Below are 58341 nucleotides of genomic sequence, written 5' to 3' on the forward strand. Positions count from 1 at the left end.
GGCTGGGCAGGAAAGGAGACTCTCCCAGAGGCAGCTTAGAAATGTGATCCTGGGAGCCAGGCTGGGTGGCGCTGCTTGCAATCCCAGCATTCAGGAAGCTGAGATAGGAGGATCATGGTTCCAGGACAGTCTCAGCTACTTAGTGAGGCCCTTTGCAACTCAGTGAAGACCCTGTTTCAAAATAAAGACTAAAAAATAGGGCTGGGAGTGTAGCTCGGAGATAGAATGCCCCAGGGTTCCATCCCCAGTATCGTAAAAAGAGAAAAAATAAATAAATAAAATGAGATCCTGGGCCGCGGGAGGTGAGGGGGTAGCCGCAAGGGGAGAGAAGGGTGGTCCTGCGGATCAGTGCGGGGAGAGCTCCGAGGCCAGTGGCGGGAGCACCTGGCCAGTAAGGCTGGGGACTTAGGAGGGATCTGCAGCCTCAGATGACTCTGGCTGCTTAGCAAAAACAGAGAAAGGAGAGAAGGCACCTGGAGCCAGAACCCAGGAGACTGAGAAGCAGAGAGTTCACTGGACCTCAGCAGAAATAGACACCGGACAGGCCACCTGTGGTGCGCCGCCAGCAAGACCATCTGGAGGGACCTGGGCCACAGCAGACAGGCAGGCGCAGATGGCACAGCTTGGGTCATACGCCCACCTCTTGGCTGCACAGGGCTCACAACCCTTCCTCCTCCCTACTGTAAATATTTGTTGAGAACCTAGTGTTTGCCGGGCACAGTCCTAGGCTCTCAAACACAGCAAAAATCCAAAGATCCCTGTTTACATGGCACTTACATCTGATGGGAGAGGAAAATGACAAGCACTGGACACAAATATGTAAATAATATAAAAGGTTAAGGACCAGGAAAAAGTATGAGAAGTTTGGGAGGGTGCGGGGGCCGGGTGCAGTATTATTTTTTGTGGTCCTGGGGATGGAATCCAAGGGTGTTTTATCTCTGTGCTACACTCCCAGACCTATTTTAATTTTTCTTTGCAGTACTAGGGATGGAACCCAAGGGGAATTCTACCGCTGAGCTACACTCTCAACCCTGATTTTTTTATTTTATTCCTTTTGGTGGTACTGGGGGTGGAACCCAGAAGCTTTCTACCTCCGGGCTATACTCCCAGACCTATTTTATATTTTTATTTGGAAACAGGGTCTCACTAAGCTGCTGAGAGCCTCACTAAGTAGCTGAGGCTGGCTTTGAACACGTGCGATCCTCCTGTCTCAGCCTCCCAAGCGCAGGGATTACAAGTGTGCCACCATGCTCGGCTAGGCCTGGCCTATTTTAATTTTAATTTTGAATCAGAGTCTCACTAAGTTGTAGAGGGCCTCATTAAGTAGCTGAGGCTGGCTACAAATCTGTCATTCTCCTATATCTGTCTCCTAAGAACTGGAATTATAAGTGTGAGCCACCAAACTCAGCTCCTTTCTTTTTTTTTTTTTTTTTGGTGGTGGTACTGGGTGTGGAACCCAGGGGCCTTCCACCTCTGGGCTGCACTCCCAGACCTATTTTATTATATTTTATTTGGAAACAGGGTCTCGCTAAATGGCTCAGTAGCTGAGGCTGGCATTGAACTGTGCTATCCTCCTGTCTCAGCCTCCCAAGCACAGGGATTACAAGTGTGCTCCACCGCGCCCGGCATCTATTTTTATTTTACGTTTTTTGTGTGTGGTATTGGGGATTGAACCCTGGGACATTCTATCTCCGAGCTATACCCCTAGTCTTTTTTTTTTTTTTTTCTTTTTTTTGAGACAGGGTCTCACTAAGTTGCCGAGAGTCTTACTACATTGCTAAAGTTGTTCTGAAACCTGAAATCCTCCTATCTCAGTCTCTGAAATACTAGGATTACAAGTGTACACCACCACACCTGGCTTATTTTTTACTTTGAGACAGAGTCTCACTAAGTTGGTTTTTTCTTTCTTTCTTTCTTTTTTTTTTTTTTTTTTGCGGGTCTGGAACCCAGAAGAATTCTACCTCCAAGCTATACCCCCAGCCCTATTTTTTATTCTTTCTTTCATTATTATTATTATTATTATTATTATTATTATTATTATTATACAGGTCTGGGGATGAAACCTAGGGGCATTTGACCTCCGAGTTATAACCCCAGCCCTATTTTTTATTCTTTATTTTGAAATTGGGTCCAACTAAGTTGCGAAGGGCCTCACTAAGTAGTTGAGGCTGTCCACGAACTGTGATCCTCCAATCAAATGCTGGGATTATAAGCATGGGCCACCAAGCCTGGCTTTATTCTTTATTTATTTATTTATTGTTTGTTTGTTTGTTTGTTTTTTGTTTTGGTGGTACTGGGAGTGGAACCCAGAGGCCTTCTACCTCCGGGCTATACTCCCAGACCTATTTTATATTTTTATTTGGAAACAGGGTCTCACTAAGTTGCTGAGAGCCTCACTAAGTAGCTGAGGCTGGCTTCGAATCTGTGCGATCCTCCTGTCCCAGCCTCCCAAGCACGGGGATTACAAGCGTGCGCCACCACGCCCGGCTCTTTATTCTTTATTTTGAAACAGGGTCTCACTAAATTGCAGAGGGCTTCACTAAGTAGCTGAGGCTGTCTGGCAACCTGCAATCCTCCTTTCTCGGCCTCCCAAATGCTTGGATTACAAATGTGTGCCACCATGCCTGACTCAGTTGCTGAGGTTTTGCTAAATTACTGTGTGCTGGCCTTGAACCTATGATCTTCATGTCTCAGGCTCCCAAGTATGGGTGGTCCAGGAAAGCCTAACTGAGAAGAGGAGTAAGCAGAGAAAGGGCAGGGAAGCTGCTGTGGCTTCAGCCCAGGGAGGAGGATGGAGCTGCAGGTTGTATAGGTAGGGCCTTGAAGGATGTGGTTTACCTGGGAATGTGATTGAACCCCTGGGGACGTTAAGTCTGGGGTTGGAATGGGACAAATTGATCAACTCACACTGAGAGGTAATTGTTGTGACCTTAGTTTGGGGATTGCGGGCTGGGCCTAGGAGATCTGCGAGGAGGCTCTCACAATAACCACAAGGTGGAGGGGGTGCAAGTCATCCCATTCTGCACACTCTATGAAGGTAGAGGTGACCGGTCTACTGACAGAGAGGTTGTGGGAAGGGACTCATGGACTCCAAGGCCAGATCATCTGAAAAGATTGAGCTGGGCGTGGTGGCCCATAGCTGTAATACCAGTATTTAGGAGACTGAGACTGGATCGAGAGGACTGAGGATTGCAGGTTCAAGGCCAGCCTCCGCAGCTTAGTCAGGCTCTCCACAATTTAGTGAGAACTTGCTTCAAAATAAAGAATAAAACAGGGCTGGGGGGTAACTCAGAGGCAGAATGCCCTAGGGCTCAATCCTCAGTAACACACACACACACACACACACACACACACCCTGGAAAGATCAAGTTGTCATTGTCATCAGTGGAGATGGAGAAAGCTATGGATGAAGGGGTCAGTGTGGAGAAGGAGAGGAGTGGGCAGGTCAGAAGTTCTCCGTGAGCCCCAGCATTCAGGAGGCAGACTGGAGGATCGCAGTTTGAGGCCAGCCTCGGCTACTTAGTGAGGCCCTTTACAACTCAGTGAGACCCTGTTTCAAAATAAAGAATAAAAAATAGGGCTGAAGGTGTAGCTTGGAGGTAGAATGCCCCTGGGTTCCATCCCCAGCAACACACACACACACACACACACACACACACACACACACACGAGTTCTCTGTGGTGCGCACTTGTAATCCTAGCATTTGGGAGGCTGAGACAGGAGGATCAAAAGTTTGAAGCTAGCCTCAGCAACTTAGTGAGACCCTGTTTCAAAATAAAGTATAAAAAATAGGTCTGGGGGTGTAGCCTGGAGGTAGGAGACTCCTGGTTCCACCCGCACACACACACGCACACGCACACACACACACACAAAGAGTTCTAGGGGATACAGGTTTGCAGCCAGCTTCAGCAACTTAGTGAGGCTCTCACCAATTTAATGAGACCCTGTTTCAAAATAAAGAATATAGGAGCTGGGCGTGGTGGCGCACGCTTGTAATCCCTGCGCTTGGGAGGCTGAGACAGGAGGATCACACGGGTTCGAAGCCAGCCTCAGCTACTTAGTGAGGTTCTCAGCAACTTAAGTGAGACCTTGTTTCCAAATAAAATATAAAAAAAAGGTCTGGGAGTATAGCCCAGAGGTAGAAAACCTCTGGGTTCCACCCCCAGTACGAAAGAAAGAAAGAAAGAAAGAAAGAAAGAAAGAGAAGAATGAATATAAATAGGGCTGGGGGTGTAGCTTGCAGGTAGAATGCCCCTGGGTTCCATCCCTAGTACCACACACACACACACACACACACAACGAGTTCTAGGGGAGCTGGGCATAGTGGCACAGCCCTGTAATCCCAAGGACTTAGGAGGTTGAGACTGGAGGATCGCAGGTTTGAGATCAGCCTCAGAAACTTAGTAAGACTCTCAGCAACCTAAGTAAAACCCTCCCTATTTTAAAACAAATATTTTGAAAATAGGGCTGGGGTGTACCTGAGAGGCAGAATGTCTCTAAATTCAATCCCCAATACCACACACACAAAAAGAGACCTAGGGCCTGCCCCCTATGGGACATTCTCCTGGAGTAGGAAGGGGACACTGACCAGCTACAACCCCCAGAAGGTGTCCAGTGGTCTTGGTGGAACCATCTCAGCAGGAGAGAGGTAGAGCCAGAGCCAGAGCTAGAGTGAGCTGTGTGTGTTTGTTTGTTTGTTTGTTTGTTTGCAGTACTAGGGGTGGAACTCAGGGACATTCTACCTCCTAGGTACATCCCCAGCCCTATTTTTTATTCTTTATTTGAAACCGAGTTTCACTGAGTTGTAAAGGGCCTCACTAAGTAGCTAGGCTGTCCGCAAACCGTGATCCTCCTGTCTCAGCCTTCAGAGTGCTGGGATTACAAGCGTGCGCCACCACGCCTGACTTTGGACCCCTCCTTCAAGCCCCCACTTTCTGGGATTCTTCCTCCATCTCTGTATACCGCCATGTTCATTGCTTGGGTCCCCCTCCTCTGACCCCCCTTTTTGGTGGTGCTGGGATTTATTTTTATTTATTTATTTATTTTTTTTTGCGGGTCTGGGGATGGAACCCAGGGGCATTTGACCTCCGAGCTATACCCCCTGCCCTATTTTTTATTCTTTATTTTGAAACCGGGTTTCACTGAGTTGCAGAGGGCCTCACTAAGTAGCTGAGGCTGTCCGCAAACCGTGATCCTCCAGTCTCAGCCTCCCGAATGCTGGGATTACAAGCGTGCGCCACCACACCCGGCTTGCTGCTGGGGATTAAACTCAGGTCCCTTCTACCTCTGAGTTACACCGTCAGCCTATTTTATTTTTATTTTGAAACAAGGTCTTGCTAGGTTGCTGTTGAACCTGTGATTCTCCTCTCTCAGTCTCCCAAATACTAGGCTTACAGGAATGGGCCGCCATGCCTACCCTTCTACCCATTTTAAATGCTCCCTGGGAGCCGGGCGTGGTGGCGCACGCTTGTAATCCCAGCATTTGGGAGGCTGAGACCGGAGGATCGCGGTTCACGGACAACCTCAGCTACTTAGTGAGGCCCTCTGCAACTCAGTGAGACCCTGTTTCAACCTAAGAATAAAAGCCGGGTGTGGTAGCACACGCTTGTAATCCCGTGCTTGGGAGGCAGAGACAGGAGGATCGTGCAGGTTTGAAGGCAGCCGCGCTGGCTTAAGAGACCCTGTTTCAAAAATATAAAATAAGCTGGGCGTGGTGGCGCACACTTGTAATCCCTGCACTTGGGAGGCTGAGACAGGAGGATCGTGCAGGTTCGAAGCCAGCCTCAGCTGGTTTAAGAGACCCTGTCTCCAAATAAAATATAAAATAGGGCTGGGAGTGTAGCCCAGAGGTAGAAGGCCCCTGGGTTCCATCCCCAGGACCACCAAAAAAAAATATATATATATAATATAAAATTATATAAAATATATATAAAATATATATAAAATATATAATATATATATATATATATATATATATATATATATATATATATATATATAATAGGTCTGGGAGTGTAGCCCTGAGGTAGAAGGGCTTCCAGGAACTCCAGTACCACCACCAAAAAAAAAAAAAAAGAATAAAAAATAGGACAAGGGGTATAGCCCGGAGGTTGAATGCCCCTGGGTTCCATCCCCAGACCCACACACACACAAAAAAAAATTAAATGCCCCCCCCCCCCCCCCGGGCTGGGCCGTGGCCTTGGGTTTTCTGCCCAAGTCTCCTGACCAAGTTTTCTGACCAGTCTCCTCACTCACTCATCCTGGGGCTTCAGTTACCATTGCTGACAGCGCTCTAATATATCCCTGTATCGCCTCAGTGTATCAAGGACACGTGAGAAGAGGTAGACAGAACACTGCATATGCTTCACAGTCATTTTACATTTTTTTTTTTTTTTTTTTTTGTGGTACTGTGGATGGAACCCAGAGGCTTTCTACCTCCGGGCTCTACTCCCAGACCTATTTATATTTTATTTGGAAACAGGGTCTCACTAAGTTGCTGAGAGCCTCACTAAGTAGCCGAGGCTGGCTTTGAACCCCTGCGATCCTCCTGTCTCAGCCTCCCAAGTGCGGGGATTACAAGCGTGCGCCACCACGCCCGGTTCACATTTTTTTTTTTTTTTTTTTTTTGGTACTAGGGATTGAACCCAACGGTACTCTACCACTGAGCCCAGCACTTTTTAATTTAATTTTCTTTTTTTGTGTGTGTGGGTCTGGTGATGTGGTGATGGGACCCAGGGGCTTTCTACCTCCGACCTACACTCCCTGTCCTATTTTTTATTCTTTTTTTTTTTTTTTTTTTTTTTGTGTGTGTGTGTGTGGTACTGGGGTTCCTGGAAGCCCTTCTACCTCCGGGCTACACTCCCAGACCTATTTTTTACTTTTTATTTGGAAACAGGGTCTCTTAAGCCAGCACTGCTGGCTTCGAACCTTCGTGATCCTCCTTCTCCGTCTCCCAAGCGTGGGGATTACAAGCGTGCGCCACCATGCCCGGCTATTTTATTCTTTATTTTGAAACAGGGTCTCACTGAGTTGCAGAGGGTCTCACTAAGTAGCTGAGGCTGTATATGAACTGCGATTCTCTAGTCTCATTCTCCCAAATGCTGGGATTACAAGCCTGCACCAACATACTCGGTTTGGGTTTTGGCCTTGGACTGTCTCAGCCTCCCAAGTACTGGGACTAGGGAGGGGCATGTGCTGTTATGCATGGCTCATTTTAGAATTTTTTTTTTCTTGGTGGTACTGGGGACTAAACTCTGGGGTATTCTACCTCTGAGCTGAACCTCCAGCCTTATCTTCTTTTTTATTGCAGGGTCTTGCTGAGTATGGTGCTGCATGCCGATAATCCTAGTACTTGGGAGGCTGAGATAAGAAGATTGCAGGTTTGAAGCCAGCCCCAGCAACTCAGTGAGTCTTGTCAGCAGATTCCCTGTTTCTAAATATAAAATAAAATAGGGCCAGAGGTATAGGATGGAGATGAAATACCCTGGGTTCAATCCTCAGTACCATGAAACAAAACAAACAACAAAAAAACAGGGTCTTATGAAATTGCTGAAGGTCTTGCTAAATTTTTGAGGCTAGTCATAAACCTGAGATTCTCCTGTCTCAGCCTCCCAAGTACTAGGATTACAGGGATTACAGGGGTATGCTGCCACGTGTGGCTGCACTTTTTATAATTTTAATGCCATATACATATATATATACATATGTATATATACATATGTATACATATACATATATATATATACATATGTATATATATATATATATACACTTTTTTTGCGGGTCTGAGGATGAAACCCAGGGGCATTCAACCTCTGAGCCACACCCCCCTGCCCTATTTTTTATTCTTAATTTTTTTTTTTTTTTTTTTTGGTGGTACTAGGGGTAGAACCCAGAGGCTTTCTATCTCCAGGCTTTACTCCCAGACCTTTTTTATATTTTATTTGGAAACAGGGTCTCACTAAGTTGCTGAAAGCCTCACTAAGTAGCTGAGGCTGGCTTCGAACCCTTGTGATCCTCCTGTCTCAGCCTCCCAAGTGTGGGGATTACAAGCGTGTGCCACCATGCCCGGCCTTATTCTTTTTAAGTTGAAACAGGGTCTCACTCAGTTGCCATATATATTTCTTTCTAGGAAAGTCTACTAGACCTCAAACTCAGGAAGTCTAGCTGGGTGCTGTGGCCCAGGCAGGCCTTTAATCTCAGTACTTGGGAGGATTACAAGTTCAAGGCTGGCCAGGGCAATTTAGGGAGACCTTGCTTCAAAATAAAAAATAAAATAGAGCTGGAAATGTATCTTGGAGGTAGAATGCCCCTGGGTCCAATCCCAGTATCAACCAACCAACCAACCAAACAAACAAACAAACAAACAAGCTGGGCATGGTGATGCACACCTGTAATTCCAGTACTTGGGAGACTGAGATAGGAGTATTGCAAGTTCGAGGACAGTCTCAGTAAGTAGTGATACTCTCAGCAATGTGTCAAGACCCTGTTTAAAAAAAAAAATCTAAAAGAGGTAGAATTTTGGGGGCTCAATCCCCCTTATCACAAAAACAAACCCTCAGACAAAAACAAACCCTCAGCAAGGTTTTGTTTGTTTGTTTGTTTGTTTTATTGCTGGGGATGGAACCCATTTTACCTCCAAGCTACACCCTCAGCCCTATTTTTTATTCTTATTTATTTATTTATTTATTTATTTATTTATTTATTTATTTATTTTGCGGGTCTAACGATGGAACCCAGGGGCATTTGACCTCCAAGCTATACCCCCTGCCCTATTTTTTATTCTTTATTTTGGAACCGGGTCTCACTGAGTTGCAGAGGGCCTCACTAAGTAGCTGAGTAGCTAAGGCTGTCCGTGAACTGCCATCCTCCAGTCTGAGCCTCCCGAATGCTGGGATTCCAAGCGTGTGCCACCATGCCTGGCTTATTCTTTTTTTTTTTTTTTTTTTTTTTTTTAGGTACTGGGGATGGAACCCAGAGGCATTTGACCTTCGAGCTATACCCCTTGCCCTATTTTTTATTTTTTATTTTGAAAGAGGGCCTCACTAAATAGCTGAGGCAGTTCTCCTCGAACTAAGAAATGATGGAATTACAAACATGTGCCACCACGCCCAGCTTATTCTTTATTTTTATTTTATTTTATTTTATTTTTTGGTGGTCCTGGGGGTGGAACCCAGAGGCTTTCTACCTCCGGGCTATACTCCCAGACCTATTTTTTTTTTTTCTATTTTTTTTGGAAACAGGGTCTCACTAAGTTGCTGAGAGCCTCTTTAGCTGAGGCTAGCTTTGAACCTGTGCGGTCCTCCTCTCTCAGCCTCCCAAGCACAGGGATTACAAGGGTGAGCCACCAAGCCTGGCTCTATTCAGCTCTGTTCTTTATTTTGAAACAGGGTCTCACTGAGTTGCAAAGGGCCTCACTAAGTAGCTGAGGCTATTCACAAACTGGGCTCCTCCTGTCTCAGCCTCCCAAGTGCAGGGATTACAAGCCACGCCCAGCTCAAGTTCTTGGCTTGTGGTAAAGGGGACTGAGCCCCAGCCTGAACTCAACAGCTTCCTGCCAATCACATTTCTTCTTCCTTCTTCAGGATTCCAGTTAAGACAGAAACCTGGATTCACCGTCCCATCCCAAAAGCACTTAGAATACTCCCTTCTCTTGACTTTTTTTGTTTGTGTGGTTCTGGGGATTGAACCCAGGACAGTTCTACCTCTGAGCTACAACCCCAGCCCTATTTATTTATTTATTTATTTATTCATTCATTCATTCATTCATTTTTTTTTTTTTTTTTTTGCGGGTCTGGGGATGGATCCCAGAAGCATTTGATACACCCCCTGCCCAATCTTTAATTCTTTATTTTGAAACCGGGTCTCACTGAGTTGCAGAGGGCCTCACTAAGTAGCTAAGGCTGTCCGTGAACCACGATCCTCCAGTCTCAGCCTCCCAAATTCTAGAATTACAAGCATGCGCCACCACACCCGGTTTCCTGGGGTTCAATTCTGAGTACCACTATTTAAAAAAAAAAGGAGGGTCTCACTAAATTGCCGAGGGCCTCACAAGGTTGCTCAGGGTGGCTTGACCTATGATCCTCCAGTCTTAACCTTTCACCTACTGGGATTATAGGCATGGGCTGCCATGCCCGGCTCTTCTTCTCATTTTACTTCCTATGCATTTCCTCTCCATCTCCACCAACACTCTGGGAATACAGATCCTCTTCCTTGCTCCCCAAGAATTAATGTTCAAACATTTATTTGTTATTGGAGGAGAATTTATTTGCTTATTGGCGGCCAGGCGGGTGGCCTACACCTGTCATTCCAATTAATGAAAGCCCGAGAGAGAGTGAGATAGAGGATTGCAGGCTAGAGGCCAGCCTCAGAAATTTAGTGAGGAAGCCAGGCGTGGTGGCGCACACTTGTAATCCCAGCATTTGGGAGGCTGAGATAGGATGATCCGGGTTCACAGACAGCCACAGCTGCTTAGTGAGGCCCTTTCCAGCTCAGTGAGACCCTGTTTCAAAATAAAGGATAAAAATAATAGGGCTGGGGGTGTAGCTCAGAAGTAGAATGTCCCTAGGTTCCATCCCCAGTACCACAAAAAAAAAAAAAAAAAAAAAAAAAAAAAAAAAAAAATAGGGCTGGAGTGTAGCTCGGAGGTAGAATGCCCTGAGTTCATCCCTAGTACTGAAAAAAAAAAAAGAAAAAGAAAAAAAAGAAGGAAGAAAGAGAGAAAGAGAAAGAAAGAAAGAAAGAAAGAAAGAAACAAACAAACAAACAAACAAACAAACTTAGTGAGACCCTAAACCGGGCGTGGTGGCACACGCTTGTAATCCCCACGCTTGGGAGGCTGAGACAGGAGGATCGCACAGGTTCGAAGCCAGCCTCAGCTACTGAGTGAGGCTCTCAAGCAACTTAGTGAGACCCTGTTTCCAAATAAAATATAAAATAGGTCTGGGAGCATAGCCCGGAGGTAGAAAGCCTCTGGATTCCACGCCCAGTACCACCAAAACAAACAAACAAAAGGGCTAAGCAGGGCATGGTAGCGCATGCTTGTAATCCCAGCATTCTGGAGGCTGAAACCAGAGGATCTTGTTTCGTGGACAGCCTCACTACTACTTAGTGAGGCCCTCTGCAATTTAGTAAGACCCTGTTTCAAAATAAAGAATAAAAGCCGGGCGAGGTGGCGCACACTTGTAATCCCTGCACTTGGGAGGCTGAGACAGGAGGATCACGCAGGTTCAAAGTCAGCCTCGCTGGTTTAAGAGACTCTGTTTCCAAATAAAAATATAAAAATAAGTCTGGAAGTGTAGTCCTGAGGTAGAAGAGCTTCCAGGAACCCCAGTACCACCAAAAAAAAGAATAAAAAATAGGGCAGGAGGTGTACCTTGGAGGTCGAATGCCCCTGGGTTCCATCCCCAGACCCACAAAAAAAGAAAAAAAAAGGGCTGGGGGTATAGGTCAGAGGTAGAACACACCTGGGTTATATCACCAGTACCCCCCCACACACACACAAGAATTAACTGAGTACCTACCATGCAAATGCTGATCCAGGTGCTTGAATGCAACACATAAAAATCACAGCCTTTATGGGATTTATATGCTAGCAATTGCAATAATTTATCCATTTTTGGTTTCAAAATAAGGAATAAAAAATACGGTAGGGGGTGTAGCTCAGAGTTAGAATACCCCTGAGTCCCATCCCCAGTACCGCAAAAAAAAAAAAAAAAAAAAAAATTAAATTAAGTTGGGCGTGGTGGCACACGTTTGTAATCCCAGCATTCAGGAGGCTGAGACCTGGAGGATCGCGGTTCATGGACAGCCTCAGCTACTTGGTGAGGCCCCCTGCAACTCAGTGAGACCCGGTTTCAAAATAAAGAATAGAAAAATAAGGTAGGGGATGTAGCTCGGAGGTCAAATGCTCCTGGGTTCCATCCCCAGACCCGAAAATTATAAATAAATAAATTAATTAAAAATATTTTTTTATTTTGAAACAGGGTCTCATTATAGCAGGCCGTGGTGGCACATGCTTGTAATCCCAGCACTTGCGAGGCTGAGACCGGAGGATCACGTTTGCGGACAGCCTCAGCTACTTACTGAGGCCCTCTGCAACTCAGTGAGACTCTTTTTCAAAATAAAGAATAAAAATTAGGGCAGGGGTTGTAGCTCAGAGGTTGAATGCTCCTGGGTTCTATCCTCAGACCCACAAAAAAGAAACAGGGTCTCATTATGTTACTGAGAGCCTCACTCAATTGCTGAAGTTAGTCTGAAACCTATAATCCTCCTGTCTCAGCCTCCCAAGTACTGGGATTACAGGTGTGTGTACCATCACTACTGGCTTTTTTTCTTTTCTTTCTCTCTCTCTCTCTCTTTTTTTTTTTTTGGTGGTACTGGGGATGGAACCCTTCTACCTCCAGGCTACACTTCCAGACCTATTCTATATTTTTACTTGGAAATAGGGTTCTCTCTCTCTCTCTCTCTCTCTCTCTCTCTCTCTCTCTCTTTGGTAGTACTGGGGTTCCTGGAAACCCTTCTACCTTCAGGCTACACTCCCAGACCTAGTTTCTATTTTCTCTTTGGAAACAGGGTCTCTTAAACCAGCCAGGCTGGCTTGGAACCTGTGCGATCCGCCTCCCAAGCGGGGTGGGGGTTATTACAAGCATGTGCCACCACGCCTGGCTGAACCCAGGGTTCTTCTACCTCCAAGCTACACCCTCAGCCCTTTTTAAAATTTATTTTTATTTTGAAGCCCGGGGGTGGTGGCACTTATTGTAATCCCAGCATTTGGGAAGCTGAGGCAGAAGGATCACGGCTCAAGGACAGCCTCAGCTTCTTAGTAAGGCCCTTTGCAACTCATTAAGACCCTGTTTCAAAATAAAGAATAAAAAATCGGGCTGGGGGTGTAGCTCGGAAGTAGAACGCTCCTGGGTCCCCAGTACCAAAAAAAAAAAAAAATACACACACACACACACACACACACACACACACACACACACACAAATCTCTAAGCCTGGCTATGAGCCTCTATTTCAGCCTCCCCTGTACTAGGATTACAGTTCTCCATGCCTGGCCAACATATCAGTTGTCTGAAGTATTGGGGATTGAACCCAGGGCCTCACACATGCTAAGTGCTACAGGAGCTACACCCTGGGTTCTCATTCCTGGCCTCCTGCCCTCCCACCCCCCTAGTGTTCTTCCCCACTACTTCTTCCTTTCTCACCTAATTTGTCAGCCTCCACCCCCTCTGTGCCTGGAACTTTCCAGGCTGAGATCACCAGCCCTCTTCCTTGTATAACCCTTCCCTCCCTTGACCTCCGTGGCATGTGACCCTGGCGCTACTTCCTCCTTCTCAAATTCCATGATTTCCATGATGCGAGGTCTTTGCTTCTCCGCACAGCCTGGGCACCTCCCTCACTGTGCCGAGCCAGATGCAAACTGTCACTGGCTCCTGACCTCACAGCTCAGACTTGCAGATGCCCGCAGTCAGCGCGGTCAACATGGGGGCTCCACAGCCGGCTTGTGCCATCGCCGGCCCTGGGTCTCACCATCACCTACCCCCTAGCCTGCATCCCAGGAGTCATTCCCTCAGTCTTGACCGGCCAAGCAATGCCAGTCCCATTCCTAACATCTGGTGTGTGTGTGTGTGTGTGTGTTACTGGGGATGGAACCCAGGGGCATTCTACCTCAGAACTACATCCCCAGCCCTATTTTTTATTCTTTATTTTGAAACAGGGTCTTACTAAGTTGCAGAGGCCTCACTAAGTAGCTGAGGCTGGAGGCAAACCTGTGATCCTCTGTCTCAGCCTCCTAAGTACTGGGAGCACAAGGGTGTGCCACCAAGCCCAGCTTCGGTAGGGATTGATCTCAGAGGCGCTCTACCTCCAAGCTACACACCCAACACTTTTTAATTTTTTTTGTTTTTGAAACAAGGTCTTACTAGGTTGCTAAGGCTGGCCTCAAACCTGTGACGGTCGAGTCTCAGCTGCCCAAGCACTGAGATTATAGACTTGTGCCACTCTTCCTGGCAGAACCCAAGGGCATTCGACCTCTGAGTTACACCCCCTGCCTGTGTGTGTGTGTGTGTGTGTGTGTGTGTGTATGTGTAATTGGGGATTGAACCCAGGGACATTCAATTTTGGAGCTACACCCCCAGTGCTATTTTTTTTTTGTGTGTGTGGTACTAGGGGTGGGACTCAGGGACTTTCTGCCTCCAGCGTACACTCCCAGACCTATTTTGTTTTTGTTTTTGTGTTACTGGGGTTCCTGGAAACCCTTCTACCTCCAGGCTACCCTCCCAGAGCTATTTTATACTTTTTACTTAGAAACATGGTCTCTTAAGCCGAACCTGTAATCTTCCTGTGTCAGCTTCCCAAGTACTGGGATTACAAGTGTGGTGGCACTTTTTATTTTGAAATGGGGCGTCAGGAAATTGTTAAAGCTGGCCTTGAACCTGTGATCCTCCTCTCTCAGTCAGTCAGCTTTTTTTTTTTTTTTTTTTTTTTTTTTTTTTAATGGTCCTGGGAATTGAACGCGGGCATTCTACCTCTCTGAGTTGTACTCCCAGGCCCTTTTATATTTTGTTTTGAAACAGGATCTCCCTAGATTGCTGAAAGTCTAAATTGCTGAGGTTGGCCTCAAACCTGTGATCCTCCTGTCTCAGCCTCTCAAGTATTAGGATTACAGGTGCCTGCCGCCATGCCCGGCACATCCACTAAGTAACCTCACACTCAGCCTTCTTGTTACCCTCTGCTAAAGCAGCTGCTGGAAAGCTAAATCCTGAATCTCATCTGGCACCTGGGTCCCTAAATCCAGAGTCTCCTAATCCCATGTTATACAAGGATGCTCTCTGAGCCAACTACACAGCCTCACCTGAGAGGTTGTTAAAAATGCTGGATCTTGCCAAGCACATCTATAATCCCAGTATTTTGGAGGTGGAGACAGGAGGAACATAAATTTGAGGCCAGCCTGGGCAATTTAACAAGACGCTGTTTCAAAATAAAAAGGACAGGAGGAATAGCTCAGAGGAAGAACACTCCTGGGTTCAATTGGGCACGGTGGTGTATGTTTGTAATCTCAGTATTTGGGAGGCTGGAACAGGAGGATCTGCCTGTAATCCCAGGATTTGGGAGGCTAAAACAAGAGGATCTCAGTAATTCGGCGAGACTCAGCAATCTAGTGAGACCATTTCTTTTTTAGTGGTACTGGAGATTGAACCCAGTGGCCTTCTACCTCTGAGCTACACCACCAGCCCTATTTTCCTTTTTTTTTTCTTTTCTTCAGTATTGGAGATGGAACCCAGGGGAATTCTACTTCTAAACTACACCTCCAGCCTTATTTTTTATTCTTTACTTTGAAACAGGGTTTCACTGAGTTGCAAAGGGCCTCACTAAGTAGCTGAGGTGGTTTGGAAACCGCGATCCTCCAGTCTCAGCCTCCCAAATGCTGGGATTACAGGCAGATCCTCCTCTTCCAGCCTCCATGGGTGCGCCACCACGCCCAGCTTCCTACTTTTCATTCATTCTTTCTTTTTTTTTTTTGGTGGTACTGGGGTTCTTGGAAACCCGTCTACCTCCGGGCTACACTCCCAGGCCTATTTTTTAATTTTTGGAAACAGGGTCTCTTAAGCCAGCGCGGCTGACTTCAAACCTGTGTGATCCTCCTGTCTCCGTCTCCCAAGCACCGGGGATTACAAGTGTGTGCCACCACCACGTCTGCCTCATTCTTTCTTTTGAAACATGTCCTCACTAAGTAGCTGAGGGCTACAAACCTATGAGCCTCCCAAGTACTGGGATTACAAGCGTGTGCCACCACGTCTAGTTGAGTGAAACCATTTCAAAATTAAAAAATAGCCAGGTGTGGTGGCACACGCTTGTAATCCCAGCATTCGGGAGGCTGAGACCGGAGAATTGTGGTTTGAGGACAGCCTCAGCTACTTAGTGACACCCTGTTTCAAAATAAAGAATAAAAATATAGGGCGGGGGGTAGCTCGGAGGTCGAATACCCCCCTGGATTCCTTCCCCAGACCTGCAAAAGGAAAAGAATTAAATAAAAAAATAAAATAGGGTTGGGGTGTTGCTCAAAGGTAGAAAGCCCCTGGGTTCCATCCCCAGTACAGTGTGGTTGCACACACCTGTAATCCCAGTACCTGGGAGACTAAGACAGGAGAATCAAAGATTCAAAGTCAGCTTCGGCAATTTAGTGAGACTTTGAGCAACTTAGTGAGATCCTGTTTCCAAATAAAAAAATTGGGCTAGGGTGTAGCTCAGAGATAAGAGAGCCTCTGGGTTCAATCCCCAGTACCTTAAAAAAAAAAAAAAAAAAAAAAAAAAAGCTGGATCTTGCGCTGGGGGTGTAGCTCAGTAGTAGAGCGCTTGTCTAGCATATGAAACACCCCTCCAAAAAAAGGAGCTGAATCGCAGACCCCAGTCCCCATTTCAGATCTATAGAATCAGAAAATCAGGATCTTCATTTGAACAAAAACTCTGGGGGATTGCCCTGTGCTTAAAGGTTGAAAACAGCAACTGTTGGTCCACTCCCAACCCACCCCGGCCTCCCTCCAGCAGCACCACCCAGCCCGATTCCATCCTAGTGCCAGTGTGACCTCGTGCTCCTTCCTGAAGAGCCCAAGACTTCCCCTATTCACTCTGAAGCCCAAGCTCCGTGGCAAGATATGAGGCCCCTGGATCTGTGGTTACCATGGCGCACAACTTCAGCACCCAGGCGCTGGTGCCTGTGAGCATTCCGTTCTCCCCACCTGGAACACTCTCTGCCCCTTATGTGTGCGCCAGCTCCCGCCTTCCCTGACCCCCCAATACAGCCACTTCCCCCGCCAGAGTTCCCGGTTCACGGAACTATCCTAGTTCTTAGCATCTTGAATTAAAACTATTTCTTTTTTTTTTTTTTTTTTTTTGTGGGTCTGGGGATGGAACCCAGGGACATTTGACCTCCGAGCTACACCCCCTGCCCTATTTTTTATTCTTTATTTTGAAACCGGGTCTCACTGAGTTGCAGAGGCCTCACTAAGTAGCTGAGGCTGTCCACGAACCACGATCCTCCAGTCTCAGCCTCCCGAATGCTGGGATTACAAGCTGGGCCACCACGCCCGGCAATTAAAGCTATTTCTCTAGGTTTTGCCACCCCCACCAGCCTGGTGTTATCTGTGTATCTCCCAGGGTCAGCTCATGGTTCAGTATTTGCTGAATGACTAAGTACTATAACTTTGTCAGAGTCTGTCCTGATGGTAACTTAACAGGAGGAATGAAGACTGGGCTTCAGGAAGAACTGTTAGAGAGGAACAGGAGAGGGCAAATGTGCTAGTTACAGCGTCTCCAGCCTGGAAACTTCCCCAGGAGTCATCAGCTTACAGAATGCTAACTCCCAGGGAACTTTTTTTTTGTGTGTGTGTGTGTAGTACTGGGGATTAAACAGAGACATTCTACCTCCAAGCTATACTCTCAACCCTTTTTAAAATTTTTTGTTTTGAAACAGGGTTTCCCAAGGTTGCTGAGGGGCTCTCTAGACTGCTGAGGCCCGTCTTGAACTTCCCGTTTCAGTACTCCAAGTACCACCACGCCTGGCTCCAAGGGAATTTTTTTTTTTTTTTTTTTGGTGGTACTAGGGGTGGAACCCAGAGGCTTTCTACCTCCGGGGTACACTCCCAGACCAATTTTTTGTATTTTATTTGGAAACAGGATCTCACTAAGTAGCTGAGGCTGGCTTCAAACCTGTGTGATCCTCCTGTCTCAGCCTCCCAAATGCGGAGATTACAAGCGTGCGCCACCACGCCTGGCTAAGGAAATTCTGAGATCTTGTCAACCAAACAAAATATCAACCAAAAGAAAGGGTAATTGCTTTGCCCAAGGTCACACTGAGGCCTAAGGGCAGAGCCAGGATTAAACTCTAAGTAATTTGGAAGTTTGGGTAGAAGGCTATCTCCCAGGAACACTTCCTTTCCTACCCACCCTAACTCCCTAGAGGAAGCTCCTCAAGCCCTAACCCTATTTAGGGGCTTTTTTAATTTTTAATTTTGGTGGGTTTTGAGATTGAACCCTGGGGCATTCTATCTCTGAGGTATGCCCTCAGCTCTATTTTATTTTTTATTTGGAAACAGGTCTTTTTTTTTTTTTTTTTTGCTGATCTGAGGGTGGAACCCAGGGGCATTCGACCTCCAGGCTACCCCCCCCCCCCGCCCTATTTTTTATTGTTTATTTTGAAACAGGCTCTCACTAAGTTGTGGAAGGCCTCACTAAGTAGCTGAGGCTGTCCTCGAACCCAAATGCTGGGATTACAAACACGCGCCACCACGCCCAGCTTAGGAAGCAGGGTTTTGATACGGAATGCAACCTTGCTTACCCTTGCTAAATTCTGAGGCTGGCTTCACACCTGCAATCGTCCTGTCTTAGCCTCCCAAACACTTTTTTTTACAGGCATGTGCCACTATGCCTGGCTCACTCACAGTTCTTAAAGCTCCTGGGAGCGGGGGAGTGGCAGCACATGCCTGTAATCCAGTACTTCCACAGCCAGACTCAGTCATTTTGCAAGAGCCTCCAATTTAGTGACTTATTATATTATTATTATTTTTTGTGGTACTGGGGTTTGAACCCAGAGGCATTCTACCACTGAGCTACACCACGACTCCTATTTTGATTATTTTTATTTTTATATTTTGTGGCACTGAGGGTTGAACCCAGGGGCTTTTCTACTTCCAGGCTATACTCCTAGATCTATTTTATACTTTATCTGGATACAGGGTCTCACTAAGTTGCTGAGAGCCTCACTAAGTAGCTGAGGCTGGCTTTGAACCTGTGTGATCTCCGCCTCTCAAGCGCTGGGATCACAACCGTGCGCCACCACGCCCGGCTGATTTTTTTTTTCTGGCAGGTCTGGGGATGGAACCCAGGGGCATTTGACCACTGAGTTACACTCCCTGCCCTATTTTTTATTCTCTACTTTGAAACAGGGTCTTACTAAGTTGCGGAGGGTCTCACTAAGTAGTTGAGGCTGTCCGTGAATCCGTGAACCACGATCCTTGGTCTCAGCCTCCAGAATGCTGGGATTACAAGCGTGCACCACCACCAGGCCCAGCTCCTTTTTTTTTTTTTTTTTTTTTTTAATAGGGTCTCACTAAGTTGCGGAGGACCTAAGTAGCGGAGGATGGCCAGGAACCTGAGATCCTCCTGTCTCAGCCTCCCAAGTACTAGGATTATAAGCATGAACCTAGAGACTTTGTTTAAAAAAAAAAAAAAGTCCAGGTGCAGTGATGTAAGACTGTAATCCTAGTACTTGGGAGATTGAGACAAGAGGGTCACAGGTTTGGTCCAGGCCGGCCTCAGCAATTTAATGAGACTTTTTTTTTTTTTTTTGGTGGTATGGAATCTAGGGGCATTCTACCTCCGAGCCCTATACCCTACTACCTATACCCCCAGCCCTATTTTTTATTCTTTATTTTGAGATTGGTCTCACTGAGTGGAAGAGGGCCTCACTAAGTAGCTGAGGCTGTCTGCGGACCGCGATCCTCTGATCTCAGCCTCCCGAATGCTGGGATTACAAGTGTGGGCCACTATGCCCGGCAGTGAGACTGTTTTAACACACACACACACACACACACACACACACAAGAAAAAGGGCTAGAAGCCGGGCGTGGTGGCGCACGCTTATAATCCCCGCACTTGGGAGGCTGAGACAGGAGGATCACACGGGTTCGAAGCCAACCTCAGCTACTTAGTGAGGCTTTCAGCAACTTAGTGAGACCCTGTTTCCAAATAAAAATATAAAAAAGGTCTAGGGGTATAGCCCGGGGGTAGAAAGCCTCTGGGTTCCACCCCCAGCACCACAAAAAAAAAAAAAAAAAAAAAAAAAAAGGGCTGGAAGTGTAGCTCAGAGGTAGAATGCCCCTGGGTAAAAGTCCCAGTACCAAAACAAACAAACAGGAATGGGGTGTACTCAGAGGTATGGCCCTGGGTTCAACCCCTAGCATCTCTCTCACACACATACACACCACCTGCTGGGACCATAGCTGGAGTTGCCAAAGCCCTGCACATTAGAGGGGGGAATCCAGTTGTCTCCATTTTACAGTTTGGCAAGCCAAGGCTGCTAGCTAAGGGCAGAGGCAGGATTTGGAACTAAGCACTGTGTTCTTCCTGTAGAAGAATCTGTGAAAAGCCCCAAATCCCACGTGCGGAGTCACTACGGCAATCATGACTAGGGACTCCTCGTGCCAGGGGAAGCCCCTCACGCCCACTCGTTCCTCTTTAGACCAGCCTCCATCCATGTTCACTGGGTGTTTGACTTAGGAAAAAACCTGTACACCCACCCTTGCAAACCGACCGGGCCTAGACCTCGACATCACTGGCCATAACCTTTAACGGGGAAATCACCCTCCCTGTGCCCGGCACTCGACAGGCGGCTCGTCCACATCATCGCCGAGGTGGGGAAGCTAAGGGCTCCGCTAAGCCAGGGTCAGGGCCAGCAAGTGGCAGGGCCTGACCGTAGCGCGCCCCGTCCCCGGTGCCCCAAGTCCCTACGAGGTCAGGCCGGGCGCTCCCAACCCGCCCCCCCCCCCTCCAGCCTCTCCTAAGTAGGCTGGGTTACCTCGGGAAAGGTTCTAACCTCTCCCAAAGATCCCAAGGTCAGAAGCTTTACTCTGAGGACAGAAAGGAGCCGCAAGGGAACCGCCAAGCCGCGGGCGCCGGCGCAGCCTCTTCTTCGAGCCTGGGTCTGGACTGATGGCCCAAAGGAGAGGTCTCCCCCGGCCCCCGGCCCCCGGGACCGGGAGAACCACACGCCCGGCTGCTAGCAGAAGCGAAACCACAACGCCCGCCGGCCTCCCCCGCCCGGTTCCGGGAACCGGGGCAGCAGACTTCGCGGAAACGCGCTGGGCGGGCGGCGGGCGCTCGGCCCCGGGACGCCCCGCCGCAGCCGCAGCCGCAGCCGCAGCCAGAGCCCGGCCGGGCGCGGGGCCGGCGCGGTCGGGCCCGAGCAGCAGCGCGGCGCTTCCGCCCCGCTCGGCTCCGGCGGCGGCCGCGGCGGCCCCACAATCCCCTTCTGGCTCCGGGGACGGGCGGGGCGGGGCGGGGCGGGCCGAGCGGGCGGAAATAATTTTCTGTTTGGTCGTCCCGGCCCCAGTCCCTTTGCCGCAGGACGGGCGCGGCGGGCGGGGATGCGCGAGGCGGGAAGCGGGAGCGCGCCGGCCGGGGCGGGGCCCCGCGGGCCTGAGCGCCTACTACGTGCTTGCTTTGCACCCGGGGCTCCGTTCAGTTTTCCCTCCAGCCGGTGCCCGGGGGCATGAACGCCTCTCTAGAGGGCAGAGGGGCGAGCTGAGCTTAGGAGAGGCCGGAGTCGACCGCGGAAAGTCGCGCGGCCGGGATCTGCGGGGTCCCCCCAAGCAGCGCCCCGTCCGAGGGCACCGCTGACTTGAACCACTTGTTAGCTGAGCGATGCTCTAGCTCGATTTTGGTGGGTCAGCCCATAGTAGTAGGTATTCAGGAAGATCAGTGTTGGGAACTGGAGTGAGCTTGACAGCTCAGACCCGGGTACCCGCTGCGAATCCAGCCTCGCCCTCTGGACACCCGGGTTCCCCAGGCCTCGGAGGGAACTTCTGCGGACGGGCGGGCAGAAGGGAGACGGGCATGGCGGGTCCGCACAGACCCTACGACAACGCGTTGGCGATGGAGCCCCGGCCCGAGCGGATCACCGATGGGTTCAAACCCGGCACTGCTGCCTTCAAGCTGTGTGCCTTTGAGCAAATCATTTTGCGACCTCAGTTGATTCATCCATAAAATGGGGGCTGTTGATACCCATCTAAAAGAGTCGTGGGGGGATTAAACGAAACAATGTTCCTAAAGAGTTAAGCGCACAAGTGTCCTCAGCCCTACACACTTTGGGGGCACACCGAGGACCGTGCTGACCCGAGACCAGGGCTTCCCGGTCTCTGTTCCCAGATCGCCTACCCTTGGGCGCACACACCAACGAGCCTTTAATTGACCCCCATCCAGCGAAACCCGAAACTGCGGCCACCGTGGCAGCCGTAGGTCCCGAAAGCAAATACTCAAATATTCTGACACTGGCGCAGGGTCAGGACTGCCACTGCGGGGTTTTTCTTGCAATTTTATTCTCGCTAGTAAAGGTAATTCGTTAGAGACTCCAACGTGAGGCTTCTCCTCTGCGGCTTAATTTTTCGTAGAAGCGAAGTGCACAAATTTGACTACGAAACCGGCGTGCACCGGTCTTCCCCGGAACCCAGGCCGTCGGACCCGCGCGAGACAGTCCCCTGGCTCTGGGCTCCGGAGCCGCAGAAACACTGTGGGCTCCAAGTCCCGGCAGCCCTCCAGGACTCCCCTTATCCACGCAAAAGCGCTCGGAGGTGGGGAGCTGCAGCCCAGAAACCGGCTTCCCAGACCTCTCCAAACTCCCGCCACATCGGGATTAAGGGAGCAAATCCCTGACGCCGCAGACCAGGTCAAGGACAAGTTCTCCCCCGCCCTACTCCCCCCTCCTGGGCGGGGATTCACCCCCCTTCCGGGATGAAAGGTACTAAAAGAGACGGGGTGGGAGGGCGGCGGGCCCTGGCCCCTTGATGTTCCGGTTGAACAGGTGCTGGTGAAAAGGAGGCGGGCCCGGCGGAAGAGTCTGCCAGGGGGGCAGCGCGCTGGAGGGGGGCGGCGTCCTCCTCCCTCCGTCCCCCCGCGGGTCTGCCCCTCTCCCCTCCCTCCGCCCCTCCCCCCAGGAAGCCATCCGGGCCGCGAGGTCTTTGAAGTGGCGCTGAAGCCCCCAGGGTTGCCTTCTTCCCTCGGCCACCCCACACCCGCGGGGTGGGAGGGCGACCTTTGGTCCCCGCGGGCTCCGACCCCCTTAGGGAGCGTGCGTGGGTCTGATCTCGTCCCGGTTGCCCACACCAGTGGGAGGGGAGAGGGAAGGCTTCGGGCTGATGCCCCTCACTTCTGACCCGAGACCCACTTGCGGGGCCTTTAATCCTCTGGAGTGCAGTGTGAGTCCAGTGTGTGTGTGTGTGTGTGTGTGTGTGTGTGTGTGTGTGTGTGTGTGTGTGTGTGTGTCAAGGGTAGCCGGTTCCTGAGCATCTCTAGTTCGGCCCCTAGCTCCCGTGGGTCTGAGCGCGCCCGTGGGGCTGGAGCTGGCTGGGGTCCCTGGGAGGGTCAGTGGTGTGAGCTGCGCGCCCCTCCGTGCGCCCCTCGAGGCGCGGAGTCCCGGAGCGCGCGTGTGTCCGCAACCTCGACGGTCAGCTCCTGGAAGGCAGGAAGATGTTCTGCTCGCCACTCTCCCGACGGCTGGCACATGCTAAGAGCTAAATAAATACTTGTTGAATGAATAAACGTCTGCACATGAGAGAGTGTCTGCCCTCTAGATTGGTCTGGGAGGAAAATGCCCGAGCCCAGGGGCGTCCATCCAAAAAGACCCCAGAACGCGGCGGGGGCGCGAGCCCCTGCTCTTACCCCCAAATTCCTAGAGGTTGAGGAACAGACTCGGAGACTTAAGCCCGGGCGGAGGGGGCTGGGGAGTCGGGGGTCCAGCCCAGGGCTTGCGACCCCAGGCAGGCAGACGGAGGGCTCGGAAGAGGCAACCGAGGGCCAAAAGGAAAAAAGAAGAAAAAAATAAGAAAGAAAAAGAAAGACGGAAAAGGACCGCGGAGCGAAATGCTCCCTACCAAGCCGGGCTTTGTTTCCTGAACCTAAGACTTTACCCGGCGGCGGCGGCGGGCGGGCCGGGAGCGGCGGCGGCGGCGGCCATGGCTGCCGCGGCGGGGCAGGGGGGCCGGGGGGGCGGCGCGTGAGCCGGGCGGGGGGCGGGCGCGCGATGGGCCTCTCGGCGCCTCCCCCGCCGGGCCCGGGCGGCGCGGCGGCCGGGCGGCCGTGGTAGCCGGGCGCGCGGCGCGGAGCGGAGCCGGGCGCGGAGTCTCATTGTTGGGGGGGGGCGCCGGGGCATGAGGGCGAGAGCTCGGCGGGGGGGGCGGCCAGACAGAGCGAGCGAGGAGGAGGAGGAGGACGCCGAGGAGGAGGAAGGAGGCGGCGAGGAGGAGAAGCGGCGGCGGCGGAGGAGGGGGCGAGGAGGCGCGCGGCGCCCCGCTCCCTCCCTCCCCCTGACCCCCGACCCCCGCCGGCCGGCCCCCCGCCCCAGCCCCGGAGGGAGCTCATGGGAGTATGAAGGAGATGGTAGGAGGCTGCTGCGTATGTTCGGACGAGAGGGGCTGGGCCGAGAACCCGCTGGTCTACTGCGATGGGCACGCGTGCAGCGTGGCCGTCCACCAAGGTACGGGGCGGCGGGACCCCGGGGGCGGCGCGGGACCCCCGGCCGCGCCCTCCGAGCCCGCCGGGGCGCGCCCCTCCCCCACCCACCTGAAGGCGAGGGAGGCGTGGGGCTCCCCCCGCCGGGTCCTGGAGGACCGGGTCAGGCATTGTTTTCTTGCCTATTGTTCCAGTCCCGCGCCCCCCACCCCAAGTTGAGCGAGTTTGGGGAGAGTCCAGGGAGCGAGGAGTGAACTCGCTGCGCCCCGCGCCGCCCGCGTCGGGGCTGCCGGGGGAATGTTTACCTGCGAGACGTCCCCTCCCGCCCAGTTATTTTGGTCCCCGGCTCCGGGAGGAAGAGGTCAAGGGGGGGTCATCCCTCGCTTCCGGGTGCTGGGAGGGGCGGAATTGGGAAGGGAGAAGGGTCCCAGGGGAGAAGGGACTCCTAAAATTCTCCCGGGAAGAGCTAGGCTCGGAGAGCGCTTGTGCAGGGGGCCGGAATGGAGGAGAGGGAGGTTTGGAGTTTCCCCCAGCAGCACATGGTTCGGGAGTTAACTCCTTGAGGAATCTTGCCGAGGGCGCAGGCTGGCATCTCCCGCCTGCGTTGGCACAGCGGCCGCGGCCCCCCTTCCTGGGACAGCCCTTAATGTCGTGGCTGCCGGCTCTTCCCGCCACTGCCGTCTGGGTTAGCTGCGCACCTGCCCTCGGCCTTGATTTTTGATCTGTACCCGTGATAGTTAGTGGCAGAAGATGAGGTCCCTGGACCCCCGACTTCCCTGCCTGGTCCTTTACTGGCCCTTTAAGAAGTCCCCCCCCCATAACAACAAAACGTGTTTGACTATCGGGACTGTTGTCGTTTCTTCTTCCTGATGCCAGGGGTAGTCTGGGCCCGGAGCTGGGACACAGGTCCAAAAAGGGCGTGGGGGGAGGATCTTCTAGAAGTTTAAGGTCAAGGACTCAGCCCTCCCGCCCCGGTGGTGCGGAGTGCTCGGTTGTGTGATGGAAGGCTGACCTTGTGGCCATTCCTGTGGTCCTGCTGTTTGGAGAGTGACCCCCAGTCAAGGGAGCAGCCCCCCCCCCAGGAAAAAGCCACCGGCTGACAACTTTGCTCAATGACTCCTCCCCTACCCCTAGCTTGCTATGGCATCGTCCAGGTGCCAACGGGACCCTGGTTCTGCCGGAAATGTGAATCTCAGGAGCGCGCAGCCAGGGTGGTGAGTTCCAGGCTCCTCCCCCCGGCGCCCCTCCTCCCTCCCACCCGCGGAGCATCCCTGGGTTGAGCTGAGGGACCCTGAGGCTGAGGCTGGGGTGGGACTTTGCTGTCACCCAGGGCTTCCTGTTTCCTGCACACCTATCACTAACCCCATCCCTCCCTCAGCTCAGCCCTCACTCTGCCCTGCCTCCTCATGGAGGTTTTGGGTTTTGATTTGAACTTTTTAGTATGGAAAGTTCCAAAAGCTAGAGAAGTAGAGGGGCTCTAGTGGGCCTCGGGTCCCCATCGTCACTCAGTTTTCTATTTGTGGCCAGTCCTCTTTCCTTGACACCCCCCCTTAGACCTTATCATTTAATCTTGCGGCCCATTGAATGTGTCCAGGGAGGGCCCAGCTCGGTGCATCCCCCAACCCCTGTGCCCCTTGCATTGGCAGAGGTGTGAGCTGTGCCCACACAAAGATGGGGCATTGAAGAGGACTGACAATGGAGGTGAGGGGGGCCCTGAGCCCTTGTGGAGGTCGGCGAGGCCCCCCGAATGGGCCTGGGAAGGCAGGGGTGGTCTGGGTGGGGCGGAGGCCGGGGCTCCTTTCCCTGACTGAAGCCTGATGGGAAGGCTGCGGAGGAGGGGTGGCGGCTCACCCCTGCCGTCCGCTGAGGCTGACCCCCACGCCGCCCCAGGTTGGGCCCATGTGGTGTGTGCCCTCTACATCCCCGAGGTGCAGTTTGCCAACGTGCTCACCATGGAGCCCATCGTGCTGCAGTATGTGCCTCATGATCGCTTCAACAAGGTCAGCGGCCCTGCGGGCCCCTCCCTGGCCGGCCAGCCTCGGTTTCCTCCACTGCTTTCTTATTCTAGGGTAGCTTGGTTCTGGCCAGCCAGTACTTTGAGCAAGCCCAGGAGGCGGGTCGGTTCCCGTTGCTGAGCCGCCTCCTATGGCCACACTGACGGGCGTGCTCTGGAATCTGGTGACATAGCCTCCCGCGCAGTAGTACTGCCAGAGGTGCCCTTTAGCTAGTCGTTCGTCCATTCATTCATTCATTCATTCATTCCCGCATTCATTCACGAGACATTTTAATTGAGTGCTCACTGTACTACAGACCTAGGTACCAGGCACGCGGTGTCCTGTGTTCATCAGTAACGTGCTGCCCAGCCCAGTGGAGCTCATGTTTTGTGTGGGAAGACTACATCCCCATAGGTCTTGTCGTTTATGTCTCGGGAAATGACAAGCAGGCAAATAAAATCAATGCAACTTTTGATAACTGCTGTGAAGAAACAGAGAAAGCACTGAACTAAATACCTGGTTGGGGGGCATGCTTCAGCTGAGGGAGTCGAGGGAGGAGACATTTAGGCTGAGACCCTGGGCATGAGATAGAGCCAGCTTGAGGAGGATGGAGTCCCGGGTTTTAGGCAGATAAATAGCATATGCAGAGGTTCAGAGGTAGAAATAAGCTCATCAGAAAGCAAGACAGTCACTGGCCTCTCAGAGCTCCCAAGGACTGTGCTGTCCAAGATGGCTATGCATGGCTAAGAAATTAATAAAAATTAAACACAATTTAGAGCTCAAGGCCTCAGTCACTGGCGAGAGGCTACTGTCTCAGACGGTACGTGTAATGGAACATTTCTGTCATCGTAGAAAGTTCCGTTGGACAGCACTGATCTGGGATGGTGGAGAGAGGACGGGATTGCGGGAGGCCAAAGGATCCCTCAGTGAGCAGGGTAGGGCTTCCTGGAGGAGGGGACGATTGTGCTGTGTCTTGCAGACCTGTTACATCTGCGAGGAGCAGGGCCGGGAGAGCAAGGCAGCCTCGGGAGCCTGCATGACCTGTAACCGCCACGGATGTCGGCAAGCTTTCCACGTCACCTGGTGAGATCCCTGTCCCCAGCCCTTCTTTGAAGTTTGCCATGGTGGCTGCCGCTGTCTCTTGGGTGGCTTCACTTTGGGAGGGGTCCAGAAGGGGAGAAGGAAGCGGCTGCTTTGGACTGTGGCCACGCCTTTCTCACCTGACCTCTCTCCCTAGCGCCCAAATGGCAGGCCTGCTGTGTGAGGAAGAAGTGCTGGAGGTCGACAATGTCAAGTACTGTGGCTACTGCAAGTACCACTTCAGCAAGATGGTGAGTCCCTTCAGGTTGGCCAGCCATGGTGGGGTCAAGTCACTGGAGGTTTAGAGGACAGGGGCCCTGGGCCAGGCCTGTGCCTGGCACCAGGAGGTAGAAGGAACCCCAGTCCCTGCCCTTGAGATCCCCCTCACCTTCTTCCCCTTGATGGGTAATAAGTTATGGCCAAGGAGTATGAATCAGAGCTGAACCAAGCAGTTCATCCTAGAAGACCTCAGCCGGCAGGGCAGCGGCTCCCCAGAGGGAGGGCACCAGTGCGCTGTGTCCTGCAGACCTGTTGTATCTGTGAGGAGCAGGGCCAGGAGAGCCCTGCCTGTCAGCCTGAGAGGCTTCATGGGTGAGGGAGCCTTTCAGCTGAATGGAGCTGGAAGTAAGACTAAGAGGCAGCAGCTGTGTGGGAGTTAACATCCACTGTACTTTAGCCTCTGGACCGAGTTGTTGAACGTTATTTTGCATGGTCCTCCTGGCAAACCTAAGAGCCAGGTGTTGTGTTTTCCCTATTTTACAGATGCATAAACTAAGACTCCCCAAGGTTGTGTAGTTCATGTCACAGCTGGTGGATGGGAGTCACAACAGGCAGTCTGATTTGAAAGCCCCTTGGGAACCTTTCAAGCACAGAGAGAAACAAGGCCCAGGCAGAGGCATGTACAGGACCCCTGAGATGAGACAGCAGGCACGCTCCGAGAACAGGGTGCTTAGTGGGAGCAGGGAGGAGCTGAGCCTGCTTCTGCACCAGGCTGGACGGGTGCTGTCCCATGACTGTGGAGACACTGTCCGGCTCCAGAAGCTGTAAGGTGCCTCAGAGCTGGGCTGTGGCTTGGCCCCCCAGCCCCCAGGGCCACAGGCTTGGAAAGCCTGTAAGCAGGAGAGTAACATGATCAGATTTGTTTTTAAGGAAGATTACCCTGGCAGCTACCACAAAGCCGGATCAGAAAGGCCGAGGCTCGCAGCAGGGAGACAGCTGCAAGCTGGGGGGATGGAGGGATGAGGCAGAATGCTACAGCTATTCCAGGTAGACTTGCCCCAGTGTGGGGGTGACTGAGCAGCAGGAGGTGAGGGTGACACACAGTCCAGGTTTTAGGCGCTCAGTGGACAGTGGTTGAACACCTGGGGGTACCTTCAGAGGGATGCAGCTTGCTGGGTGTGGTCTCACACCTATAGTCCCAGAACATGGGAAGTTGAGATAGGAAGATCACAGGTTCCAGGGCAGCCTCAGCAGCTTAGTAAAACCTTCAGCAACTTAGCAAGACCCTGTTTCAAAATAAAAAAAAGTAAGCTGGGCGTGGTGGCGCACTCTTGTAATCCCCGCACTTGGGAGGCTGAGACAGGAGGATCACTCAGGTTCTCAGCCAGCCTCAGCTACTTAGTGAGGCTCTCAGCAACTTAGTGAGACCCTGTTTCCGAATAAAATATAAAATAGGTCTGGGAGTACAGCCCGGAGGTAGAAAGCCTCTGGGTTCCACCCCCAGTACCCCCCACACACATAAAAATAAATAAATAAGTAAAAAGGGCTGAGGTATAGCTCTGAGGCAGAATGGCCCTGGGTTCAATCCCCAGTATCAAAAAAGAAAAAAGAGGGACGGAGCTGACTTCTGTTGGGTGAGCGTGTGTCCTGGTTTGCTCCAGATACTCTTGGCTATGCCTGTTGATAGCTCTCCCCTTCCATTTTTAGAAGTGTCTTGGTTTGGGTCATATGGTCACCTTGTTCTCAGGGCTTAATAACTTAGGACAAGGTAGGGAGCTAGGTTTGGTTTGTAGGAGGTGGAGACACTCTGATTTGGTGGCTGTCAGATCCTGGACAGGGTGGTAGGGGTGGTCTGGGCTTGTATGACTGGGCTAGAATCCAGGCTGTACATGGGATAGGGATAGAGCGGGCCATGGGAGAGGGTCCGGGGCTGGGCAGGGAGCCGGGCTCAGCGCTGGAGGGCTCAGGCCAGGCGAGGCCTGAAGTCAGCTCTAGGACCTGTCAGTTGGGAGGTAGTTGGTGACCGTAGGGGAGCAGCTGCAAGCCTGGGACAGGTGAGGCCATCAGACCAGACAGGGGCTGTGCATTAGTAGTGGAAGGAGGGGAGGCAGCCCTGGCTGGAGGGGGAGGCAGCGGGGGTACTGTTTGGATTTTGTTGGTGGGTTACTACTGCTGCCCTCAGGTTGAGGGAGCCATCCCTTGCACAGGAACAACTACTGTATTTGGTGGCAGGGAAGGGCCTGAAGCAAGGGAGGTGGCTGGAGTGGAGTGTATGGAGGAGAGGAAGGGATGTGGAGTGCAGGGGAGCAGAAGGTGCCCAGGAGGGTCCCTACATCCACGACCCAAGGGAAGGAGGCAGAAGTGGGCTGGGGTTCCGTCTGAGCAGGATGGGGTGAGAGGCTCGAAGAGAGCAAGAGGCCTTGGGCCCTGGCCCTCTTCACCAGGTCCTGCTGAGAGACAACACTCGTCCCTGCCTTTGGGGACCTCAGTCGTTGGATCTGTACTTAGAATAAGCCAGCTGGGGAAGCTCTAAGGAAGCAGAGCACCCCAGAGGACAGGGCAGATGGGGCTGGCCCCGGGATCATGCACCCTTCAGGAACGTTTTCCTAAGCCAGTGAGAGGAGGGTTGGGCATTTTCTCTCAATTCTCTCCCCAGAAGACATCCCGGCACAGCAGCGGTGGTGCAGGAGGAGGCGGAGGAGGAGGAGGAGGATGCGGAGGAGGAGGAGGAGGAGGAGGAGGAGGAGCAGGAGCTGCTGGAGGAGGAGGCAGCACCAGCAGCATCAGCGGTAGCAGTGGAGGTGGCACAGGGGGAGGCGGCAGTGGCTTCCTCTCTGGCAGGAGAAGCCGGTCAGCCTCACCATCCACCCAGCAGGAGAAGCACCCTACCCACCACGAGCGGGGCCAGAAGAAGGTGAAGCCTTTCCCTTCGCTCTCCCATCCACACTCCATTCACAAACACAGCTGCCCTCGGCTCTTGGTTCCTGACCCCTTCCTTCCTCTGAGGCCACTTCGGGACAGAGGGGGCTGGGGAAGTAAAGCATGAGGGTTGGGAGGGGCGACCCGGGGCCCTGACTTCCCTGTGCGGTTCCCTCCTGGCCTCTCCTTGATACGACAGTGACCTCAAAGCCCCCCCGTGGCCCTGCACATCCACACGGCTCTCCAGCCTAGCCATGTGCCAGCCCAGTTTGTAAATGTACGTGCCTGTGTAATCTCCTGTCATGTATCAGTGTGCCTGCCCCTGCGCACATGTGTCCTGGGTGGACACCTTTGCATGCTCTCGTATGTGGTACTCTGTGTCACTGGTGTGATAATGGGAGCGGCTATTTTTAGCAGGCAGGGAGGATGACGGGGAAGGGCTTTGGGTTCCCAGGGGACCCTGCCTGAGCCACTCCTGTCCAGCCAGAGTCTCCCATCCCTCCACAGGAGGAGATGACTCCCTCGAAGCCCCTGAGAGGAGGTCAGCTCCCCACACCCACACGTCGTGTTCATCCTCCTCCACACAATCTCCCAGTATCAATATCTGGTCGCTTTTCCCTTCCTAGAGTCGAAAGGACAAAGAGCGCCTTAAACAGAAGCACAAGAAGCGGCCTGAGTCCCCCCCCAGCAGCCTCACCCCGGCCTCGGTCCCCACTGCTGACAAGGTACTGTCGCCACAGTCGGGAAGGATGGCCCGCTGGTCTAGGTGCGGGGTGGGTCAGGTGTGAGGCTGAGGGTGAGCCGGCCCTGAGCACGCACCCACCCGCAGCCTCAGGTAGTGCCCCCCACTGCCTCTTCAGCCTAGAAGGGGCCTGTGGTTCTCAGCCCCACCAGGCACTAACGACCATAAGGGTGAGGGTACTCCCCTGCCTGCTGGCTGCCAGATGTTCACATCTGCCTCTGTCCAGGCAGAGGGCCTCAGCACTGGGCTCTTGTCTGCCCAGAGTGAGGCAATAGCACTGAGCCCCATTCTCCAAGTTCCTGGGGCCCACCCAACCAGGATAGGCAGAGGACTCCCACACCATCAGGGCTCCTAAAGGCTGTTGCCTAGCCCAGCTCCCCTGCCATGCAGGCTGGAAGGGCTGAGAGTGCTGGCTGGGTGCAGGCCCTGGACAACACCCTGAAGTCCCGACTCTTCCAACCCTTCCCAGCAGGGGCACGCTATGTCAGGCCTGTCTCCAGAAATGGACAACATCTGGATGAGCAACAGGCAGGCCCTACTGTAGGCCAGGGAGTTGCTAATCCAAGCCAGAACAGCCTTCCCCATGGAAAGAGAACCCTGGGGGCCTGGAGAAACTGCTTCCTCCTGTCCCATTATTGCCAGTCACCTCTACCCCACCTCTCATGGTTGGCAGAGCTCTGGGCATCTTAGCAGGAGGCTCAGGTATCAGGTTTCCAGGGTGATGTTGCTGTAGCAACTGCCCCAGTCACCCTCTCCCTTCCCTGTTTCCCAGGGCTCACCTGGAAAAGCTTCACATTCATGCCCTCTGACCTTTCCAGTGGCCTGCAGGCAGGTAGAAGGACTTGAGGGGTCTCCCAGTAACTGGGTGTCCCTGGGATTTGCTGGAGATCGCTGCCCATCCCCCCTCCCGCCCCAGCACTCAGCTACCCTCCCCCAGCCCCTCTTCCCTTGTTCTCAGTACCACATCTGGCTGCCTTCAGAACTCCAGCTGCTGAAAAGAACAAAGGAGGAGACAGAGACCAGGGTTCCGCCCGGGAGGGGCAGTGCAGGGTGGCTCTCTGTCCCCCAACATCCCCCGTCTAGCATTTGTTCACCCAGCACAGTTTACCGAATACCTGGTCTCCGGCTCAAGGAAAAGTGCCTTCCCTGTCAGTAATATGAGGCATGGACTCGCGCGTGCCAGGCACTCTTCTAGAACCGGGAGGTGGACGGGGTGCATGGGGAGTGCTTCATTTAGTCCTCAGAATAGTCCAACGAAGCCAGGCGTGGTGGCGCACGCTTGTCATCCCAGCATCTGGGAGGCTGAGACCGGAGGATCGCGGTTCGCGGACAGCCTCAGCTACTTACTGAGGCCCTCTGCAACTCAGTGAGACCCGGTTTCAAGGTAAAGAATAAAAAACAGGGCAGGGAGTATAGCTCAGAGGTTGAATGCCCCTGGGTTCCATCCCCAGACCTGCAAAAAAAAAAAAAAAAAATAGTCCAATGAAGTAGGTGTTTTATTAACCCCATTTAATAAGTGAAGAAGCTGAGGCACAGAGACGTTGAGTCGTTTGCTAAAAGCACAGAGTAGTAAGTGTGGAGTCCGGGTGTGAGCCCAGGCGTCTGGCTGGAAGGCCCGTGCTCTTTACCACACAGCACTGTCTCTGCTGGGTAGTAATAGCAGCTGCCACCGCCATTTATTGGCTCCCATCCCGTCTCTTATCATAAACTTCCTCATAACACTACGTATGCAGATTTCACCCCATAAGGACGTCGACTCTCGGTGGGGTTGAGATACCGGGGTGTAACATGGCAGCAGGGGGCAGACTCCTCCAGGTCACCCCCTGCCTGGCTCTGCCTGGCTCAAGGGCCCATATTCCTCCAAGTGCCTCCCACTGCCCGCCAGGGTTCCTGGGCCTCATTAGACATGGGACCGTCCAGATCAGTGTGGTGGACTGACCGTTGACAGTCAGGTGGGGGCCCCTAGAACGTGGGAAGGCTTCACAGAAGCAGGGACTTCCGCATTGGATTGTGAAGGAGGACCGCTTCTGGGTTGGCTATCAAGAGCATCAGCGGCCCGACGGTGGGGTAGAAGCCAGGTGGCTCTGTCTTGTGGGGCTGCAGGGAGGGAGGGTGGCAGCTGGGAAGCCTCAGGCTGGGCCCAGGGAGCTCTCCTGTCCTTATTATTCCTTCTCCTTGGCCACGAGTCCTCTCAGGCCCCACAGTGTTCACACGTAACTGCAGGTGAGCCAGCTAGCGCGAACACGGGCTCTTCTCGTCATGAGCTCCTTTGCCCTCTGTCTTTCTGTTTGAAGGAAGGACAGATGTCTTTTTGGGTTTGTGGTGCTTCCCTCTCTCCCCCCAGAATTCCACAGTTGCCTCCCCACTGTCCTTGGTTAGGGGCTCCCACCGGAGCAGGCCCTCCCGAAGCCAGCTGCACTCTCCCAGTTGAGCCCAGATCCTGTGCCCTCCTGCCTCCCAGGTCAGGGCTGGCCCGGCCTGGCAGCTGGCAGTGAGCCTCCCTCTTCTGCCCCGCTCAGGTCTCCTCCTCAGCCTCCTCTTCTGCCCACCACGAGGCCATCACTCAGGAGACCTCCGAGAGCAGCAGGGACTCGAAGGGGAAAAAGTCTTCCAGCCATAGCCTGAGTCACAAGGGGAAGAAGCTGAGCAGTGGGAAAGGTGTGAGCAGTTTTACCTCCACCTCCTTCTCCTCCTCCTCTTCCTCTTCCTCTTCCTCCTTCTCCTCCTCTGGGGGGCCCTTCCAGCCTGCAGGTGAGTGTGGGTATCCTGAGCAGGCTGGGAGCGGGACGGCCTGCACTTTTCTAGCAAGGGCCTTCCTGTTGGTTCACATCTCGTTTTAAAGCACTAGCTTTGTTATTCATGTTATCTGCTTTAATCCACGGTCATCCCCTGAGGTCACTGGGGTGGGAGTTCCTCTCCTCCCATTTGTTTCCAGTGGGCAAGCCGGAGGGTGGGGACACGCGTCTCTGCACAGGGCACGTGGCACAGGAGGGAGAGAGGGGCCCTAGAGCCCAGCTGTGAGTTGCTGTTCCCTCTGCTCACAGGTTCATCCCTGCAGAGCTCCCCTGACTTCTCTGCGTTCCCCAAACTGGAGCAGTCAGAGGACGACAAGTACTCCAAGCCCACGGCCCCTGCCCCGTCTGCCCCTCCCTCACCCTCCGCCCCTGAGCCCCCCAAGGCCGATCTCTTCGAGCAGAAAGTGGTCTTCTCCAGCTTTGGGCCCATCATGCGTTTCACCACCGCCTCCAGCTCTGGCCGGGCCCGAGCTCCTTCCCCTGGGGACTATAAGTCTCCCCACATCTCGGGGTCCGGGGCCTCAGCAGGCACCCACAAACGGATGCCCACCCTGAGTGCCACCTCCGCACCTGCTGAGGAGACCCCCGAGATAGGGCTGAAGGAGAAGAAGCACAAAGCCAGCAAGAAGAGCCGACATGGGCCAGGCCGACCCAAGGGCAGCCGGAACAAGGAGGGCACGGGGAGCCTGGCTGCCCCCGCCCTGCCTGGTGCCCAGCTAGCTGGCTTGACCGCCACTGCCGCCTCACCGTTCTCTGGAGGTTCCCTGGTCAGCTCTGGCTTGGGGGGTCTGGCCTCCCGCACCTTTGGGCCTTCCGGGAACTTGCCCAGCCTGAGCCTCGAGTCCCCCTTGCTGGGGGCAGGTTAGTGATTCCTGGGAACTGGGTATCACAGGGCTGAGCCAATCTTGTGAGGGGACAGGGGCATAAAGATGCACCTAGAAGGATATATGAAGCCGGGCGAGGTTGTATGCACTTGCAGTCCCAGTGCTTGGGAGGCTGAGACAGGAGGATCGCACAGGTTCAAAGCCAGCCTCAGCTACTTAGGCTCTTGGCAACTTAGTAAGACCCTGTTTCCAAATAAAGCATAGAATAGGTCTGGGAGTATAGACCAGAGGTAGAAAAGCTCCTGGGTTCCACCCCCAGTACCACAAAAAAGGAAGGATATATGATAACTTGACGTAGTGGTGCAGTTTTGTAATCCCGAGGATTTGGGAGACTGAGGCAAAAGGATTACAAGTTTAAGGCCACTCTGTCTCACAATAAAAAATAAGAGGGGCGTGGTGGCGCACAGTTGTAATCTCAGTACTTGGGAGACTGAGACACGAGGATCGCAGGTTTGCAGCCAGCCTCAGCAATCTAGTGAGGTCTTCTGCAACTCGGTGAGACCTTTTCAAAAATGAAAAATAAAATAGGGCTGGGAGTATAGCTCAGAGGTAGAATACCCTTGGGTTCAATCCCCAGTACCACAAAAATAAAATAAAAAATAAGGAGCCGAGTGTGGTTAGCATACTCTCATAATCCCAGCACTTGGGAGGTTGAGACAGGAGGATTGCAGGTCAGCCTCAGAAACTCGGGCCCTCCACAACTTAATGAAACCCTGTTTCAAAATAATAGAAAAAAATAGGGCTGGGCTGTACCTCAGAGGTAGAATGCTCCTGGGTTCCAGGAGAATAAATAGGGCTGGGGGTGTAGCTCAGTGGCAGTATACCCCTGGGTTTCAGCCCTAGCACCCCCTATAGGAAATAAAGAAACTGCTCCAAAACCAAGATAAGGGAGGAGGCGACAGTTCCCTCCAAGATACTCTCATATATCAGTCTTATGGTTATAGTGGGAAAGCCAGGGGGTGGGTAGATGGACATTGCAGGGCTCACTGCGTTTGGAAGGCATTAGGAGAGCTAAGCATCCCCTAGGCCTGCACAGGGCAGCCTAGTGAACACTGTTACCCAGGCAGGAAGCCCTGTCTGCAGCAGGGTTAGACTGGCTGATGTGGCCAGATCCCAGGAGCGTGCTCTGGAGGGGAGCCACTTGTGTGGGTTGAAGGGTGACTGTGCCTCTGGCGACCTTGTTCCTCTAGGCATCTACACCAGTAATAAGGACCCCATCTCCCACGGTGGCGGGATGCTGCGGGCTGTCTGCAGTACGCCCCTCTCCTCCAGCCTGCTGGGGCCCCCAGGGACCTCGGCCCTGCCCCGCCTCAGCCGCTCCCCATTCACCAGCACCCTCCCTTCCTCTTCTGCTTCCATTTCCACCACTCAGGTGAGCTTTACTCCTGGCTCCTTCCCTGGGCTTGTTGGGGACAGCCCAGCAGGAGCCGGCCCTGTGTGGGGATTGGAGAGTTCAGGCTTGATAGCCACCAGCAGCCCTCCCCCCGGGCTTCTCTCCTCCCAGCACACGCTTGTGCCCTAGATCTAAGAATAACCACCAGGCTGGGTTCTCCCTCCTTCCCTCAGGTGTTTTCTCTGGCTGGCTCTACCTTCAGCCTCCCTTCTACCCACATCTTTGGGACCTCTATGGGCGCCGTTAACCCCCTCCTCACCCAAGCCGAGAGCAGCCACACAGGTGAGTCGCTGATTCTGTTCCTTTCTTCGCCAAAGCCTGAGGTGTGAGACCCCCTAAAGGATGCGAGGGCTTGCTGGCTGCCCCTTCCCTCTGGCCATTGCCCACTCTGCAGAAAACAAAACAAGAAGCTTCATATGCAACCAAACCAGGGGACGGTTTCACACTAAGACCAGGAGAAGGAAGGGCAGGGCAGTTACTGCTCCGTCACACAGATGAAAAAGGGCAGAGAGAAATGACTTGCTGGAGAGGCTGAGGCAGGGCTAAAGCAGAGCCTGCGTGCTGGACTCCAAGCCCTGTGCTCTCAGAGCTGAAGCACTGCTCCTGCCTGCCTCTTAGAGTGTGCTTGGGATTAGCAGTGAGCAGCCCTATCAGCCCCAGGGCTCCATCTCTGGGTATTTAGGAGTTAAGGGGGTGAGCTGCAGGCTCCCCCACCCCACCCCACTTCTCCCTGGAGAAACAGCCCAGTCCCAGGAAGCTGACTGGTGCAGACACCTGTCAGCAGAGCAGGCAGGGCTTGTCTCCAATCCTGTTGTTTCAGGTAAGCTTTTATTTATTTTTTTGGTGGTACTGGGGAACCCAGGGGCATTCTACTACTGTGCTACATCCCCAATTCTGTTTTTTATTTATTATTTTGAAGCAGGGTCTCCCTAAGTTGCGGAGGGCCTAAGTAGCTGAGGCTGGCCATGAACCTGCGCTCCTCCTGTCTCAGCCTCCCAAGAACTGGGATTACAAGTGTGCACCACCATGCCCCCAGCTAAGGTAAGCCTTCTTAAAGGACCCAAATTTGAGTCCAGTTTTAAGACCCAACAGAGTTGGGTTTTATATTTTCCAAAATGTAAACTGGGATTTAGTGGCCTTAGGAATATAAAAAGCTATACAAGGAACTGGGCATGTTGGTATAGGACAGCCGCCATGTAGGTTTCTGGACAGCCTCGGCAACTTAGTGAGACTCTTAGCAACTTAGTAAGACCCTGTTTCCAAATAAAATAGGGCTGGGAGTGTAGCCTGGAGGTAGAAGTCCCCTGGGTCCCACCCCCAGTACCACACACACACACACACATATACACAAAAGTCATACAAAGACAGACATGGTGGTAATTTCCTGTAATCCCAGTACTTGGGAGGCTGAGCCAGGAGGATTGCTGGTTTGAGGCCAGCCTAAGCAACTTAGTGGGACCCTGTTTCAGAATAATAAATAAGCCAGAAGTGGGGAGTGGTGGTGCATGCCTGTAATCCCAGTACTTGGGAGGCTGAGAGGAGGATTGCAGGTTCAAGGACAGCCTCAGCTATTTAGTGAGGCCCTGGGCAACTTAGACCCTGGTTCAAAATAGCTCAGAGGTAGAATGTCCCTGGGTTAGATCTCCTGGACCACACACACACACACACACACACACACACACACACACACAAAAAAAAAAAATCTGGGTGTGGTGGTACATGCTTGTAATCCCAATACTTGGGAGGCTGAGACAGGAGGATCAAAAAGGTTCACATCCAGCCTCAGGAACTTAGGCCCTCCACAACTTAGTGAGACCTGTTTCAAAATAAAGAAATAAAATAAAATAGGGCTTAGCTCAGAGGTAGAATGCCCCCAAATTCCATCCCCAGTAGCACACACACCAGAGAGGAAAAAAAAAAAAGGTAAAAGCAGGATGGGTGGCATATGCCTGTAAATATGGTACTCAGGAAGCTATAACAGGAGGGTTGCAGGTGTGAGGCCAGCCTCAGCAACTTACACCCTGTTTCTTTCTTTCTTTCTTTTTTTTTTTTTGGTGGTACTGGGATTCCTGGAAGCCCTTCTACCTCCAGGCTACACTCCCAGACCTATTTTATATCTTTTGTTTGGAAACAGGGTCTCTTAAGCCAGCACGGCTGACTTCGAACCTGTGTAATCCTCCTGTCTCTGCCTCCTAAGCACGGGGATTACAAGCCTGCGCCACCATGCCCGGCCTTACACCCTGTTTCAAAATAAAAAGAAGGGCTGGTGCTGGGTGTAGTGCAGGCTTATAATCCCAGCGTTTGGGAGGCTGAGACAGGAGGATCATGCAGGTTCGAAGCCAGCCTCAGCTACTTAGTGAGGCTCTCAGCAACTTAGTAAGACCCTGTTTCAAAATAAAGTATAAAATAGGTCTGAGAGTATAGCCCGAAGGTAGAAAGCCTCTGGGTTCCATCCCCAGCACCAAAAAAAAAAAAAAAAAAAAAAAAAAAAAAAGGAGGGCTGGTATATAATTCAGCCCTGGGTTCAATCCCCAAAGTACAAAGCTGAGGATGTGGAACACTGGTGTATCCTTTGCCTGGGGAGCAAGGCCCTAGTTTCCATCTCTAGCACCTTAGGCAGAAAAAAAAGAAAAAAGCATATAAGGCTAATTATAATACCACAATTATTAGGGCTTGCTGCATGTCAGCTAACCTCCAGTTAAACGCTTCACATTTATTACCTTATCCTAATCGCAGGAAGCCAGGTTCAGGAGGTTCCTTACAAGCCCAAGGTCACACAGCAAATTAGTGTCAGGCTTGTCTGGCCCTCACCAAGAAATTGGGCAGTGGATCTGAAGGTATCCAGACTGCAGGAGCCCTGGAGAAAGGGTAGAGAGCCTTCCACAGGGCGGGGTTTCCACAGCTGGGGCGCTGGGCGCCGTGCAGCTTGAACTGCGGGCCTGGGACTGGGGACCCCGGGGAGAGGGTCTGCTCCGAGGTCCCAGGATCCGAGGCACCTCCTGGGCCGGGACCCTGGGGCGACGGCTTGCCTCCCCAGCTGACCCCTGCTCTCCCTTCTTCCAAGAGCCAGACCTGGAGGACTGCAGCTTCCGGTGTCGGGGGACCTCCCCCCAGGAGAGTCTGTCTTCCATGTGAGGGAGGGGGCGGCGGGGGCGGGGCTGGAGGGACACTCGAGGGAGGGGGCGGAGGGCGGGCTCCGGAGGGCGGCGGGGGTGACCCGGGGAGGGGGTTGAGGGTGGGGGGCGCGAGCTGAGCCTGGATCCCTTCCCTTGTCGCCCCAGGTCCCCCATCAGCAGCCTCCCAGCTCTCTTTGACCAGACGGCGTCTGCGCCCTGCGGGGGCGTCCAGTTAGACCCGGCGGCCCCGGGAACGACTAATATGGAGCAGCTGCTGGAGAAGCAGGGCGATGGAGAGGCCGGCGTCAACAGTGAGGAGGGGCTGCCCCCGGGCTCCTGCCGCTCCCCCAAGGCCCCAGCCTCTAGGGTTCCCCCTCCAGGTCCCGCCCTGGCTGGGACTGGGGCCAGCCCGGGCCTCACCTTTAACCCCAGCGGGGCCGCGCCCTTCCCACGCCCCAGCTTCCGCCCCGCTTCCCGAGCCCAGGCCCCGCCCCGGCCCGCACACCTGGGCCCCCAGCCCGCCGCTGCGGAGCTCACCTGTGGCCTCGAGGTCGGAGTCCTCAGCCCCGCGCGTCGCCTCAGGCTCCCTTGCCCTCTCTGCAGTCGTGGAGATGCTGAAGGCACTGCACGCGCTGCAGAAGGAGAATCAGCGGCTGCAGGAGCAGATCCTGAGCCTGACGGCCAAGAAGGAGCGGCTGCAGATTCTCAACGTGCAGCTCTCCGTGCCCTTCCCCGCCCTGCCCGCCGCGCTGCCTGCCGCCAACGGCCCGGTCCCTGGGCCCTATGGCCTGCTTCCGCAAGGTGAGGGCACGCGCCCAGCCCCGACTGGGGGCCCTGGGTGGCGGCTCAACGTGGCCCCACTCCAGCCCCTAATCTCTTCCTCAGCCGGCAGCAGCGACTCCCTGAGCACCAGCAAGAGCCCTCCGGGGAAGAACAGCCTTGGCCTGGACAACTCCCTGTCCACGTCTTCCGAGGTGGGCGCTGGGAGGAGGGGGACGGGGAGACTCAGGTCCTCCTGGTCCCATCTCTACCCAGCAGCTATTGAGGTTGGGTAGGGAAGTGATTGGCAGGGCACTAGATTGATCGTTCCATTAATTCCTTTAACAAATAATACTTAGGAGGTGCCTCCTAGCTGCCAGCCATTGGCTAAGCAATCTGTGTGCAAGACCCATGCAATCCTCTTGAAGACAGGTTAAATCCAAGAAAACAAATGATTGCAAACCAGAAGTGCAAAGATGGCACTAAATTGAGGGCTAAGAGAGAGACTGGGGGAGGGATTCTTCTTGGATCTAAAGTGGCTAGGGAAGGCCCCAGAGAAGTATTGGTGAAGGGTTTATTATAGTGCCTCATGCAAACTAATCCCAGCGTAATTGGTGGTGGTTGGAATAGCAGTTGCTATTGTTATGTTGCGGTTATTATTGGAATCAAACAAACTGGGTTCTTATTCTCTGCCAGTTATTGACTGTACTTGGGCAGTTATAACCATAAAAATAACATTAATTGCACACACACCCTCTGTCATGCCCTGAAACCTTCAAAGCACTGATGGATGTAGTCTTCACAATACACTTTTGGAATTGGGGACACTACTACCCCAAATTATGAGTGATTAAGCTAAGTGAGGTTGAACCCAAGGCCACCCAGCCTTTTTGTTGTGGACTTGGAATTTAAACCTTAGACTTGATGGGTGTGTTGGCGCATGCCTGTAATCCCAGTACTTGGGAGGCTGAGACAGGAGGATCCAGGTTTGAGGACAGGCTCAGCAAGTAGTGAGACTCTCATCAACCTAGCGAGATCCCGTTTCCAAATAAACAAAACAGGTCTGGGGATATAGCTCCGAGGGAGGATACACCTGGGTCCAATCCCCAGTACCACCAAAAAAAAAAAAAAAAACCCTGAGAGTTTCGCTCCAGCCGGCGCATTCTTACCTACTGTTGCTTATCCTGAGAGTCAATGAATGGCCTTACCTGTAAAATGGGAATAACAAGGTAGTGCAGGTCAAGCACTAACCCTTGATCTGGTTCCCTGGAAGGTCACTACCATTACCATTCGGCAACATGAGGGGTGCTGGGCCCCCAGGAGGTGGTCAGGAGACGTGACCTATGAAGACTGGATGCTTAGTCTTCATCTCTGGGCTCTGCCTCTTCCTCCAGGGTGCCTGGGCGAGGGGGTGGCTGTGCTCTGAGGATGCTGGTGGGTGTGGGGCTGGGGGCCAGAAGGCTCGGCTGGCCCTCTGCCCTCTGACCCCGGCCTTCCCCTCCCTCCCCAGGACCCACACTCAGGCTGCCCGAGCCGCAGCAGCTCGTCGCTGTCCTTCCACAGCACGCCCCCACCGCTGCCTCTGCTCCAGCAGAGCCCTGCCACTCTGCCCTTGGCCCTGCCCGGGGCCCCCGGCCCGCTCCCGCCCCAGCCGCAGAATGGGTTGGGCCGGGCACCTGGGGCAGCAGGGCTGGGGGCCATGCCCATGGCTGAGGGGCTGTTGGGGGGGCTGGCGGGCAGCGGGGGCCTGCCCCTCAATGGGCTCCTGGGGGGGTTGAATGGGGCTGCTGCCCCCAACCCTGCGGGCTTGAGCCAGGCTGGCGGGGCCCCTGCGCTGCAGCTGCCAGGTTGTCTCAACAGGTGAGGGAGCACTCAGCCCTGGGAAAGGGAGTGGGGAGGCTGGCTCTGGGAGGGGTCCCCCCCCCCCCAAACACCCATAAGCCTCCCAAAGGGGTAATGTCCTCTGGCCCTGAGGGTGTGTAGTCCTGGTTACCTCTTGGCCTCTAGGGACTTCCTAGGCTGTCAGCCCCAGGCCTCTGGATGGGAGTGGCCGGGGCGGTGCCCACCTCCCCATGCCCGCCCTAGGTCTTCCTTCCAGGCAGTTCTTCCTCTTCACCCTCTGAGCCGGAACTCTGCACCTCCTTGCCTCTCCTCATCTGGGCCTGAGGGAGTCTGGGAGCTTTGGGGGAGGGGAGGAATGCTTCCCTGCACTTTCCCCATGGCCCCTGTTTTGTCCCCTGCCTCAGCCTGACCGAGCAGCAGAGACATCTCCTCCAACAGCAAGAGCAGCAGCTCCAGCAGCTCCAGCAGCTCCTCACCTCCCCGCAGTTGACCCCGGTACTGTCCCTCCCTCCCCTGGCTGCCTCTGGGGCCCCGTGTTCCCCTCCCCCAACCCAGCCTGGAAGGGCTCATCTCCCAGGATCTGGGCTAACCCAGGGAGGGCAGCAGTTGGAGGGGGTGCTGCAGACTAATCAGAGATTGAACCTGTGGATGGTAGAGACGGGACAAGACTGCCTTCAGTGTCCTCGGATAGCCGGAAAGGGGGTGCTGTGGTGGCATTTGGGGAGTGGCAGGTCCAATAACCAGTCCCAGCCACAGAGTCTCAGGGGAGAGGTGACTGAGCAGGTAGCATTCCTCGTTAGAGCAGGTTCTTTTGGGTCTGTCTGGGTTCTCCTAAGATTTGCTTTTGAAAAAAGGGGTTCCAGCTGGGCATAGTGGTGCACACTTGTAATCCCACTACTTGGAAGGGTAAGACAGGAGGAGGATCGCAGATTCAAAGCTAGCTTCAGTTTCTTAGTGAGACTCTCTGCAACTTAGTGAGACCCTGTTTGAAAAAAATAGAGAGTAGAGCCGGGTGTGGTGGTGCACTCTTGTGATCCCAGCATTTGGGAGGCTGAGACAGGAGGATCGCGGTTCATGGACAGCCTCAGCTACTTAGGCCCTTTGCAACTCAGTGAGACCCTGTTTCAAAAAAGAGTAATAATAATAAAAGACTAAAAAATAGTAATAATAATAAAAGACTAAAAAATATATATGTGGGTATAGCTCGGAGATACAATGTCCCTGGGTTCCATCCTCGGTACCAAAAAAAAGACTGGGGGTGTATCTCGGAGTTAGAATTCCTGTGGGTTTAATCCCCAGTACTGTAAAAGAAAAAGAAAAAGTGGGGTTCCATCTTTTGAAAATGAGGACATTAGGCCTGGTGTGATACATGCCTCTATAATCCCAGTACTTGAGAGGCTGAGACCGGAGGATTGCAGGTTCGAAGCCAGTCTTAGCAAGTGGTGAGACTCTCAACCTAGCGAGACCCTATCTCAAAATAAAAATAAAATAGGACTAGAGGGTGAGTGTAGCTTGGAAGTAGAATGCACTTGGGTTCAGTCCTCAGTGCCATAAAACAAAATAAAAAAGAGGAGTTGAAAACTGTTGTCCTCCTCTAGTGTTTTTCAACTTGGGGTGATACTACCCTGGGGGTATTTACTGTTGTTCTGGTGACTGAGGAACTGATAGAGTGGACAGAGCCAGAGATGTTAAATACCCTGCACCCAGCCCAGAGTGCTCAGCATACAACCCTTTTCTTTTCCACATGGGTAGACTGAGGCCCAGCGTGGTAAGTTTGGGACAGAACCTTGGCCATCTCCCCTGACCCCCGCCTCATGGTTTCAGTGTGATGGCACTGGGCCCAGGCCCAAGGAGGGCAGGCAGGCAGCAGGGAGAGATGGCAGGGACCCTAGCTGATGAGTAGTCTGTCCCCCTTGCAGGAGCACCAGACGGTGGTCTACCAGATGATCCAGCAGATCCAGCAGAAGCGGGAGCTGCAGCGGCTGCAGATGGCTGGGGGTTCCCAGCTGCCCGTGGCCAGCCTGCTAGCAGGAAGCTCCACCCCGCTGCTGTCCACAGGCACCCCTGGCCTGCTGCCCACAGCCTCCGCCCCACCCCTGCTGCCCGCCGGAGCCCTGGTGGCCCCCTCGCTCGGCAACAGCACGAGTCTCATGGCTGCGGCAGCTGCAGCCGCAGCAGTAGCAGCAGCAGGGGGACCCCCAGTCCTCACTGCTCAGACCAACCCCTTCCTCAGCCTGTCTGGGGCGGACAACAGTGGCCCCAAAGGAGGGGTGAGTAAGGGCTCCAGGGCCTTCCTGTCTCCCTTCTGAGGGATGGGCAAAGATGGATGGATGGTCAGCAGATAAATCGTCAGTTGCTGCCATAGGGGGAAGGTGACAACCCCCAGCTCCAGGGGCCACTCCAGGCCCCATGGGTCCTGCAGAGCCAGGAAAGATCCACTCTAGGCAGAGGCTGATGGTAAAAGGACCAATTACAAAACAGCCTTCCTCTGGGAAGACTAATCAGAAAGTACCATTTCCTTTCTGAAGGAAAGATTTTCTAATCTCTTAGTTCTTTTTCTAACAACAGTTTGAAAAAGATGACCCTTTGGGTGGGCCAGTGGGAGAGTGGTCCTCTCTCCTGAGGATAAGACTGTGGGTGTAGCTCAGAGATACAATGCCCCTGAATTCCATCCCTGGTACTGCCAAAAAAAAAAAAAAAAAAGCCTTGGCTGGCCAACTCCCCCACCCCCCACACAGATCCTGGTCTGAAGTGGGCATGAAGGCCAGACACCTCCCAATCCCCAGCTACCCTTCCTCTCTTTGCAGACCACTGACAAAGGAGCCTCAGCCAACCAGGAAAAAGGCTAAATCTACCCGTACCCCTTCTGACCTCTAAATGGAGGAGACAGATCCTGGCTTGAGGGGTCCTAGCCTGGAGCAGGCATCTGGGCCCAGACACTGGAGAATCCTGGCCCAGAGCCTGTGCTGAGGCCCAGGGACTGTGGGCACCCCCTGCGTGAGCACTAAGACTGGGAGGGGAGCCCCTTCCACCTGGCCCCTTTCCTCTCTGTACTGTCTGCTCAGAGAGGCTCAGAGGGAGGTCAGGCTCCCTGCCTGTCCAGCAGCCCCTACCCTTGGCAAATGTTTTGGGTTCCCCCAAGAGCAAAGTGGGCCACGGTAGAAGTAGGAGGTTGGTTGGTGCCACCACATAAAACAGATCAGCACTTGAATGGGGAGAAGTTGAGGGGCAGGCCCTGGGCCTGTCTTTTATGGAAGAAGGGCTGGCCCCACTTGACCTGAGGTTTCTTCCCAACCTGGGCAAAAGGCAGAAGGGATTCCCTTTGACTGTTTCTTACTGCCCCTTGCCCCCGCCAAGGGTCACAAGCTGAGCTTGTAAAAGCCCTCAGATGTAGGGGGCGGAGGAGGGGAGGGGCAGGATAGCTTCGACCTCAGCCCAGGCCCGCACCCCTGGGGGCCCAGTGATACGTGGGGAGGCCCAGCCTTCTGAGGCGCCCCGCCCCTTGTTTGCACTATTGGTTTGAGGAGTGCGGAGGGTGGAGGGTGGGGAGACAGAGCTGCCTGACTCAACAGAGTGTGAGTGTCTGTGTAGGTGTGTCTGTGAGTGTGTGAGAGAGAGTGTGTGTGTGTGTGTGTGTGTGTGTGTGTGTGTGTGTGTCTTCCCCTGGTCCTACCTGGGGCAGCTGAGGGCAGGGACTGGAGCAGTGGGTCTGCACCACCCTCACCAACTCTGGTCCCTTTTCGGGGCAGGAATGGTTCACAAAAGCAAGAACAGTACTCCAGTATTGGAGAGCAACCGGGGGCCAGGGGCTTTGAATCAGGGTAATATCCTGCCTTCCCTTCTCTGGACCCCACCTGGTCTCAGGGCCCCTTCTCCCAACAAAAGGGAGCCCCAGGGATTGGGTGAGGGGACAAGAGGGGGTAAAGTGCCACTTAGCAAAACCTCCCACAATTTGCCAGCCTGCACCCCCCAACCAGGGGAGCCATTAAGCTGACCTACCTGCCAGCTGTCTCCTCGCCCACCAGGTATTTCCCTGGGGTGTACTGGGCAGTTCTCACCGTGAGAGCCCCCATCCAAGGGCCTTTGGCAGCAGTTTGAGTGGGACTCTGGGAGGAGTGGGGGAGACCTGTGTCCCCAACTCGGTTGCTCTGGGTGGCGCTGGCTCCCTGGCACTCACGTCCAGTCGGTCTCTTTGCATGTGTGCATTTTTGTGCGTGTGTTTCTGTTTGGGTTTTCGTTGTCGTTGGGTTTTTCTTTTTTTAAATAAAGAGAAGATGTGTATATTTTTGGCAATGACAGAAACGTAGTGCAGATATATTTTTGCCTGTGCTGCTCAACTGTGTTTTTCTGATAAGGAAAATAATATTAATATTCCTGTTGATAAGACTTTGTAAGATGTTAGGGAACTAATAACGGATGGGGCGGGTGGGAATCCTTCTGAGGCGATTTCTTAGGCACCTGTAAGGGCTTGGGGGGAGGGGCAGTTGTGATGACCTCAGAAATACTTTTTATTAATGCTAAATATCCATTAGAAAGACATACTAGAACTCCGCCTTTTATTCATCTTAATCTATTAAGCAAGCTATTTAACTCTGCCCCCAAGCCACTAAAAAGGAAAATGACCTGCAGCAATTTAAAAGAGTTGCTCATCCACATCCCCGCCCCTGTCCGAGGCCGGCCCACCCAGAGTGGAGGTCCATTTCTCTCATCTGTGTTGGGGAAGGACACCTGCACCAGGGCTGCTGGGCGGGAGCAACACCGGAGCCAAGACCTTCCCCAGCAGGCTTCTGTCCACCGTGACCCTCACAAGCCTGCTCCCTCCTTTCCCAGGCCAGGCCCTTGCCATCTCGGGTTGGGATATGGCAGCTGAGAGTCAGGTTAGGTTTGAAGAAGGGCCCTCGGCTGGTCATGGTTTGGCTGTTTTCCACACCAGGTGCTGGAGAGGAAGGGGCACGTTCTCCTGATGGAGCTTATGAGAGCTGTGAAGACCCTCAGGAGGGCAGGGAGTAGTGCAGGAGGTTGACCCTCACCCTCTTCCAGTCTCAGTCTTTTTTTTTTTTGTTTTGTTTTGTTTTGTTTTGTTTTTCCCAACTAGGGATCGAACCCAGTGGTATTCTACCACGGAGCTACGTCCCTAGCCCTTTTATTTATTTATTTATTTTAATTTTTCTGTGTGTGTGTGGTACTGGGGATTGAACTTAGAGGCATTCTACCTCTGAGCCACACCCCCAGCCCAGTTTTATTTCTTACTTGGAAACAGGGTCTTGCTAAGTTGCTGAGGCTGGTCTTGAACCTGTGATCCTCCTGTCTCAGCCTCCCAAGTACTGGGATTACAAGCATGCGCCACCACACCCTGCTCATTTATTTTATTTTTGAGATGGTCTCCTTAAATTTCCTGTGCTGGCCTCCAACCTGCAATCCTCCTGCCTCAGCCTTTGAAGTAGCTGGGATTACAGGCAGAAGCCACTGCCCCCAAACTCAGTCTTTTCTTTTTTCTGTAGTACTAGGGATTGAACCCAGGGGCGTTCTACCTCTGAACCACATCCCCAGTCCTATTTTTTATTCTTTATTTTTAAACAGAGTCTCACTAAGTTGTAGAGGGCCTCGCTGAATTGCTGAGGTGAGTGAGCATTGAACCTGCGATCCTCCTGTCTCAGCCTCCCAAGTACTGGGATTACAGGCTTGCACCACCACAGCTGGCCTCAGTCTTTTTTTTTTTTTTTTTTTTGAGAATGAACCTGGACAGGTAGCAAGTGGTGCAGATTTAAGAAGCTCTAGGTCTGGGGGAGGAGAAGGATGTGGTTTTAGAGCGGAAATGGAGTGTGAGAACGCATGAGTGAAGCTTCGTATCACCACCCTCAGCAAAGGAGACTGGGTGGGTGTGCACTGCTGAGCCTGTGCTGGCCAAGGGGTCACAATTAGTGAGTGTCGGAGCTGGAAGGGACCCGTCCTTAGGAGTCATGGAGCTGGCTTCACAGGGGATAGTTCCATACCTAGGAGGGACAGGCGCTCTGTGACAGCCAAGACCAGCCTCAGGGACCTGGCCCCCCGGTCCTCAGCTGCCCGGCCCACAGCACAGTCTTTGTGTGGCTGTGTGTGTGTGTGTGTGTGTGTGTGTGTGTGTGTGTGACGTATGGTGTGAGTGCAGGGCTGTGCCCCGGATGGGAGGGTGTCTGTGTACATGGCACTGACTGTCTTAGCTCAGAGCTGTCGGATCCTCTCCATAGATGATGACACTTTAAGGGTTGCTTTTCAAAAAAAGTTTCTCCTGTTTGTGGGTTTTCCCTCCGTCTCGGGGTCTGCTGCTGCCTCTGGGTGCCCTGACCTTTCCTGTGCTGAGACCTAAGGAAGCGTGCACTGCAGGCTCATCCTAAGAGTCTAGACAAATGCAGGAAGCCCCACGGAGGGGCTCTGAGGAGCAGCCCTCACATTTCCCTCTCCAGACTGGAGATGCTGACAGGTTTTCAAAGACATAGGCTCCTCCTGCCCACTTACCGTATCTTCCTTGGTGTGCAGTGGGTCAGGGTATGGGGAAGGCAGCTTGTTCCCGGTTCTTTCATCCCAGCTTTTTTCCTGGGGAGAGAGACACCTTGAGGGATGGAGATAACAAACTGGGAATTTGGAAGCCGGTGGGGCTAAGTGGCCTCGACTCCTTCCGGCCGCATCAACCCAGATTAAAAGTGTGTCTAGCTCCCACCAGACCACTCTGTCCAGATCTGCTGAAGAGTTGGGGACTGAGGGAGTCCCCTCAGAATCCTGTGTTCACTTTCTCCAGCCCAGCCTGGGGCTTGGGTGGTGAGACCAGAGACTCAAACCCTTGCTCCCCACCCCTCCACCCCAGCCTGTTTCCATGTAGCCGACCCTTCCTAGGGGAGTAGGGAGGGGAAGCCACAGATTGCAAACCCAGGGGCTCCTTTTTCATTCTTTCTAAAACTCCTTTATATCCTCAGCCCAAAAGGCAATGCCCCCCACCCCGCCACCTCCAAGCCTGGAATTGTGCATAATCCGATCTTGTATCTTTGTATAACGGATGTTATTTGTACGAAGGGCAGTTCGTAAACAGCACTTGTTCTTTTAATAAAAGAATGTTTTACAAAAAAAACCCAAACAATAATTCCAAAGAGACCTTGCTTTGCTTGGATTTACTAAGGGAAAGGGAAGTGGGCTGCCAACTGGGGGGCCTGCAGGCAGGGCAGAGGCAGGGGAATTTTAGCACTGGAAGAGTAGCCCACAAACCAGAATACACAGTATGGCGGTGCCTACGAAAACGCAGACACCTGAGCCGCCGTACTCTAGTCCCGAAGACGCAGATGCCTGGGCCGCTCGTCCTCTAGACCCGGGCCGGGCGGGGCAGTAACTGGCTGGCTGGGCGAAGTGCTCCCCACCGCGCTTTTGGAGCACTTCTCGGCCTGCGAGGGAGGACGGCCTCCCGGGACTCAGGGGCGGCACCTGCCGGCTTCCGGGCCGCGGGCCCCGCCCACCGCGCAACCCGGAGGGGGTCTTCCGGGTGGGGGCGGGGCCTGTGCAGAAGGTGGGCGGGGCCTGGGAGATGACCCGGGCGGGGCGGGGCGGGGCCGGGAGGCGGCCTGGGCGGCGCGTGGCACCAGAGTGGACGTCCGCTCCTCGGCCCTCGCCTCCTCCCAGGAGTCAGACCCTCCCCAAGTCCCGGGACTCCGCCGAGCCTCCTTCCGCCGCCTTTTCCCGAGCGAGCGCCTACTTGGGGCCCAGACCTGCCCAGTAAGGTCCTATCTTCTCGCGGGCCCCCTTTTTCCTTATCCTTTGTTTCTCCTGCGCCCCTTTGGCCTGGCGACCCTTCCCTCTCAGATGGCTTCCCGCGTCCTCCTCTCTCCACTGATTTTTCAGTTTCGGAATCACGTGTGCCTGTGCCAGAGGCGGGACATCTCCTCCTGGCTGGTAAGTACCCCCAGGGTCCCCTCCTCCCCGGGCAGGTCTCCCAGTTCCAGACAGCAAGGGCAGAAATCAGGGAATGGCTCCTGGAGGGACAGTCCTGTTCCCAGCCTCGGGCGCCTGCCTCCCTTTACCCCACTGACTGGGCAAGGTGGGGCGGACCTGAGGGCACCGGCAGCCAGCCAAGCTTCTGTGCTAAAGACAGCCCTGCGGGATAAGCCAAGCCCAGTGAGTGGCCCTGCCTTCGGCTGGCAAAATCTTGGCCCAGCGCCAGCACCCAGGTTGGGATCAGGGTTTGAAGGGGGGAGACATCTGGATCCTGAGACTCGAGTGGCTTCGTGGCCTTGAGATCCCTACACTCTGGAGGTCAGGGTCCATGGGATGCCCTGGGGACGTGTCCTGGCCCAGCGGTAGCCAGGTGGCCTCCCATGGAAGCCTGTTCCACACCTGTGCAAATGGGAACACAGCAAGATCACAGGCAGGGAAGTTCTCCCCGGGCTGAGGCTGACACCAGCCTCTCTTTTTCCCTGACCGCAGGCCCGGTGGTTCCCCAAAGTCCCAGCCAAGTGTGTGGTGGCCATGAAAATGCCCATCAAGGTAGAGCTGGTGGCCGGGAAAACCTACAGATGGTGTGTGTGTGGCCGCAGCAAGAAGCAGGTGAGAGACCCCAGCTGCCCTTCCCAAGGGCATGCCCCCTCTGACTGGGGACAGCATGGTACCTCCTAGAAACTCCCACTCAAAGTTACTCTACTTCAAACTATACCTGAGGGACAAGGAGGTTTAGGGGCAAAAGAAGAGCTCACTGCCCAGTGCCTCAAGCAAGCTGGCTGGTCTGCATCCTCCCCTTGCAGTGAAGCCACAGAGAGCAGCACAGCACACAGCCAGAGCTCTGGGTCCCAGGCATCTGGACTCCCGGGGTCCCTCCTCCAGGCATGTTCCTCGACTTTCTCCTTCCAGAAAGCACCTGGGCCAAAGTTCCCAGGCCTTGGAGCCCAACACTGGGAATTGTGCTCAGCCTCTCCTGCCCCACAGCCCAGGCTTCCTCAGTGCCCCTTCCAGTCCTGTTTCAGAACATCTGGCATGCTGCAGACAGAATTTTCTAGGTTTCCCAGCAGCCTTTCATCCCAGTGGGGACTTTGCCCACATTCTTAGCCTCGGGTCCTTTCCTTCCTTCTGGGGTAGAGCTGAGAACTGTGCTCCTCCAAGCCACCGGGCACTGTCAGCAACCCAGGCTCCCGTGTCTCACTTTGCCACTCATCTGCCCTAGTCTTTGAGCAGGTCTTCAAGAGGGTGGAGCAGTGCCAAGGGTGTGCCAGCCAGAGGAATGTGGGTGGTATGGGTGAGGAAGCACTGTGTCTCTGCCCCATGTGCTCTGGGAGAGGCTGCCTACAATTTGTACACTTTTTCCCTCCTGTCCCACCTTGGCTTGGCTCCAGGTCTGCCCTTATGGGTGCATGCCCCCTCCTCGGGCCTCAGTTTCCTCTCCCCAATATGCCTGAAGGGCCTCTAGGACAGATGGGGCGATACTCCTGCACCAGGCAGGCAGGTGGCTGTGGGATGTCCCCTCCTCCCTGTAACATGCCTACTTGTTTTTTGGAGTCCAGTGGACTTGCTCCCACTGTGTCAAGGCACTGTGGTGTGTCCAGGTGCTCTCTCCAACCCAGAGATTTTACTCCGGAAACATCTGGAAGGAAATGAATTTCACGAAGCAATGGAAACCGAGCCGTTAAACAAAAGGAAAGCCGGGCGTTGGTGCACGCTTGTAATCCCAGGATTTGGGAGGCTGAGACAGGCGGATCGTAGGTTCTCAGACAGCCTCAGCTACTTAGGCCCTTTGCAACTCAGTGAGACCCTGTTTCAAAATAAAGAATAAAAGATAGGGCTGGGGGTGTAGCTCGGAGGTAGAACGCCCTGGGTCCCATCCCCGGTACTAAAAAAAAAAAGGATGCCCTGTTTCCAAATAAAAAATAAAATAGGCTGGAGGTGTAGCTCAGAGTTAGAATGCCCCTGGCTTCACTCTCCAGTACCACCAAAAAAGAAAAAAAGCATCTGGGCATAGTGGCACATACCTGTAATCCTAGTTCTTAGGTTGAGGTAAAAGGATTGCAGGTTCAATGCCAGCCTTGACAACTTAGTGAGACCCTAAAAAGGATTGGGATGTAGCCTGGAGGCAGAATGCCTCTGGGTTCAATCTCTGGTGCCACAAAAGTAATAGGCTGTGTTGCAATGCATGCGTGTAATCCCAGCACTTAGGAGGCTAAGACAGGAGGATAGCAGGCTCGCAGCCGGCCTCAACTACTTAGGCCATTCACAACTTAGACCGTTTCAAAATTAAAAAAAAAAAAAAGGGCTGTGGGGGTGTAGTTTAGAGGTGTAATGCTCCTGGGTTCAATCCCCAGCACTGAAAAAACAATAGGGGTGGGAGTGTAGAATGCCGAGTTCAATTCCTAGTACCACAGAAACAACAAACTACACACTTACTGTGGGCCAAGTACAGAATGACCACTTGTTTTCGTTTTTTTTTTTGCAACAGTCCCATGTAATTACCTCGCGGTGCGCCTGAGCAGGGGTCTCGAAGCCGGGCGCCTGCCTGAGCCCTGGCTCTGTGCTCCTCGAGACCACTGCATCAGGTGTTCTGCGCCCTCTTTCTCTCCCACCAGCCCTTCTGTGATGGCTCCCACTTTTTCCAACGCACTGGCCTGTCCCCACTCAAGTTCAAGGCCCAGGAGACGCGCACAGTGGCCCTCTGTGCCTGCAAGGCCACCCAGAAGCCCCCCTACTGCGACGGCACCCACAGGAGCGAGCAGGTGCAGAAGGCGGAAGTGGGCTCCCCACTCTGAGGGTGCGGCTGCTGCCCGGCCTCCGATGGCCGTGGCTCCGGGCCTCTCTGACAGGTACCCCCTTTGTGAAGATGGCATTAAAGGAGAATGTTTACAGGAGTGGTGTTCCTGTGGTCACTGATGACCTGCGCCCTGAGGCATAGGCAATATTTCCTGCTCCAGCTTTTCACTGGGGGTTGAGAGCCTAGCGGCCCATGGGGTCGGGGGACACTTCCGATTCATGCCATAGGGGCCCAAGACAGGCCATTCCCAGAGACAAGGGGCGTGGCGAAGCTGGGAGCCACCCCGCCTCAGTCCCCTCCCTCTACCCCAAAGAACCACAGGCTCCAGAGTATGCAGCATTTATTACAAAGCCAAGAGATACAAATGTCCCAGTGCAGGAGGAGGGCAGTCACAGGACCTGACTCAGGACAAGGTGCGGACACAGACAAAGCCGCCACAGGGCGCCCGCCCCGCACACCTAGGCTGTGGCAGTCTGGCCTCCTCCCACACCTATGTACACTCGAGGAAAACCAGGTGGCCAGGGCCCTGTGCCCGAGGGGCGACCTTCTGACCTCTGGGGTAGAGTTGGTATCTTGTGCTTCTGGATGCTTCTGTCACTGTCCTGACTCTGCCTCCACTGGGGTGGAGAGGGGGCCGGAGGGCACTTTGCCTTCAGCAGAACCCAGGGTCTGTGCTTGTCTGTGGTGAACCTTACCTCGCTCCTCCCTGGGCCCCCAGGCGAGGCTTCGCCGCCCGTCCTGGGCCAGGAGGGCGAAGCAGTTCACACTGCTCAAGCCGCACACGGGCTTTCAAGGGCCGGGATCCCCGTAGTCGGAATCTTCTCTTCCACCAGACAAATGATGCAAAGGCTGCGTGTGCACACACAGCACACGCATGCACACACAGCACACGCATGCACGCACGCACGCACGCACGCACAGGTAAGGGGGCAGAATCATCTATTCTTTGCATGAGGTTTCCACTGCACGAGGAGGTGAGGGCAATGCCGTCTTTGCTGCCCACTTGCTCCTCGGAACCAGGGGACAAACTGCACTTGTAAAAGGCACTGTCTTCAAAATTCTCTGGACATTCAGCAATGGGGGACTGGGCCGGGGCAGGACAGCAGCTGAGATGGGCAGAGAAACAGGGTGGATCCCATATCCAGCCGGTTGGAGCTGTACCTAAAGCTCTGGGGGCTGGTGGGACCCCCAAACCCCCATCTACTTTGGGGTACTGAGGGAGGATGGGGTAAGGGCTTTACCCAGCCTCCCGTGGCCCTTTGAGTCTATCCCCAGGCAACCCCAAAAAGAGCAGAGCAAATTACACAAGACCCCCTAGAAATGAACACCCATCCCCCACACATACAAACACATACAGTTTGTTTCCTGTGGCATTTAAATTAATCTGGTTGGTCCATAGAAAATAAGTATGTATATTTGGTTTTTCCTATGTACATATATATATATAGATTTATTTATAAAACCCCCCTCCCACCCATAAGGTGAGAGGAGCTGGGGAAAATAGAAGAGGTGGAAAAAAAGGGCCCAGAAAAAGTGGAAGGAGTGGAGAGGTGGCTGCAGAGGAAAGGGGTCCGTCTCCTCAAGTTAAGGGGGGCACTGGCGCTCCATTGACAGTCATCTTGCGCCCCCTGCTGGTGGAGGATGGAGTCTGCAGGCAGTTCGAGGTGCCCCCATTGGCAGCCACGTTGGCCCCGCTGCCAGTGGAAGGGGGAGTGGGGGAGGTGGGGTGGGTGGCCGGGGGCCCATGGGAGCTGGGGGAGCCATGGGAGGGGGTGGCAGGGCTGGGCAGGGAGGAGGAGGTGGCCGGCAGGGTGGCAGGGCTGGGAGCCTTGTCGCTGACTGACTCACACTCGGATGCCCCGCTGGTGTTGGTGCCTTCGGAGGGAGTGGGCACCGTGGGCAGGGTGAGCCGCTTGCAGGCTGGCTGGACACGGTACTTGAGGGGGAGAGGGCCGTTCTGTGGCGAGAGGGAGGAGGAGCGTCAAGAGAAAGGCTAAGCAGGGAGCCACTCGGCCCCACCCTGCAGCGCCCAGCAAGAAGCAGGGAAGGCCCTGCAGACTGGGCGGAGGCAGGGCAGAGGACAGAGCAGCAAGTGTGTCCCAGAGAGCAGGGGCACACACCCAGAGAAGCAGAAAGCATAAGACAAGGTGGGCGTGGTGGCACAGGCCTGTAACGCCAGTACTTGGGAAATTGAAACAGGAGGAGCCCATGTTTGAGACCAGCCTCAGTAACCCAGTGAGACCCTCTTTCAAAACAAAAAAATAAAGCCGGGCATGGTGGCAAGCTTATAATCTCAGCATTTGGGAGGCTGAGACAGGAAGATTGCTGTTCGCGGCCAGCCTCAGCTACTTAGGCCCTTTGCCACTCGGTGAGACCCTGATTCAAAATAAAGAATAAAAAAATAGGGCTGGGTTGGGAGTGTAGCTCGGAAGTAGAATGCTCCTGGGTTCAATCCTCAGCACCATAAAAATAAGAGAGAAAGAAAAAGAGGAGATAGAACTAGAACACTGAAGTAACGTTTACTCTTCTGCAGCCACCAAAAACTTTTTTTGTGTGGTACTAGGGATGGAACCCAGGAGTATTCTACCTCTGAGCTATACTCCCAGCCTTATTTCCAAAAACTTACTTCTGGCCCTCAATCTAGGGACAGAAATGGGCCAGAAGACCCTTTCTCCTCAGTGTGGGAGGCCTTCGGCAAGAAGGCTGACCTGGGAGGGCAGGCTACTCAGGATGCACCCAGCTCCTGGGACAAGGGACAGGCTGCCTGAGATGAGGCGGCCAGCCGCAGACTAGCACCCAGCTCCGCAGGGTCCCCCTGCCCCGCAGCGCCCTGCCCGGCTCACCCGCCGCCACGGGTAGATGTAGGCAATGTCCATGAGCGTGTAGTACTCCTTCAGGGGCTCATCTTCATACAGAACCTCCACCTAGGGGAGGGAGCAGCGTCTGCGGTGAGCATGGCCAGGTGCAGGGCTCTGGCTGCCCGGCAGAGGCCTCCAGCCTGGGAGGTGGGCAACGTGAAGGGCGGCTCGCAGGTGGCCCTCAGTACTCTGGGCTTTTACTGTGGATTCAAGTAACGCCTGACCACCAGCTGGTAGAGGATCCAGAAGGTGCTGCCTTTGCCAACAGCCCGAGCCTGAGAAGCCATGTCCCAGCGCCCCTTTGGCCTTCCCACAGCCAGCTGGCCCTCACTAAGGCACGCACACACACTCGGTCCCAGGGACCTCTGCACGCTGACTTCAGTCTCGGTCTGACCCGACTCTTGAGTTCAATGTCCTTCTGAATGGGCTGTTAGACAGCTACGCCAGCCCCCAGGGCCCTCCAGCCTGAGGCACCCAGACGCCTGTGCTGGAGGAGGCCTGGCACTCACCTTGTACTTACTGGGCACGTCCATCTTGTTGCGGAGAAACTTGGCGAGGTGCATGACAGTCATGGCCGCCGGGCACCTCAGGAAGCGCACCCCTGTCTGCTGGGGGAGAGGCACCTGAGTGTGTGGGGAGGGTCCACCCAGGCCTCTCCTGGCCCACTGCCCACTCCTGGGTGGGCCCAGCACTCACCTTCTCCTTATCCCCATCTCCATTCTCCAGGGGGCCCTTTTTCTCCTCCCGGTCCCTGGAAGAGGAAAAAGAAGGAAGCTAGCAAGACCCTGGAGCAGGCAGGACCCCTAAGGGGCCGGGGCAGAGGTGAGGATGACCCAGCCTAGGAGCCCCAAAGGGTGGGGCCTGGACCAGACTTGCCTGACACCTTCGTAGAACTCGATGGAGAGGCTGACGATCTCGTCGTCGCTCAGCGCCCCCTTCTCCTGCTCCAGGACCTCACCGCGGTCCTCATTGGAGCCATTGGGGACTGCGGAAGGAGAGAGCTTGGAGAGGTTGGTGGGAGGCGGGAGCCCCCCCCAGCTCCCGGGTGGTGAGCCTAGCAGGGTGGGCCACCTGCTGGCTGCAGTGGCCTGAGGTCAGAGGGCGAGTGGGGAGCGTGCAGGCCCGCTCGCCCAGGCCTGAGAATGGGTGCGCACTCACCCTCTGTCAGGGGGTATGCTGCGTAGAAATCCCGTCGCCGCTTCATCTCATCTGATGGGAGGAGGGAGGAGGGTGAGAGAGGGCGATGGGCTGGGCCCACGGGGAGCGGGGCAGGAAGAAGGTGTGCAGATACCTTTAAAAAGCCCGGGAACCAATTTGTAGACAATGTCTTGGAGGGTTTTGTCAGATCTGAGAAAAAATGTACAGGGCTCTGTCAGCAGCCGCGCCCTCCTGGTCTCCCCAGCCAGGGGCCTTCCTCCCATCCCTTCCCTAGACCCAGTGCCCAGGCTCGGGGCATCTCTCCTCTGGTCATTACTCCACTAATTATTTCTTAGCCTATACACAGCTGGATGCCACCCGGAGGAAGGAGCGGGGCCTGGGGGACACGGGGAGGCCAGCCCAGAGCGCGGGTGCGGGTGCGGGCAGGGGCGCGGTGCCAGGCCCACCTGATACTCAGCAGCGGCCGGGTTTTATGAACCTGCACATCACACATGGGGCAGTATTTGTTGGTCTCCAGGTAGCGCACGATGCAGGTTTTGCAGACTTGGGGTATGGACAGAGAGAGGACAGTCAGAGCCCCTCCCTCCCCGACCCGGCCCGTGACCTCTGCTCTCCCTCTGCCTTATCCCAGCAGTTCACACCTATCCAAAGGCCCAGCGTGGTCGTGTGTGTTTTGCACACTTGGCCACCGCCTTGTCCCTCCTTATGCTCACGAGACGAGCCGTGCCCAGGAGAGGCCTGACAACACAGAAAGTGAGCTTCGAGCCCCAAGGCCGCCTCCCGACCCCAGTACTGAAAAGAGCCAAACCTGCACGCAACCCCACCCTGGCCCGCTTGAGACCAAGCTCACAGTACCAACGAGGGACATGTGCATCTTCTGAAGGCAAAATTTCAGCCACAGAAATTAATAGAGAACTGAGATTTCAGATGCACCTGAAACGAACCCTTCCCAGCAGCCTATCTGTGACCGAGGGATTCCCACCAGACATGGCCATGCCTGCTCCCCAGGCCGGGCCCCCCTACCTAGGCGCAGGGGCTGCACACCCCAGCAGGCACCCCTCCACCCAACTCACAGGAATGCAAGCACTCCACGATGGTGGTGGCATCGATGAAGTACCCCCCACAGAGGGCGCACATGAGGTGGGGGTTCAGCTCCGTGATTTTGATCCGTGTGGTCCGATGCATGATGCTGGGGCTGGAGGTGGGGAGCTGGGGAGTGTCACCCTGGGAAAAGGAAGTGCAATCAGAAACCCAGAGATCCAGGCCAGGCACAGGGCTGCACATCTGCAACCGCAGCACTGGGGAGGTTATCACAGAAGGATTACAGGTTCGAAGCCAGCCTCCGCTACTTAGTGAGGCTAAATAAAGTATAAAATAAGTCTGAAAGTATACCCGGAGGTAGAAAAGCTCCTGGGTTCCACCCTCAGTAACACACACACACACACACACACACACACACACACACACACACACACAAACAAACACACACCAAAAAAAAAAAATTAATACTAATAATAAAATAAAAGGGAGTCAAGCGTGATGGTGCAGGCTTGTAATCCCAGTATTTGGGAGGCTGAAATAGGAGGATCAAGGGTTTTAGGCCAGCC

General features: G+C 53.9%; 2 protein-coding genes across 5 annotated transcripts; one reads left to right on the forward strand and one right to left on the reverse strand.

The window, feature by feature from the left end:
• Positions 1–24141: 24141 nt before the first annotated feature.
• LOC308274450 (protein AF-17) lies at positions 24142–52716 on the forward strand (the record flags this gene model as incomplete). Of its 4 annotated transcripts, XM_080712149.1 has the most annotated exons (22): positions 24142–24250; positions 25360–25439; positions 25872–25926; positions 26116–26225; positions 27199–27302; positions 27457–27550; positions 30175–30432; positions 31064–31162; positions 33699–33930; positions 34224–34835; positions 36049–36230; positions 36425–36533; positions 39316–39382; positions 39533–39678; positions 39971–40168; positions 40253–40341; positions 41637–41986; positions 42373–42463; positions 43888–44238; positions 49832–49882; positions 50414–50533; positions 52537–52716. In XM_080712149.1, 22 exons carry the CDS (start codon positions 24142–24144, stop codon positions 52714–52716), a joined length of 3687 nt encoding a protein of 1228 aa, XP_080568275.1. The 4 variants fall into 4 exon arrangements, with proteins under 4 accessions (XP_080568275.1, XP_080568278.1, XP_080568276.1 ...); XM_080712152.1 differs by lacking the exons at positions 49832–49882; positions 50414–50533; positions 52537–52716 and adding an exon at positions 44776–44817 and having other exon boundaries at positions 30175–30199; positions 30320–30432; XM_080712150.1 differs by lacking the exons at positions 49832–49882; positions 50414–50533; positions 52537–52716 and adding an exon at positions 44776–44817.
• A 1581-nt stretch (positions 52717–54297) lies between these two features.
• Positions 54298–57919, reverse strand: PCGF2 (polycomb group ring finger 2; the record flags this gene model as incomplete). Its single annotated transcript, XM_080712221.1, has 9 exons — positions 54298–54675; positions 55562–55642; positions 56086–56181; positions 56273–56327; positions 56453–56561; positions 56735–56785; positions 56868–56923; positions 57181–57277; positions 57808–57919. 9 exons carry the CDS (start codon positions 57917–57919, stop codon positions 54298–54300), a joined length of 1035 nt encoding a protein of 344 aa, XP_080568347.1.
• Between the last annotated feature and the right edge of the window lie 422 nt (positions 57920–58341).

The sequence above is a fragment of the Muscardinus avellanarius genome, assembly GCF_963383645.1.
Source record: "Muscardinus avellanarius genome assembly, chromosome: 16".
NCBI classification, from domain to species: Eukaryota; Metazoa; Chordata; class Mammalia; order Rodentia; family Gliridae; genus Muscardinus; species Muscardinus avellanarius.